General features: G+C 35.4%; 2 long non-coding RNA genes, 1 other non-coding gene and 1 pseudogene across 8 annotated transcripts; 1 reads left to right on the top strand and 3 right to left on the bottom strand.

Annotated features, from left to right (window-relative positions):
* The first annotated feature begins 41,448 nt into the window (after positions 1-41,448).
* LOC110909851 lies at positions 41,449-47,202 on the top strand. 5 transcript variants are annotated; one of them, XR_002575685.2, is made up of 15 exons: positions 41,449-41,606; positions 41,803-41,870; positions 41,986-42,116; positions 42,193-42,276; positions 42,361-42,462; positions 42,536-42,590; positions 42,671-42,758; positions 42,980-43,094; positions 43,173-43,572; positions 43,958-44,079; positions 44,397-44,534; positions 44,617-44,659; positions 44,730-44,776; positions 46,354-46,467; positions 46,560-46,798. It is a non-coding gene; the product is annotated as an uncharacterized LOC110909851 (long non-coding RNA). The 5 variants fall into 5 exon arrangements; XR_004872175.1 differs by lacking the exon at positions 46,560-46,798 and adding an exon at positions 47,049-47,202 and having other exon boundaries at positions 44,617-44,776; XR_004872177.1 differs by having other exon boundaries at positions 42,361-42,458; positions 44,617-44,776.
* Positions 47,203-48,808: 1,606 nt separating this feature from the next.
* On the bottom strand, positions 48,809-54,014 carry LOC110902373. Of its 2 annotated transcripts, XR_004872173.1 has the most exons (15): positions 53,899-54,014; positions 53,635-53,702; positions 53,388-53,518; positions 53,228-53,311; positions 53,042-53,143; positions 52,914-52,968; positions 52,744-52,831; positions 52,408-52,522; positions 51,934-52,329; positions 51,431-51,552; positions 50,977-51,113; positions 50,852-50,894; positions 50,735-50,781; positions 49,043-49,156; positions 48,809-48,962 (listed from the first exon to the last, which is right to left on the bottom strand). It is a non-coding gene; the product is annotated as an uncharacterized LOC110902373 (long non-coding RNA). The 2 variants fall into 2 exon arrangements; XR_004872172.1 differs by having other exon boundaries at positions 50,735-50,894.
* Positions 54,015-61,265: 7,251 nt separating this feature from the next.
* On the bottom strand, positions 61,266-66,239 carry LOC110887239 (annotated as a pseudogene).
* Positions 66,240-70,518: 4,279 nt separating this feature from the next.
* Positions 70,519-70,590, bottom strand: TRNAD-GUC. Its single transcript has one exon. It is a non-coding gene; the product is annotated as a tRNA-Asp (tRNA).
* Positions 70,591-72,089: the final 1,499 nt, after the last annotated feature.

Raw genomic sequence — 72,089 nt, 5'->3', positions numbered from 1 at the left:
GTAGGTCCCCTAACCCGTGCGGATCGTAAAAGAATCGTCGATCCAACCTAGAGTGCGGAATCCCCTAGATCAGATTTCACAGAAAACGAGTAGAAACAGAATCAAGAACACGATACACTTTCAATCCGGTCTTCTATTGATATCCAACATGAAGTTTACAATCAATTTAAGACCCACCCAAAATCTCTCAGCCACTTTCTGTAGATTTCTCTAACTCTCTCTCTATTCCTCTCAATGTCCAACCTTAACCCTAATGCCAATCCTTGTTTATATAGGACAAGGTTTACACATGGGCTTTGGTCTGGGCTAGGACATTCTCCAAGCCCATTACTCAGAAATAACTCCCTAACCAATATGCTAAGCCCAATACAAAATATCCAAAGACTAAATAAACAAACTATTAAGCTGTTGTCACAAAACATGCACCAACACATACACTTCGGTGAAATCTATACCCTCCTGTTGACTGAAACCCTGGACTACGAGTCGAGCTTTGTTTCGAATAATAATCCCTCGATCGTCCCTTTTGCACTTAAACACCCACTTGGTGTTGATCTTCCTGTGACCATCAGGCAAGTCTACTAACTTCCACACTCCCAACTTCTCAAATTGACTTAACTCTTCTTGCATAGCATTGACCTAAGAATCTTTAGTTAGCGCCTCTTTGTATGTTCGGGGTTCGATCTGCGAAATAAAACAACTTAGTGAAAACTCAGTTTGTAAAGGTGCTACTGTAGAATAAAAACAAGTAAGGCCTTGGTCAATTTGTCGTCTTGTGCGGACACCTGATTGTAATTCTCCAATAATCAACTCCTCTGGATGGTATCAAAGAGTTCTTGGCATCACCTCACCTAGAACGTCTACCTCGCCTTCCAGATTAGTAACATTCTGATTTGCACCTTGTTCACTGACTAGGTTTGTTTGACTTGAAATCTGAATTTGCTCCCCCTCAGAATCTGAATCACCATGATCAAATACTGGCATGCTATTATATTCTTGATTATCATTGACTGCCGTCTGATTATCAGAAGCATGTTCTTGTTCTAAAGATTGTTGAACATCATCATGTTCTCCAGCATTGCTTGGACCAGCTTCATAATCATTTGAAGTTTGTTGTGGTCTCCTAGAATACTCAGCTGGAAATCTTTCTCCTGATGACTCATACTCTCTCAGAATATCCAACTCATCAAAGAACTCCGTTTCTTCTTCTTCTTCCATCATGTCAAACAAATCCCACAAAGTGTCGTAATTAAAAGGCCATGAATCTCTAGGATTCTGTGGTGGCATTGTATGACTTTGACATTCAACATTGTGAGCTTCAATAATCCGCTTCAGACTTGGAACGAAGACTCGTCGTAATGGACTTGAATACCCAACGAATATTCCCTCAATACGCTTCGGACCAAACTTTCCAAAAGGCTCTAGAACAGTACAGGGTGACCCAAACGGTTCAAGATACTTCAGATTTGGTTTGCGGTTATTGATCAACTCAAAGCACGTTTTGTTGAATTTCTTGATAGTGAGAACTCTGTTGAGCGTATAGCAAGCGGCTGCAACTGCTTCTGCCCAAAAATTTATCGGTAGCTTTGAATCAGCAAGCATTTTTCTAGCCGTTTCGATTAGTGTCATGTTTTTACGTTTAGCTACTCCATTCTGTTGTGGAGTATACGGAGCACTAAACTCTTGCAATATACCTCTTTCTTCACAAAATTCTTCCATCTTGTTGTTCTTGAACTCAGTACCATTATCACTCCTGATTCTTCTGGTACGCCTTTGGTACAGATTTTCAATCTTCTTGAACAACGCCATCAAACTATTAAACGTTTCATCTTTCGACTTCAAAAATGATACCCATGAAAATCTTGAGTAGTCATCAGTAACCACAAGACAATAGAGATCTCCGGTAATACTTTTGACATTCACAGGACCAAAAAGATCCATGTGAAGTCTCTTTAGAGGTCTTGAGACTGAATTGACTTTCTTATTAGGGTGTGACTTCTTCTTCTTCTTGCCTTTGACGCAGCTAATACACTCCCCCTCAAGATGAAAACCTTTCACATGAACACCAGTAACTAAGTCGTTATGCACCAGGTGATTCATTTTTCGTAGGTGAATGTGGCCCATCTTTCGATGCCACAATTTTGATTCTTTCTCAGTTGCTCTTGACATAAAATAGTGAGCCTGACCCGTGGTTGTAGTAGCTACGCTCATGTCCAACACGTACAGATCATTGACTCTTGGTGCTCTCATGATAATCCATTCTTCAGGGATAACAAATCCTAGTTTCAAGATCAAACATTCTTTATCAATGAAATGAGTTGTATACATTCTATCACAAGCCTGAGAGATACCCAGAAGATTGTTCTCAAGCTCGGCGATGTAATTCACTCTTTCAAACGTAACAATCCCATTGGATAACGTTCCTTCACCAACTATTCTACCACCTTGATTTCCTGCGAAACCTACATAACCTCCATTAAAATTTCTAACATCGTACAGCAAGGCTGTCTTCCCAGTCATGTGCCGAGAAGCTCCACTATCCATAATCCAATGCAAAACGGATCTTTGAAGCTCTTGCACAATTCACAAACACTTAGTTAGATTTTGATGCCACCCAAGCCTCTTTTGACTCAGGTAGCGGGAAATCAGTGATAGTTCTTTTGGTGATCAACGGTGGAAAATTCTTATCATTGACCTTCAATTTTTCTTCAGACCCAACCTCAACCTCTTTGTATAAGAAAAACTCATCTTTGTGAGGTTGACCAGATGGTTGGTCTTTCTTTTGAACATTTTTCTTTTCAGAAACCATGGATTTTTCAAGTTTTTCATAATGATCCAAAGGAACATTCATGTTTACCGGTGTGGTAGAAGATGATTGTTTTTCAATCTCAGAAACCTTTTGTTTTGAAGAAATTGTCTTCTTTTCAGCAACCTTTGGCTTCCATGTTTGTTGAGACGATGCAACCCGTTTGTAAAACTTGTCATTTTTAGTTACCACATTCTTCATAGGTTCAGTTTTGATTTTTGTGTTATCATTTTTCAAAACCTTTTTCTCAACAATCAACGGAGCTTTTCCCTTCACATCATCTTTCTTTCTTGGATTCATCACAACTTCAGTCTTAGGCTTCATGTTGGTACAATTTCGTGCAATATGTCCAACTTGATTGCATTTAAAGCAAGTTCGGGTATCAACTACTCGACTTGTACCTTCAGACTGAGGCTGTGAGTCCTTCTTCTCAAAGAACTCTTTGTTTGATTTCGAAAAAAATTTAGATTCCTCATCAGAAAGTGAACTTCAACTTGTCACAAACACCTTTTTCTCAGCAAACCTTCTGTTTTGAACATTCCTTCTTTGATAATTCTTACCACCCTGATAACCACCCAACCATCTGTTTTGATTGTTGTTATAAAAACGCGGTGGAACAACAGGTTTCTTGTAGTAAGCCTTATCTTTTTCAAAATTCATTTGCCTCTTGGAATGTTTCAGACTTTCAATTTCTGTTGGTGCATTTCATCTGTTGACTTCGTCTTGGATCGAGTCATAGTATTAGAATGTTAGATCAGGGCACGTTGTACGAGAAAATAGGAGATTGTATAGGTTTTTAGTGAGAGGTTCGCTTATAGGGCATGTTTAGGTCCGCTTATCTGTCAAATATGTGGTCCGCTCATCTGTCAATGGATGGTCCGCTCATGCGGACATGGTCCGTTGGGGCGGACCTGGAACTCTATAAATAGCACTAAAAGCGGATCATTTGTAACGTTTTGTCGGAACTCGTACCTAGGTGCTGCGGATCGAGATTGTACCAGAATCTGTTATATATCAATAGAAAAGGTGTTTAAAGTGATATTCAAGCTGTTCCTGAATCAAATACTTGTTTTCCGCACCTGTATTTGATAGAATTACCTCTGAACGACTCGTTCGGGTCGCAGAACGATCCTACAATTGGAATCAGAGCTTCAGGAGGAGGAGTTCTACTGAGAATAGCTGAGATTTTTCAAAATTTCTGTCTTCTACACCTTCTTTTTCTGTTACAGACACTTCCAACGGTCAGAATTAGCTCAAAATCTCAGGGATTGTGCGCAACAGTACATAGACAAACCCTTGAAAGTTTGGTGTTAAAATTTGAAAGAAAAATGGGTCAAATTGATGTCCGAATGTGGTTCGCTTTTCTGAACAGATCTTAGGTCCGCTCCTGTGAACATCACTGGTCCGCTCGAAGTTACATTTTCATATAGATTCGCTCCAAGTTTACACGTCTGGTTCGCTCATAGGAACCAGTTGTGGTTCGCTTATTCGTACAGAACAGATCCGCTCAAAGGGTTAAGTTGATCCGCTCTTGTGTCCATTTGGCAGTCTGGTTCGCTCATTCAGTCTTGTCTGGTCCGCTCCAGTGAACTTGTTCGATTCGCTTTTCTGTCAAGCAAAGGTTTCGCTTTTGTGTACTGTTCAAAATACTCGGTTCGCTTTTACAACTGTTAGTGAAAATTTTCAAAAGTTTGAAAATGGACAAGGAATTCTTTAACGCATTTGCTACCCCGGTAACCCCGATTACTTTGGCACAAAATACGATGCTCGAGAACGAAACGGGCACAATGCAAAAACCACCGAGACTCATGAACATCGAAGAATATAAGGGTTGGGAAGGTCGGTTTGAGAATTGGGTTCAAGCGAATTATCTTGACGCTTGGGAATGCGTAGAAACAAAGTATGTTCGACCACTAAATGATGATGAAGAACCCGTTCCGATCAAAGATCTATCTGCTGATGCTAGGAAGAAGTACAAAGATGAAAAATGATGCTTAGTCTTCTTCAACAAGCAGTGAAAGAGGATATCATGTTTCTTCTACAGCACAATGGAACTTCGTATTCAATCTGGAAAGCGTTGCGATCGAAGTTTAGGGGAAGTGAGAAGATGGTAAAGAGCAAGAAATCACTTTTGAAGAAAGAATTCGATTTGTTCCGAGGGCTAAAGAATGAGAGTACGAGAGAGATTATTGAACGTTATTGTAATCTGCTTGCAAATATGAAAAGATTAAGTATTGAGAAGAGTACTGATGAGCTGATTGAGAAGCTTGCTGATGCATTGCCTTATGAGACGTGGGGCACATATTTGATGATGCTCAGAAACAAGAAAGGTTTCAGTAATCTGACGCTTAGTAAGTTCATTGAGAAAATAGAGGCTCAGGAAATGGAACAGAGAAAAGTGATCAGAATGAAAGATTTCGATGGTGAACAGGACATCAGGCTGTATTATAAGGCAGGGGTGAATGAGAAGAAGTCTTCAAATCTATCTCCTAAGGTTGAAACTGCCTACAGTGCCAAGAATTCGTCTGGGAGTCAATCATCTGGGTCCAACAGCAAAACCAGCTTTATGTCATTTTCATTATATGATCCAAACATTTCTGCAACTAAAAACGGGAGAAAATTACAGTGCAACATTGTATTAAATCTTGAAAATGATCAAGATTATTCTGAGGAAGTTGCCAAAAACCAAATGTCTTTATTAGGAATGGTTTTGGAATCTTACACTTGTTTTGTTGCAGGTCGTATCGGCAATCCAATGCTAACTAAAGAAGATTACGACCAGATAGATGCAGAAGAAATGGAGCTGATGGACATAAAGTGGTGTCTGGCTAGTGTTTTACGGAGAGCTGAGAAATTCAAACAAATCACGGGGAGAGATGATCTTCGTGATGCGAATGTCTCTACTTTAGGTTTCGATAAATCTACAGTCACTTGTTTTTGGTGCAGGGAAAAAGGACACTTCAAGAGAGAGTGCACAAACCGAGAAGCAAGTAGAGCTCAAAATCCGTTCAACAACAACAATGATTATTATCGAAAATCCATCTATCACCAAGTAGGTCAATCATCTCAACAACAAAAACATCAAGCTCAAACTGCACATGGAAGGGATGTGATTGAAGATTCAGGAAAGAGAGCATGTGTGGTAAATCAAGACGGAAAGCAGTCGTTTAACTGGGATAAATATATTCCAGATAATGGAAAAGCATGTTTGATTGATCAAGAAGATGAAAAGCTACCAGAGGGTTTTAGCTGGGCAAATTTCACTTGGGATGATTACATTCCTGATCAAACTACAGCTTACACTGCTTTTACAGCAAAGATTATAGATGATAGTGATGATGATACAGAGTATTGGGCTAGAAAATATAGAGAATATATGAAGTTGGTTGCTGAGAGTGATAGTGAAGATGAAAAAGTTAAGAAGAAGAAAAAGAAGATCAAAACGCCGGTGAGTAGTGATGATGAAGAGGTGCCGGTGGTGAGAAGGCAAAAGGTGACAGAAGTGCCTAAGTTTAAGGTTGAAGAAAAAGTTGATGCAAAAGAAGTTCCTGTCAAGTGTGAAAATTGTGAAGCTGTGAAGAAGCAAAATAGTACTTTGATTTACAACTTGAACAGTCTGAAGGAATCGTATGATGTGCTGAACAAGACAATGAATCAGTACAATCAAACTAGTGAAGAGCAAGCTGTTGCTATGAAGACACTTCAGGGAGCGTTTATGACAAAACAAAAAGTTGTAAACAATTACATTGAAAAGTGTGCTGCTTTAGAACAGAAGCTTGAGCTGCAACGAATTGAAACGGAAAGAGTTAATCGTTTATTAAAAAGTTACTCATGTACTTCCTACGTGATTGACAGGATTTATCCTACGGTTGAGAGCATGAAGGTATGGGAAGAAGATGAGATAACTGAAGAAAAAGCAGCTGGAGTTGATGCTGGTGAAAAGATTGCTAACAAGAAGAAGGGTGATCAGAAAAAGGACACTGAAAAGGCTTCATCTGGTAAGAAGAAAGGTGTCAGTTACAATAAGTGCCCACCCCCGCTGGAAAATGGATATTTGCCCAGATATCCAAACGATGAAAGAGTCAAAAAGGCCACAAATTTACAGTGGGAGTCAGAGTCGTTGGTCAATCTTCCAGAAAGTATTGATATTGTGTTTACATCATCTGACACTGATCAACAGTCTCAATTAATGAAGAAAATCGTGGATCATGTGTTAGAGAGTGATGATGTGGAAGAGTCAAAGTCTGGGTCATGCACACAGAGTCAAACAGAAAAACAGGGCAAATTGGTTTATGATAGAAAGTTTTTATTGTCAAAATCTAATTTGGATGATGGATTGTTTAAAGTGGCGTACACTTTGAATGATTCTGACAAATTATATTCAGATGAAGAGTTTCCAATAAGAGGTGTTAAAACTGAACCGATTAAAAAGGTTTTCATACTCACAGAAATCAATATTTCTGAAATAAAAGGCTTATGTCTTATTGATAAACCTAAACCTTACACTTCAAGAGTTCAACAAAGATTAAACAAGAAAAAGGATTACGGTTTTGGTTCTGGTTTCCAAAAGAAATCAAACCATAACGGTAATTTCAAAAAGAAAGGTCTTGGTTTTACTCCTACAGAAAAACAGAAAAATGAAAAATATGTTCGTGATTTTAAATCAAAAATGTCATTTGTTTCAGGTACGTCATCTAAGGAAGAAGAAAAGACAAATTTCTGGAGGGAATCAAATAGTGAGTTCCTTGCGAAGAAGCAAGACGAACAGAAGAGAGATACGAGAACCTGTTTCCGATGCAACACTATGGGACATATTGCAAAAGATTGTTCGAATGCGATACAATCAAAACAGGGAGTATTTCCTAAAATCAAAGATAAAGTGTTTGCGTTCGAATCACCACTTGATAGAACAAAACTGTTTAAAGATTCTATTTTTGAAATTGGTGAGAGTTCGAACAAGTTTTACAAGAAGAAAGCCAAATCTGACAACCAGAAATGGGTTGTTAAGAAGGATGGTGAAAGCTCTAGTAATGATTCTGATGGATCAAAATCAGAGGAGCTATCTTCGGGCGATGACACTGATTCCACAAAGTCAGTTGAGCCACAAGTTGTTTCAAAATGTGAAGCTGATGTAAAAGTTGAAAAATCAGTTCCGATTGTTAATGATGAGGAGTTTCCATTATTTTGGGCTGAGAATTATAAAAAGAAAATTGGTAAAGTTGAAGTTTCTAACCAATTTTATCATGATGAACAGGAATTTGATGCTGAGAAGGTCTTTAACCCCAAGGTAAAACACATCTTTGGCAAGATGATTGATCGAAAAGTCAAAGGGGTTAAGGAGTTTTATGAGAAGAAAACAAAGAAAGAAAAGGTTGAACCATCCCTGGTTTGTGACTGGGATGGTACATATTATGAACAGTAAGTCTCAGGACTTGCCGAAGCTCCCAGGTTGGTAAGCGTGGAGCATGAATCGGCATCTTTCTTGAAATTTATTCGGTAACGTCAATCATACAATCGGTAAAGAGGTTTGTTTATGTTTGTTGGTTATAATTACAAGTGGTTAGATGTTTTGATTGCATATGGTAAATCAAGGACATTAAGTTGTACTTGTATTTTCCTACATCTGGTTGGAAGACAAGATGATGAACCATAACCTCGAACATTTGTTTGATAAATCTACAAGTGGTAAAATCAATCAAACTTATTTTCCAGAAAAACCATTTTGATTAAAACAAACTTAAGTGTTTTGAAATCTAAATGGGAAAATAGTTTGTTGATAGGGGGAGTTCTGATTGTTTATGCCTAGTGAATGGCGATTTGAGGTGATTTGATATCGGTTGTCATGTTTCTGTACAGTTTGTTTTCATATTTTCGTTAATGTGTTTGCATTTTAGGGGGAGTAAGAAAATTTCAGAAAATCCAAAAACATTAGAAAATTTGAAAAAGCCAAAAACTTGATAAAATCAAAAATGAGTTTTGTTGCGAAAAAGAGGAAATGATAGTACATCAGTGGATTATCACAACATGCTAAAGAATTGGAAAGTTTAAAAGTGATAAACAATCTTACTGCGGATGTGTCAGTAGATTTTCGCACATTTAGTAAATTGAAACGAGATATAAACCTAAATCAAACTTGCTTGATTCGTGGGTAACTATTCTTGGATATATGGGTAACCCCCGAAATCTTGTTTGAAAGGTCCCGTATTCTGAGATACTAGGTCTTTATACTCAGTGATATCTGGGGTATTATCCCGGGACTTCTGCTGTATGGAAGTACTGACCTAGTCCCCGGATAATACTTTTCGCAAAATGCTTGAAATATAGCATCGCCCTCAGCAAGCTGATGAAACAATAAATTGATAGTCGCTGTTGTTGTAATAAAAAGATCCTCTAAAAGGGACCCACCGAAAAGTCGAAGCCGTCATCTCTCTGCGTATACGGAAGTATCGACCTGAGCTCTCACGGCCCTCGCACATAACCCCTTTACAGATATCATCTGTGGTATACTCACCTGTAAGACTGAATATTTGGGATCTGGATACAGGAGTATATTCAAGTGGAGTGATACACAATTAAGTTTAAGTCTCTAAATCATTAATATCGTATCTCGAATCAATTGAAGTCTGTGTGAAAATTTAAGTGGACAAACATACTGACAATCTAGGTAAATTGTTTAGAACTGAGAATGTTTAAAGCTTAACGGTGTTAGTGATATGTCTCATATACTGATATGATCCTCTTGCACGAATTCACAAAAAGATTGTCTGTAAATAGTTTATTTCTGCATTTTATTTTTTCTTTCAGAAAAATCTAAAAAGATTTTTGGTGTGTTTTAGCATAAATTTTGAAAAATTCAAAAAGATTTTCGACAACTGGTATTGAAAAGCTGACTTTCAAAATTCAAAGTGCTAAACATGATGAACGTTTGGTTTGGGTGATTGTGTTTGAAACGAAATATGTCACAATTTCAAGTTGGTTCATCATAAAGTGAATTGAGAGGGAGTCTGAGTTGGTGCATGTTTATATGCTTAAATGTTGTCATAAATCTTATGTTTGTGGTAGAGTTTATGCAGAAAATGTCAACATCTGAGGGAGAATATGTAACACTTGAAGAAGAGTATAAGTTGGACTTGATAAGCTCAAAAGTTGTCAATCTCATTGTGAGGGGGAGTCTGTTGTTAATAGAAGAGAAAGAGATGAAGATGGAGAAAAGCCTAGTGGCTGATCAAGACAGAAGATTGAAGACAGTGTGGTGACTCGATGGCACTCCGTCAACATCTGAGGGGGAGTCTGTTGGTGCATTTCATCTGTTGACTTCGTCTTGGATCGAGTCATAGTATTAGAATGTTAGATCAGGGCACGTTGTACGAGAAAATAGGAGATTGTATAGGTTTTTAGTGAGTGGTTCGCTTATAGGGCATGTTTAGGTCCGCTTATCTGTCAAATATGTGGTCCGCTCATCTGTCAATGGATGGTCCGCTCATGCGGACATGGTCCCTTGGGGCGGACCTGGAACTCTATAAATAGCACTAAAAGCGGATCATTTGTAACGTTTTGTCGGAACTCGTACCGAGGTGCTGCCGGATCGAGATTGTACCAGAATCTGTTATATATCAATAGAAAAGGTGTTTAAAGTGATATTCAAGCTGTTCCTGAATCAAATACTTTTTTTCCACACCTGTATTTGATAGAATTACCTCTGAACGACTCGTTCGGGTCACAGAACGATCCTACAATTTCAGACATATCAATCTCGACCAACTTGAAAACATTTTTCAATTTGTCCACATTAACATTCTCCAAAGGAAACTCAGAATCCGAATACAACTTATCCGATCCCGACATCTTGTATATGACAAGAGTAAGTTCTTCATTTAAGTTGTTTTTGGATTGTGGTTTCGGAATGTAATTGTTCAGAAAACACTCTTCATCCTCAACTGAATCACTATCAGACTTCAAAACTTTTTCAGCCATGTTTGTAACAATCTCAGTCTGAACACTATCATCAAATGAAGAAAATGTAACATCAATTGACTCTGGAAGTTTTATTTCATTTGTTTCATCTTCATCATTAACCAACCTGGACCTTTTCTTTGAGAAATTGTTTAATACTGCCGGTGGAACCTGATGATACCTAACCCAATTCCATCCGAGTAAACATCTTCGCCTGCTTTGTTTTTCCCGATGCGTTTAGGAACAATGTGTTGCAAAACAAAGCTTGCGGAGTTGTAGCTGGTCAATTTCAGATTGATGCGCTCATTCTCAATCTTAGCTTCTTCAAACTGAAGTTTCAACTTAGCAATCTCATCCAATTGTTGGTTGATTTGCTCTTCTTTGTATCTAAGAACTACAGTTAAATGCTCATTTTCTTTATTGGTTTTACCGTTTCTTTCATCAGAATCTTTTACCACTCGTTTTTGTTTGTCAAAATTTTCTGAGAGTTGACGATTTTAGTGAATTAGCTTTTCATTCTCTTTCCTAATTCTTTCTACTTCAATTTTATCATTTTCAATTTTCTCAGTTAAATTTTTAGCTCGATCATTTGAAGCTTTTAACATTTTATCACGGTCTAGAATCTGATCTTCAACCTTTCTGACTCTTGTTGTCAGTTCTTCAACCTTTGTATCACTAAGGTAAGTGAGTGTACTACAAACCTTGCAGTTTTTCATGCAATTTTTGCAGTCACTGTCACCTTTGACTTTCTTACCTGACTCACTTGTTGACGCATTTGAACTGACCGTATTGTTTGACTCAGTTTCAGACTTAGAGTCTACCTCAAGTTCTTTAGTAGCAAACAGTTTGTCAGCCATCTTCCTCAAGTTTTCAGCGGTGAATTCTTGTGAAGTATCAATAATCACATCATCAATCTTCTTAGACTGCGACTCTTTCTCTTTCTCTTTTTCTTTCTCTTCTCCACCTCCCCGCCATTTTCTCTGTAAGGCTTCTTCTTCTTCTTCAGCAAATTGCTCAATGAAAGCTTCTAGACTAAGAGTTTTCGTATCAATAGCAATGTTTCCTTGAGGATCAAGGTAACATTCTCTATCAGCATCCCATCTATTTGCTCTCTTGGCTTCACTGAATACCTTAGATAATCTGATCATCTTGTATTCTGCTCTAGCCTTTCTGCTGAGGTATTTTTCTTCTTCATTTCTGGTGTCCTTGAAAGGAATAATCTTTTCTGCTACAAAAGCATATCCTACTGCATCTTCCTCTGGTAGCAGTTCACTCCAATCAAAACCTTCGTCATCATGAATAACAGCAAGAGCTCTTGATTTTTCTTTGGGGGCATCCTCAAGCTTCTTCATTCTGGGCGGTTCTGATTTATTCTGATGATAGATCGCTCTTTTGTAGTAATCCTCATGGAAAGGATTTGCAGTATCATCAGCAGGAGCATTACGACACTCACGTTTGAAATTTCCTTTTTGTTTACATCTGAAACACGTGACTTTTGATTTGTCAAAGCCAAGTTTTGTAGACGGCCCTCCGATAGAGTGTCTGCCAGTAATCTCCATGAACCGTTGTGCTCTCCGGACTGCACTGGCCATACACCACCTGATATCGATCAGCTCCATCTCTTCAGGATCTATTTGATCATAATCTTCCTTGGTCAGGTTAGTGTTTCCAATCTTGCCCGCCACGAGGCTCTCGTACGATTCTAGCACTGAGGCTAAGAACACCATTTGCTGTTTCGCAGATTCTTCACTGAAATTTTGAGCGTTCTTCAGATCCACAGCAATGTTGCATTGAGACAGATTCTTTGATGCAGATTGATTTGAAGTACTTGACGATGAACCACCATGATAGCCACTGCTAGGAGTTTCATGATTCATAGTGTTTGAATTTTCTGCAGAAAATGCTCTCTTTGGTGATGCAGATTTCGGAATCATGCTTCCTCTGTAATACAAATCCACATTCTGCTGATAAGATGAGTTGTTGACTTTGCTGGATTTCTTGATCTCTAACTCATGACTCTCTAGTCTTTCGATAAGCAGATCCACTGTCAAAACTTCTGGCGGCTTGATAGTGTTCTTCAACATCAAGGCAAAGTATTGTCAGTCTTGCTCATTTGGTAGCGAGTCAAACAATTTGTCAACCAACTCGTGTTGAGTATAAGTGATTCCATGTCTTGCCAGCTCCAATTTCAGATGCCCGAATCTCTCAATCATCTTGGAAACAGACTCTTTCTTTAAACAACCAAATAAATCAAACTCTTTTCTTAACGGTTTCTTTTTCTTTTTGACTATCTCATCACTACCTACACATTTTACCCTCAGTTTCTCCCAAAGATCTTTTGAATTTTCATATTCAATCAACGAAATTATGTTATCTCTAACAGACTGATGAATCAACGCGATGCACTTTTGTTCAGCAACATATCTTTCAATCTCATCATTATCTGTCAAACTTTCACCAAATCGTGCTCCTCTAACGTAACCATTCTTTAAACTCTTCCAGCTTGGATATGCAAAAGCTTGAAGCCACTCGTCAAATCTTGTTGCCCACCTATTGTAATCTTCAATCACCATCAACTTTGGAGGTTTGTTGTATGTTCCATAGGCACTCTCTACACTCAAAGCATCAGTCAGACTTTTCTTTGCATTCGGTGTTGGTGTAGTTTCATTCGTGTTATTTGATGTAGCATCTCCAGAACCACCAGTAAAAGCAAACATATCACTGAAAGGATTCATGAAATCATCCATCTTTCAAGTACCAGAAACAGTCAACAAACACTTAGAAAAATTTTTGAAATTCTGAAAAATGATTTTCAAATGAAATTAGTTTGAGCGGAATTATGAACTCAAACGGAATTATCCTTCACACGGAATTACTTTCAAACGAAATCACCAAATGATATCTAATTCCGTGCGGAATTAGATCACCTTCAAACGAAATTAGCACCTTGGAGCGGAATTAGTAATTTCGTTTGAACGTTTCAAACGAAATTAAGTTTCTAACGAAATTAACAGCATTTTTCAAGCGAAATTAGATCCAAAGTGTAATCCCGTGCGGAATTACAGGGATACTTTCGAACGAAATTACTATGACGTCAGCATTTTCGATCAGTTTTCAAGCGGAATTAGCAGGTTTTATCAGATTTTGTTCGAATTAAGGTCCAAATCTTTCAAGGATTATTTAAAACTCTGTTTTACATGATATATGTGAGTTTTAAGCCATTTCAACCGTTAAATCTAGTTCAAATCAGAAAAGAATGAGTAGAAGAGAAAGAATCCGGTGAAATCAAGCTGAATTGGTATGAATTCCTCGTCCTGAGCTCTGATACCACTTGTTGGATCGTCGTGTGACCCTAACGAGTCAATATGAAGAGTTCAACATCAAAAACAAAGGCGGAATTAATGTAATTGACGTAACACAGCTTGTTTTCCTCTAATTATCTTCTTTTACTGATTTCCTAAGCTTTTACTATTCAGATAATAATCCGGCAGCACCTCGGCTCTCAAACACACACTTGTAATTCCGTAAGAAATGAATAGGGGTAACAGATATATATAGGCGGTTAATTCCGCATGAAACTGCTCCAAGCCGAATTACATGTTCATGCGAAATCATTAATTCCGTGCGGAATTAAGTAATTCCGTATGAAACATCTAATTTCGCTTGAAATGACATTAAGATCATTTCATGCGAAATTATCCTACAACACTGTTTCTCGATTTCCGTACCCTGATCTAATTGATACAATACAAGACTCAATAAAGACGAAGTTAACAGATATCAGTGCACCAACAGATATGTTAGAGTATGTTGATGATATAATTTTGACATGCAATAATTCTCAGGCCATTGAGCATGTGGTCACCAACCTTAGCTCATCTTTTGTCGTTCAGGATATGGGAACACTTGCCTATTTTCTCGATATTGAATTTATTCTAAAGGGATAGACTTAATACTCTCTCAAAGGAAGTATATGTGGGAGCTTCTTGAACGGGATGGCCTCTTTCATGCTAAACCAGTTCCCTCGCCCATGTGTACCACCACTCACTTAACTAATGGGGATATCCCTCTCTTTGACAAATCCAGTCAGGTACCATCAAATTGTGGGTGCTCTCTAATATGTTACCTTGTCACGACCAGATATTACCTTTGCCTTCAACAAAGTGTGTCAATTCATGCAATCTTCGACTAAAAACTACTGGTTCATTGTTAAGAGAATACTCTGGTCTCTTCAGGGAACTTGAGGCCATGGTCTTCTACTGAGCCGCAAGTGTGGATCTCACTTACATGCTTACACAGATGCAACATGTTCTTCCTTACGTGCGTATTCCGATGCTGACTTGGCTGGTTTCCTGGATGACCATCGATCCACCGGGGGATTTGCAATATGTCTTGTTCCAATCTTGTTTCCTGGTCTGCTCGTAAACAAAAGACTGTCTCTCGATCATCTACAGAATCAGAATACAAGGCCTTGGCCGACACAGTTGCTGAACTCACTTGGCTTGAGACACTTTTGCACGAACTTAAGATTCCTATGTCTACGGTTCCCACATTATGGTGCGATAATCTTGGCGCTACATACCTTTTAGCTAATCCTGTGTTTCACTCCCGTATAAAGCATGTAGAGGTTGACTTTCACTTTGTTAGAGAAAAGGTTGCCCAAAAGAAGTTATATGTTCAGTTTATCTCTACAAATGATCAAATTACCGATGTGTTCACCAAGCCACTACCCTCACAACGGTTTCTCACTTTACGGTCCAAGCTTCAGGTCGCTCCTTGGCCTTTGCTTGAGGGGGGATATTAGACAAATTTATATTAGTTGTAGTTGAAGGTGTTATGTGTAAGTTTGTTCTCTATATAATCTCTTGTAATTCTCCTTAATCAATACAACAAATTAATACCAAGGCAAAGTGTTCTAATTTTTCGTTTATAGTTTGTTTTTGGCATATTTTTTTTTCAAATTTTGAAATTTTAGACGTGTTTTAAAATTTTTTATTTTGTCATATTTCCTAATTTCGTGTTCCTTTCTTTAGATATTTTGACTTTTATTTAAATTTTGAAATTTAAATTCTTTGCCATAATAAATCATTTACAAATTTCCATAATTAACAAATAGGTTGTAGTTTTGATTTCCTAATTTCATGTAACTTTCCCAAATTCGAATTTAATTTTCTAAATTTCGTTACATACATTACTTGCAAATAAAAAACTTTTTCAAATGTTAACAATAGATGGAACGGAAGCCAAAATCCGAGAATTTCTTATGGGGAGAAAGTAAATTGTTTATATGCTCCTTTAAACGCCTTTAGTTTGTCTACCACCTTCACAATATTAAATATAATACTGCATCCATCCTATTGGAAGAAAAAAAATGAGTGGAATTTGTTGGTTTGTTTGTAGAATGAGGATTGGTGTTTGATCAACTTTTTCACCCGGGTGGGAGAATGGATTTGTTAACGTGTTTGGATATGATCCAATTGGTGGTTACATTGATTGACTTTCCATATGAGTCCCACGGTTTTTGGGAAGCTGATTGCTTAAAATCATAATTCAAATTTTGAATTTGATGTGATTGGGGAAGCTGATTTTATTAACCATATGTTGCTGCCAATAATGAGGTAACTTATTAAACTCATAATTTATGTGGTTTGAAAATTGTGAGAAGCTTAGGTAACTAATTTGACTGCATATATTTTTTTTGTGAATAGGGGAGCCCTAAACAATGCAAAAATTCATCTTATTTCCCGTTAGACGCTTCTTTGACAATGAACCACCAAGACACTTTTTATGATAATCAAATTATCCATAGAGATCTAAAACCATAGGTTGGTATTAATTTTTTTTCTCAAAAGTAGCTTTAAATAAGTTTTAAAGCTAAACACCAAATAGGATATCCATATTCCATTATATTCTTGTATGACGGTAATACATTAGGCTATCTGATACATCGAATGATTTAGATTAGTTTTGTGTTCATCGCCAATTATTCTTCATCATTTTCACAGATAAAAAACATAATCCATTAGAAGCAAACGGGTGTTGGCATTCTTGGAATATTAGAATTTGTTCAAAGATATCCGTTATGTTATGTGCTGCCATTTTAAATTCAATATGCTTAGTTCTTTTAAATTTTTTTCTTAATTTTGACTCTAGGAGTAATACTTTTGACTTAATGCATGTGCAATATATATTGCAGAAATGGAGCACATGTTGGATGCAAACTCTGCTATTCACACATTTATATGGAGTTAGGGTACACATTCTAAAGTTGGTTCTGCATCTTTTGTCTTAATTTCACCCACTTCTATTCTTGAGTTGTTTCAGTAAGCAACTCTTTATCTCTAGCCCTTCATTTACCAACCATCTTTTTCTCAGTTAAGATATTCATTGAACCTTAGGTTTTTCTTTTTAATTATACTACAAAATGTGCAACAGTCATTGAAAACATATATGTTTATCTAGAGAGTTGATTAATATGATTTTGTTTCAGATGTGGTCTATTGCTCTACAAAACAGGGATATAGTCGCAATTGCAAAGAAAGGTTCTGGTAAAACATTAGGCCATCTGATTCCTGTTTTCATGCTACTTAGACATTGTAATAGCAATCCCTAAAATGGGCCCACGGTTGTTGTTCTCACTTACACAAGAAAATTTGCTACTCAAATAGAAGATGAGACCATCAAGTTTGGTCAGTTTATCAGAATTCTTGCACAGTAGGTCTTTAGCTACCATTTTATCGTCTTATGTTTGTGTATAGATTTGCTAATGGGTGACTGGGTGTGGATGTGGTTCGATGTTTGTATGGTGGGGCTCATAAGGGCCTACAACTTTGCTTATTTTGGTTGCAAATAAATTTTATCGTCTTATGTTTGCGTATAGATTTGGTGAACAATATGCCATCCAGAACCATTGCAAGATTAGCGCTACGGAAGAGTGTATGGAGTCAAGGGTTGCTAGTGCTGAAGTTAGGTGTTGGTTCAACTTTGCTTATTTTGGTTACTAAGAAAGGACCTCCTGCCTTTTCAATGGTATGTATTAATTTTGATTATATGATTGATACGGATTACTTGTTTGTGTTCAGTAAGGTTCGTACAAAGATTATAAAGATTATGGGTATAATCGACATGGTTTTTTTAATTTGTATGAGTAAAGGTGTACTTTAGGCTTGTTATTTAATTGAGTAGTTTAACTTGGTCGATTATGACCAAAACCCGCTTGTGCTATTTATTAATCTTTTATATTATATGGTGGCATGGTTCCAGATTACCCAGAAAGAAGGCCATTCTTGAATGAGAATTAATGCTGGTTGTTCATTCACATATACATACACCTTATTTTTATTTTTTTATCCCTTCTAATATTTGGCGATAATTATGTGTTAGGATCTGAGTTTGGATTGATTGTGTTTTATGTTTGATTTAAGATGAAAGATGAACAAGAAATGCAGCGGAATATAAATAGAAATAAACTTTACACAATCAAACAGGAGAATTGCTTTTAACACACATTTTCACATAGAATCGAACGATTGAATTTATTTCAACTACGATTACAATGCATGCACGTAACAAACTCCCCCTCAGCCTGAGCTCACAGTGATTGTTCGTACAGGAAGAAAAGTGGTGAAGAGCTAATAGAACATTACAGGGTACTGTTCTATTTATAGGCACGCCCAAACCACTGTGGCATCTTTGCTGACGTCACCATGAAAGTGACATCTAACCTCCTAACAAATTCTAACAACTGATCTAATACAAACACTGCTATGCTATCTACTATTTACAATACATTACATATGAAAAGCTAAACTACTGCTTTATCCTTCCACTGTTGTGACTCTAGCAGTACCTGATAACTTCAGCAACTCTTGACCCATAGCAGTAGATTGATCAACAGGATTTTAGTCTTTATTACCCTTTAACTTGGTCAACAGTTGTAATCAGCAGATGTTGTAATGGATCACTGGATGGAGGTCATTAGATGTTGAAACCACTTTCAAAGAGAGAGAATGTAAACATAACTTCTGCTTATTTTGGATCCACTGCTCGGATCCAGTTTTGGCTTTAATAATCTGTTCCTCTGATAGGGTTCAATCCCAACAATCTCCCCCTGGAACAGATAATGCCAAAACCCTTCATTATTGTGGAACTTTGTTGCCTCATCAACAGTTCCCTTATTTGCCCTTTGAGTGTAATTCAAAGTCTAAGGCATCTGTATCATCTTCATCCCTGCAAAGTGGAAGATCAAGGAGTTCCTGCAGATCTTCAACACTCAGGCCAAGTGCTTGTTCCCTTGATATTTTCTTCACTTCTCCACTAGACTTGATCACAATCAGTACATGGGTCTGTTTGTCAGTTTTCCACTTTAGTACTTTTGAGTCTAGTGGGTTTCTTGGGAGATTTCTATTAGACGAGGAGTTTGGAGATGCTGGCCTGGGGATAACTGACTGAGCAGTGCTTTGAGCTAGAGCAAGTTTAGGAATATCAGTCATCATCTGTTTGTAAACCATTTTTATAACTTCATTACCAGCAGCTATTTCCTCTGTTGTTTCTACATCCATCTATTTTTGCCTTCTTCTTTGATAAAGAAAGGCACCAGGTGGTTACATTAATAAGACTTCCTTGGAGGCAATTTCTTCTCTGGGAACGCTGGTGTATCCAGTTTTCACTGGTTCACTAAAAAGTGTTTCTCAATTTGAAGGAAGAAGTCCCCAGTTCCAAGACAAAGGGGCATCAGTGGATGATTTATGGGATACACTTCCATAATCAACCACTGTTACAACCACTGTTAGTGGGAAATCAAATGATCCCATTAAGTTGGGTGATGGTTTAATGTACCAAGAATTGACGGCTAGAGTTGATAAACTGGACGCTTCCGTTACAGAAATCAAAGACATGCTGCAACAGTTGTTGAAAGTTCAAAAGGTACCCACTGCTGCACCAACTCCAACAGCTGCTCCATCATCTGCTCCTTCAATAGATGAGCTGTGGAGTTTATTTCAACCACTGCTCAAACATCAAAGAGAATTAGCTGATCAGGAGCATGAGATTCAAGTCCAAAAGATTTGAAATCTCATGGAGTTAAGGTTTAAAGATACCCAAGCTGATATCAAGGCTATAAAGGCCTACTACTAAACACCACTGGCACTGCTCCTCTTACTATTATCTTTGTGGATAATCCACCACCAGATAATGCCAAAAAGGGGGAGAAGTTGAAGCAGATGAAAAAGAGGGGATATGAAGATGGTCTGTATATTGAACCACAAAAAGATAGCATGCTTAAAGACATTCCCTTTCCAGATGGAACCAAGAAGATTGATGTAACCACAAATGCACTTGCTGAAGCCAATCACTGACATTACTCCTGCAGGTGTCCAATATCTTCTAGAGCTTATAGATGTCAAAGAAGAGATCAAATCCTTCTACTTTGAGGATGATCCTGCTAAAAGGAGTTTACCATCTGTTGAAGGATATCCCAGGCCTAACAACATTGAAGAATACTTGAAAGTTAAGGCTCAACAAGCAGAGGATATCTCCAAAAGAAATTCACAAGGAAAATCTGACAAAGAAATTCAAAGGCATTATCAATTTCTGCTCACACAAGTCAGATCTTTGGAGTAGTTTGCAAAGAATGTATGTCAGCAAATATCAGAAAGAGCAGATGAATCCCTGAGAAAAGACTACATTGAAAACATCATGACTTACAAGAAATATAAGGGAGAAAAATACATGTACAAAGAATGGACCATTCCTGAGCTTGAAAGTGAAGCAGCCAGGATTCAAGAAATGATCAAGAAAAAGGTAAAACATATTCCACCTGATTGGGCAAAATACAAGAAGAATGTACCTGATAAGGTACTGGAGCTGAAGAGAATGAAAGAGGAATTAGTCACTGTTGATTTTGGGTCTAAAAATCAAGTGTCAAGGTGGAAAGAAGACAAAGTCAGGGCCACTTATAAAAAGTTGGAGGAACTAAGAAAGAAAGATCCAAAGGTTCCACAAAAACCTGACTATACTGAAGCAGAGGTTTCAACAAGACCACCAAAGCTGCAAGTCAGGAGAACCACTGCTCCACTTGGTGCCTTTATTTATCAAAGAAGAAGGCAAAAACAGATGGATGCAGAAACAGCAGAGGAAATAGCTGCTGGTAATGAAGTTATAAAAATGGTTTACAAACAGATGATGACTGATATTCCTGAACTTGCTCTAGCTCAAAGCACTGCTCAGTCAGTTATCCCCAGGCCAGCATCTCCAAACTCCTCATCTAATAAAAATCTCCCAAGAAACACACTAGATTCAAAAGTACTAAAGTGGAAAACTGACAAACAGACCCATGTACTGACTGTGATCAAGTCTAGTGGAGAAGTGAAGAAAATATCAAGGGAACAAGCACTTGGCCTGAGTGTTGAAGATCTGCAGGATCTCCTTGATCTTCCACTTTGCAGGCATGAAGATGATACAGATGCCTTAGACTTTGAATTACAACTCAAAGGGCAAATAAGGGAACTGTTGATGAGGCAATAAAGTTCCACAATAATGAAGGGTTTTGGCATTATCTGTTCCAGAGGGAGATTGTTGGGAATGAACCCTATCAGAGGAACAGATAATTAAAGCCAAAACTGGATCAGAGCAGCGGATCCAAAATAAGCAGAAGTTATGTTTACATTCTCTCTCCTTGAAAGTGGTTTCAACATCTGATGACCTCCATCCACTGATCCTGTACAACATCTGTTGATTACAACTGCTAACCAAGTTAAAGGCTAATAAAGACTAAAATCCTGTTGATCAATCTACTGCTATGGGTTAAGCACTGCTGAAGTTATCAAGTACTGCTGGAGTCACAACAGTGGAAGGATAAAGCAGTAGTTTAGCTTTTGTTATGTAATGTATTGTAAACAGTAGATAGCATAGCAGTGTTTGTATTAGATCAGTTGTTAGAGTTTGTTAGGAGGTTAGATGTCACTTTCATGGTGACGTCAGCAAAGATGCCACAGTGGTTTGGGCGTGTCTATAAATAGAACAGTACCCTGTACTATTCTATTAGCTCTTCACCACTTTTCTTCCTATACGAACAATCACTGTGAGCTCAGGCTGAGGGGGAGTTTGTTACATGCATGCATTATTATCGTAGTTGAAATAAATTCAATCATTCGGTTCTATGTGAAAATGTGTGTTAAAAGCAATTCTCCTGTTTGATTGTGTGCAAAGTTTATTTCCATTTATATTCCGCTGCATTTCTTGTTCATCTTTCATCTTAAATCAAACATAAAACACAATCAATCCAAACTCAGATCCTAACATTAAGTATGTTGTGGTTGCAGGTTCCTTAATGGGTTATCCCTTAAACATAATGAAGATATCTATCTTGATCTATTTCATGCTAATATACGAACGGATTCAACATTTTGTAAGAACGTTTTTTTCTTTCTAATAGACTTAATGCTTCAAGTGGTGATAACAATTCCTTTCAGGTTGAACATAGTTCTTTACTTAGTTGTCCCACTTACCCAACAGAAGTACCGAGCAGATCTAAAAAGAAAAGAATGATTTAACATCATGTATGTTGTGACAAACGACACGAAAACAATAACTTTCGTACTATTTTATTAATTATTTGTTGTCTGCAATTATGTGTTTTCACGTTAACATTATATGCTTGCATGTCATACATTTAAATCATGCATGTTAAACATTTCATTTAACGCATTATGAAACAATTTAAGCGTAGCGTCGAAACAATTAGTAAACTCACCGGTTAGACAAGCTATGTCAGCACGACCACAGTACTAAACTAGACGATAGATTTAGGACATAGATGTAGGTCCGACATAAAAAATATATTAAATCCTAAGTGGGAAAATAAGGGTTTACATTAACACTTTCCGGAAGCTTAAACAAGCACTAAAAACTATCCGAAACACACTATAAACAACAAATTCAACATTTTTCAGCAAAATTCAGCAATTATATGACAAAATACCATTCAGAAATTGTGATTAAACGACCAAAAATATTTGTAAAGTGTCGGGAATGAAACAATGGCACAAAAGGTACATCATACCTTGTAAATTACATAATTTAACACTTTAACGAACCGATAACCGAACAATTAACCGGACACTACCAAAAACACCAAACATGAACTAGAAGCATAGTTTTAGTGATATTAAACTACTATTGGTCATATAACACTTCAAAACACTTAAAAACACATAAACACATATAACCTTACATTAAACACCAAACATACACATTAAACCCTCAACTTCCAACTTTTGACATCTTACCCCCCCCCTTGAAATTGACGGTCAACATGAGGGCCCCACTAGCCCTCATGTTGTCTAACAATGTTGGATGATAAGTCGTTGGTCAATAGTGTTATTTAGTGGAAGATGTTAGTGCATGATATTATAAGAGAACCTTATCTCCAACATAAACCTTCACTAACATCAAAATTCAAACCACTTTCTTCCTTTCTCCTTCCCATGCTCATTGCTCAAACACCCCTCTTTCATCTCCCATTTTTCAATCATCATTCATGCATTCCAAGTCCATTCAAAGGTGTCTCAAGCATATCTAAGGAAGCTACAAGTCTTAGAAGTTAAAGGACCTTCTTGTGGAGCTTTTAACCACCTCATTCATCGTCATCTTCATCATTATCTTTGTTTCTTTGCCACTTCCCTAGCCACTAGAGCTAGAAGTATGCCTTCTAATCTCCATTTTACTTCTTGTTAGTGTTATGTTACTTATGTACAAGTTACACCATCAAGAAAGTTTAACTTTAAAAGATGAACACATGAAGAACCAAAATAATCTAAAGAAAATCAAGTGTTTCTAGTTTTGTTTGATGTATGTGATGAAGTTGTTGTTGTTGATCTTGTGTTTTTGTTTAGATCCATCATATGTAAGCTTGTTAGAAGCTTAGATCTAACAAGTTTAAGCATGGATCTTGAAAGATCCATGAAGTAACATGTTGTTGAACTTGAAGATCTTAAAAGTAAACTTGAAAGTTGTTTTAAAATGGATTTCTCATGTTCTTGAACCTACTAATCTTATGGATGATCATGTTTATAAAATAAAGTTTCGGCAAAGTTTATAAAAGTTAACAAATAAGCTTTGATTTAAGTAGATCTATATGTTTAGTGTGTAGATCTAAATTACTACACATTTTTATGAAACTTCAAGTTCACTACATGAAAAAGTATGATGATTTTAGTGATGATTACTTACAAAAATGTTTGATTCTTGAGTTTTGATGATTAAAAGAAAATAAAAAAACATGTTTTAAAACATGGGAAAACCTCCATTTTTAGGGGAAACCATGTCAAGTTTTTATAAAATTGTGACACTTAGAAAAATATAAAGTTTTGTGAAACCTTTTCTACAAAGATGTTCAAGAATGTTTACTAAAGATTTTCCCTAATTTTTATAAAAAATACAATCTAAGAAAATAGAGTTTTCTTCAAGAATTAAAAACAAGTATAAATATGTATATTTTTTAGAGAAAATATATATTTAGTGGTTACCAATTTTGTGCTATGTGTATTTATGTGTAAATATATATATTAGTGTACATGTAGGAACTTAAAAATACACTAAATACTCCCAACGAGTATAAACACCAAATACACATAAAAATACATAAGGGAATATTTATAAATAATATCCACAAAAATCATCCATAAATAGGTGTATGGGCAAAATACCAAAATATATATTTATATATATATATATATATATATATATATATATATTCCTTATCAAAATCTATGGACTTTGGACACTTGGACAAATATATGGACAAATATATATATTTATAGAGAAACATGTATAATTACTACAATTAATGGGAATTATACAAGAATCGGACAAGTGACAAAATCTATATATATTTGATAAGCATGACTAATATATATATATATATATATATATAACAAACGAGCTTTAAAATATATTATTTTAAGAAATATAATTTCGGAAAGTATTAAAAATCACAAGAAATTATTTCTGACAATTAATACAAAATACATAAGTACTTATATTAAAATACATGTATACTTGCCTAATTATACTTATACTATGAATAATATTGAAAACATTATTTAACAATTTACTTATATTTATTTTGGAGAATAATATAAGTATTCATATAGACAAGTTGAAAATAAATTATTTTTAACACTTAACGTTTAAATTCTACATATATATTTTGAGAATAAATAAGTAAATATATATATATATATATATATATATATATAATTACAAATAGAAAATACAAGTTAAACTAACAATAACGCGACGAACGGGTGAAACCCAATTATCATGGATACGACTCACAAGATTACGAAACTAAATATATATTTGTAATATATAGATTAACAATTCATGAACATATACATTTAAAACGAAACAAATCTAAAAGACAAGATGGTAACTTGTACGTAACGAATTACAAGTTTAGGTGATTAACATACATATAACATTTATAGGTTACATCGCGAACCCAGGAGATACCAGTGAAGTTTAAGACGCTTGAAGACCCAAAACAGTGAGTTCATGTCCTCACTTTTAAACATTTTCTTGTTTTCAAAACTTTGGTTAACATACATGTACAATGGCATGTAGAAAACTAAGGAATGATACAATAGATCATGTGCGAATTGGGTGAAACTTAAGCACCATTAATCACATATATAACTAGACCGAGGAGCGAAAGGTTAGATCTAGCGAGTATTGACAGCCTCACTCTTGGTCCTCGTTGCCCATGCGGAAGAGTGCTTTTGAGTCCCAATCGTGAATCGATGGGAAAATCTCCTAGGTTTGGATGTTTCCTATGTCGTCACACATGTTAATGTCCTAGCTAAACATTAGCGATGTCGATTTCCTTACATTTGCAACTCAAAACTTACATTTTTCAACTTACGATCACACCTCGCGCTTCCGCCTCCGAGCGGGTGTGACATATGTATCTATTTGGTTTAACTTTAAAATAATCATTTGGTTTCAATTATTTATGTTTAGATTATAATTTTATTTGCTGGTACAGGGATCTATGTTCGATCATTGTTGGCAGGTTGATTCGGACCAGGTGATGTTTTATTAGTCTAACAAATTTAGTGTTTTTAATTCTTTAGTAATTGACATCCATTCATGTTTACCGGAATACATAAGGATCACATGAAGAGAAGGCTGATACTCACCACTTGAGTCCTTAGACTGCGGGGTATGGGGCGGGAGTTTGGGCGTGGGTAGGGGAAAACGTCCAAGCCACCACCCCGGGTGGGCATGGGTTTCGGCGTGGCCCTTGGGGCATGGGTTTCAAGCCGGGCGTGGGGCGGTCTGGCCAAGCTGACATGGCGGGTTGTGAATGGCCAAACCAGGCTAGCCGTTGGTCTATTTTAAAAAAAAAAATTCTTCCTTTATAAATACTTTACAATATTTATCATTTTTCTCACACAAAATCAAACACATAAAACACAATCTCGCCATGAGTTCTTCAAGTTATACTGAATCGTCATCATCATCTGACGATGGGGCGGAAATATTTCTACAAACGATCGCGACGGTGGTGAAAGTTATCGTTGAAAACGAAGAGGAGGAGGAAGAGAGTCAACACCTAAACGCAGAAGAAGGTACATCGCTCGTGAACGGGTTACCGCTAACGATTTGTTGGTAAGCGATTACTTCTCAGCTGAACCTAAGTATGATGAAAAAATGTTTAGGCGTCGTTTTCGTATGAGTAGAAACTTATTTTTAAGGATATCTAGAGATCTTGAGGAGAAGTATGTTTATTTTCAACAAAAACCCGATGTAACCGGGCAATTAGGATTTACTACGTGGCAAAAGGTCACGGCCGCACTTAGGCAGTTAGCGTACGGCAATAGTTCGGACATTATGGATGACTATTTAAAATGTCTGCACGTGTAGCTAGAGAAAGTCTTCACAACTTTTGTTCGTGTATTCTAGAACTCTATAGGAAAAGATATTTGAGAAAGCCCTCGTTCAGTGACATGCAACAATTATTGGAACATCACGCAGATTATCATGGGCTACCCGGGATGCTAGGTAGTTTAGATTGTATGAAATGGGCTTGGGAACTTTGTCCTACCCAATGGCAAGGCGCTCACACGAGTGGATTTCACGGGAGTCCCACCATCATGCTTGAAGCGGTTGCGTCCCAAGATCTTTGGTTATGGCATGCGTTCTTCGGTATGCCAGGTTCACATAATGATATTACCATCATAAACCACTCGCCCTTTTCAATGATCGAATAAATGGTATAGGACCCAAAGGAACTTTCTTTGTAAACGGGGTTGAGTACGTGTATGGGTACTACCTAGTTGATGGGATTTACCCAGAGTGGGGGGTTTTTGTAAAATCATTCACAAAACACGGTACGACAGATCCAAAGAGATTAAAGTTTAACAGGGTACAGATGGCTGCACGTAAAGACGTCGAGCGAGCATTCGGTGTTTTCAAGAAAAGGTGGCGAATATTACAAATGCCTTGTCGACTATTGGACAAGGATCAGATTGGAAACGTGATGTACACATGTATCATTCTTCACAACTTGATTTTGGAGGACGAAGGTAGAGCGGTCGTTACCCACTATGATGACGATGATTCCCAACCAGGTAACGTAACAGACCAAGATAAAGTGGTTAATGAATTTTGGATCAAGTCAAGGGATATACATCACAACCTTCGATCTGATTTGATGGAACATGTTTCAACGATTCCTGGGTTCGAAACCGACGAAGACGACGAAGAATGATTGTTTTTTATTTTAATAATTATTATGTTTGTTTATGTATTTAAAAAAAATATGTTTTTTTATGTTTTTAATTAATTTAAATATATATTAAAAAAATGGTGATGTGGCTAGGCCACGCCGGCCCAACCCACGCCCAACCCAAGCCCAACCCAAGCCCAACCCAAGCCCCACCATACCCCATTAAAACTTGGGTTTGGGTTAACATCCACGTGTCAGCAATTGCCCCAACCCACGTCCAACCCAAGCCCCACCATACCCCGCAGTCTTAATGGGTTGTCCCTAACATAAGTGAAGGTATATCTCAGCTTCAGTTTCTTTTTAAACAAGAAATAGCAACAGTTAGTCTGTTTTATATACTAGCAACTAATCCTAACCTGCATGTTATTAGTTTTTGGCTATTGATCAGGCTTAATTTGGATGTAATCTTGTGGATCTAGGTGTGTTTTGGATGGATAACCACTTAGGTTGATATGAAAATTGGTTTTTTATCAGCTATTTTAAGTTTTTATATTATTTTTTTGAATCTAGTGATAAGTCATGTGACTCATGGATATTCAAAATACTGTAATCTTTTTTAAGAAAACAACAACAATATATATTGCTCGAATTAAAGAGAATGAAATGCTCGTTAATACAATGTATTTTTTTTTTTTGTTAAATATTAACGTATGAAAAGTTATTGTTGTCTGAAAATCAAGTGGGAAATTAGTTAACCGAGAAAAGGCCAACTTTACCATTCTTTATATGTTATTTCAATTGTTTGAAAACGAAATTCACATAATTCTCACGCGTTTATCTTGGACGTTGATCTTCAAATCCAACGGCTGCTTATGTCGAAATTCATGTAATTCTCACGCGGTTATCTTGGACGTTGATCTTCAAATCCGACGACTGATGTATTCTTCATACGTCTTTTTTGTCATACAATCCTTCCTCTTTGATTACAATTTAATTTTTATTTTTCAGAATTCATTGTTATTTATCAAAGTTACGAATTTATATTGTCATTAAATTAACATTTATTATCTTTAACCAAAGTTACGACTTTATTGTCATTAAATTCAAATTTACATTTATTATCTTTCAATTATCAACTATTTTTTTGTCTCCGTACTTGTGGCCTAGTGGTAACTAGCTTAGGTTTTCTAATGTAGACTCAAGTTCAATTTCCATTTTTTTATATCGGGATGGATATAGGTAGTGAAGGATTTGAACTAGACCTTGTGTAAGGTTGACAGTTCGATTTTCGAGCCCAACCGGGTTTTCGTCCCACCGTGTGTTACGCTAGAGAGTTCTGCTCTTGTGGTGCCACAACGACTGTCAAGTGACAGCCGGTTAAGACAACATAGCCTGGCCGGAGTGGGGGCAATACAGGCTCTCCGATTTGGAGAGTGTGGTAACCATATACATGAAATTCGCCGTTCGTTAAAAAATATGATTAACAACTGAAATAAAATAGAAACAAGAACAAAAATCTCAAACACACTAGAGTTCTTGGCTGAGGATCGTGTTAGACATGTGTCTCTTAAAACAAATTTCGAGTCTCCCAATAGAACTTGTTTTTTTACAGGATACAACAGCCTAAGAAGTCGCACTGCCGGAGATGACGAAACCAGAAGGTATACCTTGAAACAAAAAGAAACAGGAAGATAATTCTGTAGAGAAAATATTGCATGTGTTGGTGAATTTTCGGTGTGTCTTCTGCAGCAGGTCTCCCTCCTATTTATACTGCAGGTTTGAGTAAAATAGAAAAAGTGAATTAAATGGGAGAATTAATATGCATTAAACGTCTTGAATGCATTTTAATTCATCATTTAATTCTCAATCAAAACCAATGACTCGTCTGTTTTAAATGCTAATGTGAAACTGCTCTGTCATTTAAGTCTAGGAAACTTTCGTCATGCGTGCACGCACAAGACAAACACTCAGATGTGCGTGCGCCGTTTTGGCTCACTTTCATGCATGATCCTACAGATCTGCGCCACCCATGTGCGCAAATGCCACGTCACCGGTGAGCCTATACGATCACACCACACAGTCGTGTCGTATTGGCTCAATTTGATACGCCACGCGCGCGCAACCACGGCACCCACTCAGGAGTCCGCGCCCGCTGACCAGGACCTGTGCACTACCCGCCACTGTCATGTACTTGTGTGCTACGTCATCCACCACCTGGTCCTTGCATCCTCTATGCTGACCCACGCACGGGCAGTCAAAAATAAAAAAAGGCGGCTCTCAAGCAGGCGAAGTGCAAAGTACGCCGTCAAAGCACTACATTGCGTCCATCGCCCACGCCACGCGCAGGCCTGTGCGGGCTCAGGTGCTCTACACCCTTCGCGAGTACACTAGTGTGTGCTTTCACGAAACAATAAGTAAGAAGTGTTCCCACTTAAATACCACTTTAAGTTTCATCTCTCTTGCTATGTGGAACAAGGTGTCACTTTCCCATTGTTTAAGTATTCAATGTTTCATACACCGAACTTTGAGTATCGATATCTCATTCATCTTAACTCCGTTTTGGACATGGTTTGGTTCGTGATGAAGCTCTTCCAACATAGAACACAAACCCAAAAAAAATATATATATGATCCTTAGTTTCTAATATATATTTGTAGTCCAAAATTAGCATATATGCGTTTCCTATATTTATAAAAAATGTTATTTTCATAAAATTTACAAGAATGTTTTGATAGGCCTAGCATATTTTTGTAATTTTCTCTAGAGTTTTCATTTATGATTTGAAATTTCAGTATATCCCACAATCACATATGTAGAATTATTAACTAAGCAATAAACTATACTTCACATTTTTTTAACATGGAACTTGAAAAGTTTTGTAAAATACACGTTGATGGCCTGAAAGTAATAATCATGAAGTAAACGTTATTCTTCCAACAGGATGGTTAAGATAGAAAACATTCTAACTGGGGTTAAAGTTTTGGGTTTTCTTTGGTTTTTCAATAGATCGAAATACAAAGTGATATACTAGGGGGAGTGGTGTTCTTTTATAAATATGTAATTGTGTTGTTTTTGTCAGGCCCGGCTTGGGTCGGTTTGTTTGTTTAATGAAAGTTACTTTTAAAAAAAAAAATACGTTATTCTTCATAACGTGTATATTACCGCTAATGAATAATTAATCATAATAGAGTTAGGGGTGGTTACGTGTTGTAATAGAGTTTGGACACTAAGGTAACACAAATCTTCCAATTAATAGTAAAAAACAATATGTTATGATATTATTATTATTTATTTATTAGTGCCATGATTTCAAAGAAGTAAACGTAGAAAATGACATAATCTTGTTTTCAACAATCTATCCTAATTCTACACGTATCATTTATCACACCTCAACTGATGACGAAAATATCGAAACGAGACGAAACGAGACTTGAAACTTCGGCCTTTAGCGTACCATCATCAGGTTAATTTTTCACTTTTCCTTTTCTTAATTTTATACAAGATCTTCTAACTTTATTGTTTCTAAGGTCAATATCTTTCTCTCTTTTCTTGGTTACACTTAATTTACATTAATTTGGTTGATTTTCAGTTTATAAAACAAGTCTTTTCTTGGTTACACTTAATTTACATTAATTTGGTTGATTTTCAGTATAAAACAAGGAAAAGCAAACACGTTTTTAAGATTCTTGGTGGGGAATCTTTATCCAACCCGGTATCTTTTCTTTATTTAATTTATAAAGTTCTTGATTGTGACCATCAAAAAATTGCACATGGTTGCAGTTTAACATCATTTTGATATGTTTGGTTGAATGTTTCAATAATTCATTGAATCGTAATTTTGGTTTTACATGCCCTACATACAACGGTATATTGATTTTTTATTGACTGTATGCTATTTCAAGTACCATCCTTTTATAATTTTAAGATTGTTTAATTGCATATTTATTTTTTATATTTTATTTTAGCCAGCTCTAGGCTTATGTTTCTTATGTTGATATTGTAGCCAAGGTGCAAGAAAGGAGGAAAAGGCTAGTCTTTTTAATGATTTTTTGTTTGCTACAATGGTAGATGATCTAGATGTCGTGGCCTAATCAAAAGTAAGTTAATTTGTTCACTTTACAACCTATAGGTTCCAAATACCATTGGTTTCCAAACTGCTTACAATGCAAGAAAACCAAACGCGAATAGTAAAAGTGATGTGGGCCCAAGTGTGGAGGAACGGGCTATTTTGTACTTGGAGGCCCAAGACCGCGTAACAAAAGGGCCTTCACTAAAATGGCTCTAACTTGGGCTACGAGGGTCATCGTCCGGGCCAAAAAACGTTTATTTCCATTACTTATTTGCATTTTATGTTTTTTGGACTATTTTGGGCATTTTGTTTTAGGCCGTGTGTTTGGCCCGTTATCTTTTTTAGGTCCATTTCGAATTTCTGTCCTTATTTATATGTCTCATTAGTTATTGGAAGAATCAGAATTGAATTTTGAGAAAACAGTTATTTTCACTTCAAATTCCGTGGCCTTTGGGGTTACAATTTGGGGGTTGGGGAAGAACTACACGGGTATTCGTAGAATCAACGTGTAATCTTCATTTTTTCCGTTTCACGCGCTACATCAAAAAGACATATAATTGAAACATAGATAATTCGTTTTAATCAACCAGAAACAAGTTGTTCCACAATATTTAATAGAGAACAATCAAACACATAAATCAAACAAAGTAATGATTTTTATTATATAGAACCATTCACCCGAAGGAAGCTACAATGAGATTAACCGCTTATCGACATTTTTCAGATATTCAGTGGTTGTTGGGAATCTTGATTTTATCACATGTAGGACCATCGGAACCTTAAAAATCACCTTTGGGGAGCTAAAAAATGTCTGGAAAAGGCTAAAATTCATAACCCTAGAGGCTATATTTAAATAAGGAACAAATCCCTAAAAAATCTTCGGACATAGGGCGCAAATTTTCCTTAGGGGCAAAGTTTACTCCCTCATAGCGTAATTTACTCCCTGGTCCCCTGATTCACTGTTCAGGGCGTAAATTACTTCATAGGGAGCGTGATTTACGCCCCTATCCAATTTGTCCTCATTTCTTCATGTACTCAATTCTCGTGCTTCCCACTTGTTTCAAACTCTCAACTAGCTCCCGAAAAGCGTCATATAGGCTTCGGTTACCAGCAAATCGAACCATTCTCTAAGCAAACTAGACGATTAAACATTTAAAATCACATAATTACATACATTAGAACCAAGTTCAATAACCTCATATCAATAGGTTCAATAACACTTGTTATATGATCTTTTTGAGTGTTTTTCGACGCTATTTAAGATGTCAATGGATTAAGCTTTCCATGAGTTATTGTGTTCGTTGAAGGTTGGGTTTTGATGCTTAAATAGAGGGAATTATGGACGAATTTTAATAGGCAAATTGGATTTAAATAATCCCAACTCACTGTTATTGGCCAATAATAATCCCAACTCATTTAATCACCAATAATAATCCGAACTATTCCCTTTTGTTTGTAAAATACTCCCAGTTAAAAAAACACTAACTAGGTTAAAAAAATTGCTGACGTGGCAAGTGACGTGGCATGCCACATCAGCAAATTTGCTGACGTGGCAGTTGATGTGACATTTTTGATGACGTGGCAGCTGACGTGGCTGTCTACGTGGCATTTTTGATGACGTGGCAACTGATGTGGCAGGTGATGTGGCATGCCACATCAGCAATTTTTTAACCTAGTTAGTGTTTTTTTAACTGGGAGTATTTTACAAACAAAAGTGAATAGTTAGGATTATTATTGGTGATTAAATTAGTTGGAATTATTATTTGCCAATAACAGTGAGTTGGGATTATTTAAATCCAATTTACCATTTTAATATTATCCTAAGTTTATGATAAAGTTGAAGAACTAGGGAAAGAAGTGTTCTTAATAATACATTCTACACATATTGAAAGTTGCTTACATTTGAATTATATGAGTTTAAGATTTTGGAAAAAGAATTAATAAGTTCTAAGAGATATAGTTCAATAGTTGGACTTGGATTTAAGTTCAAGGGAATTCAGGACTTATGTATTTTTGGGATTCTGAATCTAATTTGGGAATTGTACCTAAAGAACCAAACATTTGTACCTAACGAGCTCGGACGGATGGATGGAATGGCCGTAGGTAGACTTTCCAGCAAGATATAGGAGTTTGTAGAGATCCAGACTAATACAATTGATAGTGTATTTGAGTTGGGATGTTGTATGGGGTCAGGGATTAAGTATTCATAGTTGGAATTCATAGATTAACAGATATGTCTGGGAGTTTTCGTATATCAATATCAATATTAATAGAATAAAACGTAAAAATGGTGGGCTCCTCCATTCAAATGTTACCGTTACATTAAAAAATATTAAATTAAAAAAAAAAAAAGACCTGCCATTGTTGAGGAGATTGGAGCTGTCATTATTGAGGAGATTGCCGGAATCTCGCCTGATTCGTCGGAGAAGACAACCACCAAAGCGGCCTGTGGTTTAATGTTATTATAAAAGAATGGTGGGTCCAGGCTTTGATTATTTACAACAATGGTCCCTGTGGTTTCATGTTATTATAAAAACAACTTGAACTTAAAAAAATTCCTTTTATTTACATATCTGGTTTCATGCTTAAACCGAGATAAAAATAATAATAATTTATTATAAAATAATGTTTTTTTAAGTTTATTTTTTTAAGTTTATGTAATGTTTTTTAATATTAATGAAAACATTTTGTTAGTTTATTTGTTAAATGTTAAAAAAAAGTAGAAGATTAAAAAAAAACATAAAAGTGGTGGGGAGGACTATGACTAGGACCATCCTCCATACCCTCTAGTTTTGGGGGATGAACCATCATTGGGAGGACTATGATGTGGCGCCTACATGGCGGATCATCCTCCCTTGGAGGACCATCACCATACCCTCTAGCCTAAGTTTATCCAGTTTCGAAACGAGCTAAGATCGAAGGGTTTGGAAGTTCGGATTTAAATGATTCTTACACAAACACACACACTCTCTCTCTCTATGTGTGTGTGTGTGTGTATATATATATATATATAGTGTGAGGTTTATTGTGGAACACTGAAAAAGTGAGCAACCTGGGAACACTCTTAAAAATTTAACTTAACATGTTAAAAATTATTTTTTTCTAAAAATCTTTTTCTACGTTTCTCCTTATATATACTTGTAGAAGCATTTTTAATAAAAAATTAAAAACTAAAAATATAAAAAAAACAATTCAAAAAAGGCGAAATTTTTTTTTTAGAAAAATTATTTTTTATTCGACTAGTTTCTCCTCCTTTTCATAAAGAAAAGCGTTGAAACTTAAAAAAAAAACTGATTTTTAACATGTTCAGTTAATTCTATAAGATATAACTATTTTTTAAATATTTTTTTTATATTTTTAGTTTTTGATTTTTTATTAAAAATGTTTCTACTTGTATTTATAAGAAAAAGCGCCGAAAAAATTTAGAAAAAAATAATTTTAACATGTTAAGTATAATTTTTAAGAGTGTTCCCCTATTCCCCACTTTTTTAGTGTTCCCCAATGAACCCTCCCATATATATATATATATATATATATATATATATATATATATATACACACACACACACACACACACATAGGGAGCCGCTAAAATAGGAACCACCCCCAGTTGTAAGAACCGCGAGAACCAATATCAACCAATTAGATTCTGCCATTCAAAAGGGTAGTTTAGTCATTTACCATTAAATGTCATTTCCATCTCTCTCTCCTCATTTAATATATTGAGACCTGTCTCTCTCACCTTTTCAATCCCATTGCCATTTTTGTATTTGTAATCCAACAATTACAATTGTTCTAATCTATCTTTCCGAAACCCATCTCTCCAAACAACACACCCCGGCGAACCCAAACCCCCACCGCCACACCCCCCACTCCGGCGGCTTACAGTTGATGTTGAAGCCCCTCATCCGCCGCCACACCCCCACTACGAATCTCTCTTTCTCTCTTATGCGACACTCTCTCTCATTTTTCTCCATTTTTTTGTGTTTGTGGGTTTTTCTAAGATAGAATGAAGAAGAGAGAGCAGGGGGAAATCAGTTGGGGCGTGTTTTGGTATCTGTGTTATGATGTTATGGTGGTGGTGACGGTTCGACGGGGTGGTGGTTGGTCGGGGTGGTGGTTGGTCGGCGGTGGTTGGACGGCGGCGATGGTTTTTAACAGTGGGTTAGGGTTTTTACACACCGTAGCAATACCTCAAGATCTGCTCAATCCTTTCCCCCAATTTGGATCCTAGGGTTTCGGCCCATCCCGATCTGGTTCGTTTATTGCTGCCGTTTCTTTGTCTCTCCGGTTCTGTTTGGTTCAAACCGTTTATGGTTCAGGTTTGAGTTTTGGGTTTGGTGTTGATGGTGCTAGTGGTGTTTGGGTGTGTCGGCAGTAATGGCGGTGGTGGTCATTCACGGTCATTGGTGGGTTCTAATTTGGTGGAAAAAGTAAGTTTTTTGGTTCAAAATTTTGGTTGAATTGGACAAGTTTTCCATCGAGTACATGTTGATGGCTGCCGCCGATTTGTGTCTCTGTCTCTTCGATAAATAGTGGGTGTTGATCCACCTCAGCCACCGATTTTGTGCCATTTGATGGCTGCCAGAGTGCGGCAAACACCCAGGTGGTTTGGGGGTTTTTGCCGGAACAACCACCGCCGGCATCGGCGCTGGTGAGTCTTTGGTTTTGTTAGCTTGATTACCTGTCTTCGGTAGTCGGTGCTGGTGCAGGTGGCTGGTGGGGGTCCAAAGGTTCGATTTTGTTTCTGTTGGATTTATTACCTGTACAGCTTGTTTGTTTTGCTTATGTTTGTTGGATTTGTTCTTTTGATTTGTGTACGGCGGTGCCCGGTGGTGCCAGTTGTGCCAACTGAAACTTTTTTTGCCGACAATTGATATTGACGATCGTTCTTGGCAGTGATGATGCAAAAAAAAATGCATATTTTGATGACGATGGCGAGGCAAGGATGGTGGAGGGTAGGTTTTTGAACGTGCAACCCCACTTTGCAGCCTCTGATTATCGGACAATCTGAGCCAAACCGTGTTTTTTTTTCCGAGATACACATTGTTTTGATGTTGTTGGTTTTTTAATTTTTTCCATCCAGTCGATATGATGATAATAATCTATCTGAGACACCTATCGAGTGCGATTTATGGGTGCGTTCGTTTTAACGTAAATCGTAAAAAGTTTTACGTAAAACGTAAAAAGTTTTGCGTAAAACGTAAAAACATAAACTTTTTTAACGTAAAAACGTAAACTTTCTTAACGTAAAAAATGTAAACTTTCTTAACGTAAAAATTTTTACATAAAACGTATAAACTTAAAAACGTAAACTTTCTTAACGTAAAAAAGTTTTACGCAAAAACGTAAACTTTCTTAACGTAAAAAAATGTTAAACCGTAAACTTGTTAACTTAGAACGTAAACTTATTAACGTAAAACATAAAAAGTTTAACGTAAAACGTAAAAACGTAAACTTTTTTAACGTAAAAGCGTAAAACGTAAAACCAAAAAACGTAAAATGTAAAAACTTTTACGTAATACGTAAAAAGTTTAACGTAAATCGTAAAATGTAAAAAGTTTAACGTAAAACGTAAAAAGTTTTAGGTAAAACGTAAATCGTAATTTTTTTTAGTAAAACGTAAAAAACCGGCGCGTAAAACGTAAAAAACGTTAATGTAAAAAACCGGCGTTAAAATATGGCGTTAATAAACGGCGCGTAAAAAAAGGCGTTAAAAAATTGGCGCGTAAAAATCGGAGTTAAAAACGGCGTTAAAAAATTGGTGCGTAAAGAACGGCGTTAAAAAATTGGCTCGTAAAAACGGTGCGTAGAAAAAACGGCGTTAAAAACGGCGCGTAAAAAAACGGCGTTAAAAAATTGGCGCGTAAAAAACGGCGCGTTAAAAAAACGGCGTTAAAAACGGCGCGTAAAAAACGGTGCGTTAAATAAACGGCGTTAAAAAAACGGCGCGTTAAAAAAACGGCGCGTTAAAAAAACGGCGCGTAAAAAACGACGCGTTGAAAAAACGGCGTTAAAATATGGCGTTAATAAACGGCGCGTAAAAAACGGCGTTAAAAAATTGGCGCGTAAAAATCGGAGTTAAAAAACGGCGTTAAAAAATTGGTGCGTAAAAAACGGCGTTAAAAAATTGGCTCGTAAAAACGGCGCGTAGAAAAAACGGCGTTAAAAAACGGCGCGTAAAAAACGACGCGTTAAAAAAACGGCGTTAAAAACGGCGCGTTAAAAAAACGGCGCGTAGAAAACGGTGCGTTAAAAAAACGGCGCGTAAAAAATGGCGTTAAAAACGGCGCGTCAAAAAAACGACGCGTAAAAAAGCCGGATGTAAAAACGTCGTGTAAAAAACCGGTGCGCAAAATTAATTGTTTTTGTCACAAAATCTGAATTTAAAATTGTTTTTAATAAAAAATCTTTTAAAAAAATAAAAAGTAATATAATAAAACTAAAAAGTAATATAATAAAACAAAAAAGTAATTAAAAAATTATAAAGAGAAAAAGACAAAAAAGTGTTATTTTACTAAACTACCCTTTTGAATTAAAAAATTAAAGACATAATAAGACAAATTGTATTTAATATTAATTTTTCTTACTTTTAATCTCATCCATTAATCTTGTTGATCTAAAGGCTAGAAAGTGGTTCCTATGGTTCTTACAACTAGAGGTGGTTTTCATTTTAGCGATCCCCTATATGCATATATACATATATATACATATATGTATATATGTATATATATGTATATATATAGGATAATGCTAGGTAGAAAACCCTCCATTTTGAGAAAACTCTAGAAAACACAACCTTCCGACTTTGAAAAAAATAACACATGTAATATATATGTTTTTAAGAGTTTTGAGCCAAAAAAATCAAAAAAGCGCATAGTGGTTTTTTTAAAAAAAATAAACAATTTTCAGCAACTTTTTCACTAACATGTGTTAGACAAAAAGTTGCTGAAACTTGTTTATTTTAAAAAAAAAAAAAAAAACACTCGGCGCTTTTTTGATTTTTTTGGCTCAAAACTCTTAAAAACATGTATGTTACATGTGTTATTTTAAAAAAAAAAAAAGTCGGGATGTTAGGTTTTCTAGGGTTTTCTCAAATTTTTAGGGTTTTCTATCTAACCTTACCCTATATATATATATATATATATATATATATATATATATATATATATATATATATATATATATATATATATATATATATATATATATATATAGGAACAGGATCAGGAGAGAACGCCTCAAAGTGTGAGAACGGTGAGAATTATTCTCAGCCACAAGATCATAGTGGTTTGTGGCTGAGATTGATGCGGTGACATTTTTGTAAATAATAGGGGTCTTAGACTACCAGGAGGGGTAAAATAGAAAGATCTAAACAAAGATGCACATGCTAATCACATGCCATTTTCCCCCATCATATTTAAACGACAATAACTTTTTTATACGTGATTATTTTTCGAAAAAAATTACACCATAAAACTCAGCGTTTTTTTTATCTTTCAATGAGTATACTATTGATATACTTTTCGAAAAAAAAATTAACTGGGTTTTATAGCGTTTTTCTGAACTGAGTGTTTTATGGCGTTTTAGACTAGGTATTTTCATGGCGTTTTTCTGAACTAGGTGTTTTATGGCGTTTTAACTAGGTATTTTCATGGCGTTTTTCTGAACTGAGTGTTTTATGGCGTTTTCAACTGAGTTTTTTATGGCGTTTTTCTGAACTGCGTGTTTTACGGTGTTTTTACAGTACAAATTATGATTTTTCTGAGCTCAAAAAATATTAATTTTGGCGGATGGCTCAAAAAATGGGTTTTTTGAGCTGTTGTAATTATTGCTCAAAAAAATAGCTTTTTTTGTTATGGCGTTTTAACTGGGAGCTCAGTGTCTTCATTGGAGTATGAATTTATTTTATTTCCAATCACATTCCCCCAAAGCTGCGTGTATGATGATAACTAATTTAATACTTGTGTTCACACTTGTTTACACTTGTTCACACTATAAGTTACACTTTGGACACTGAAAATATAGTTTTTTTTTGTTATGGCGTTTTAACTAGGAGCTGGCTCAAAAAAAAGCTGCGTGTATGAAACTAATTAAATACTTGTGTTCACACTTGTTTACACTTGTTCACACTATAAGTTACACTTTGGACCCTGAAAATATAGCATTTTTTTATGGCGTTTTAACTAGGAGCTGGCTCAAAAAAATGGCTTAAAAATAGCTTTTGAGTGTTTGGCGTTTTTCTTAATTGGTTGTTTTTATGGCATTTTATTTGAACACCCAGTTTATGTGAGTGGGTTTTTTTTTTGACAGTATTACCCCTTAGTGTAATTTAACATCAATGCCACATGTCACCACCAAAATCGTTCTCACCGTTCTCACAGTTTTCACCGTTCTCTCTAAATCCTGACTTTATATATATATATATATATATATATATATATATATATATATATATATATATATATATATATATATATATATATATATATATATATATATATATATATATATATATATATATATATATATATATATATATATATATATATATATATATATATATATATAAATAGTGGAGGGTTTTCGTGAGAACGCTAAATATTGTGAGAACTGTGAGAACGAATAAAAAACGAATCAAAACCAATTTTTTTAATACAAACCTCATTGTAATTAAGATACAACATTAAAACAAGAATTTGTAACATCAAATAATTCATTTCTCCTTTCAAAATCCCTCTTTTTAGATTTTTTACACATGTGTAAATATAAAAGATTTACACATATGTAAATGGCAAACTTACACATGTGTAAATTTTCTTTATTTACGAATTCACATAAATTTAAATGCGTTAAATTTCTAACATTGTATTCGAATAATAATGATAAGTGTAGAAAAAAAAAATGAATTTGAATTGTTTTTAACCAAGTTCTCATGGTTTTTTCATTTGTTCTCACGGTTCTCACAATATTTAGCGTTCGAATTTAAAACTCCCATATATATATATATATATATATATATATCTATACTATCTATAATATACATATCCAAAGGACTTCTTAGGTAGCGTTTGGTATGAAGGAATGGAAGGTGGAATGGAATGGATCATTCTGATGGAATGAAAAGAAACATGTTTGGTTATAACGTAGTAATGAAATGGAGCATTCCAAAGGAATGTAACTCCTTCCAAATATAATAATTTTCATTCCTTGGTATGTAGGTGTTTTTTTTTTCCATTCCTTGAAGGAATGGAAAGAAATATGTTATTATTATTATTATTATTATTATTATTATTATTATTATTATTATTATTATTATTATTATTATTATTATTATTATTATTATTATATTTATACTTATACTTTTATTTGTATTTATATTTATTAATATTTATACTAATATTAATATATATGAAAAATCGTTTATTAAATTTTTATTATTAATATATTATTATTATTATTATTATTATTATTATTATTATTATTATTATTATTATTATTATTATTATTATTATTATTATTATTATTATTATTATTATTATTAGTGAGGCAACTATATTTTTGTCGTTTTTAATACAGTTGTGTTTCGTTACTTCGTCTTTTTTTGTTTATCAAATTGTACAAAGTAATGATTCATTCTATTCACATATGAGTAACCAAACATCACAATGGAATGGAATGATCCATTTCATTCCGTTGTCCATTCCATTACCTCGTCCATTCCATTCTCTCATCTATTCCATTACCTCATACCAAAGAGACCCTTAACGTCATTGAAATTTCTTTAAAACACTCCTAAAACATAATGTACAAGTCTTTTAAGCACCAGAAAACTTCATTTTCCACTTATACCTTTCCCCTAAACTAAACATGCGGACACACAAAAAACTAGGGTTTCTCTCATCTCATTTGGTCCGCCGCTCATCCTCTCATCCTCTGCCCTCTTTCTCTCTCTATGGCGATTCCTGGCGACTTCATCAGGCCTTTCTCTCGGATCTCGCCAGATCTCTCACCAGATCTGTGAGGATTTCACCAGATCGATGAAGGTAACCTCCTGTTCTCTCTCTCTCTTTCTCAAATTCATCAACAACGCTGAACCGAGCTTTATATCAACCAGACTTTATCTTTTTGTTAATGTTACATATCGTAAGAGCTTATGAAGGTGTTGACTGAATTATGGATTGTTTTAGCCCTAAGTTTTCAAAGTTACGTTTCTGACACTATTTTTTGCGTTGTTTGAAGTTTTTCAGGTTTGAATAGATAGGGTTTTTATCGATTGGTAGATCCTTTGTGATAATCTATTTAACAAGGTTAGATTTCTAGCATTTTTTTTTTCTATTACGGTTGGTTTATTTTTAGTTTCAGTGTTATTTTTTGTGATTAGGTTATATTCATCTTTGGTTTTATATGTTTGGCTTTATGCAGCCCAATATTGGTCCGCAAATTAATGCATCAACAGTTGGGAAAGCTCTGGTTGTGGATATCTGTTGGAGCACTCCTTGGGTTTTTGATTATCTTCAACATATTCTTTATCGTAGCACTAACTTCCCTGAATCGTACGTATACGTTTGCATCACATTTTCTTCCTCAGTCTCTTGCTTTAGATTTGACTCTATGAATCTTTTCTTTCAGCCCCGGTGTGATGCTAAACCTGTGATCAGAGAGGAAAATGATATAAAGAATTCAAAAAATAACAGCTTACAGTAGGCTCAGCTGGTAATGGGTTGGGTCAGATTGTTTTTTGTAAGAAATTAGTAGTTTTATATATGAGTTACTCATTCAGTAACAATATACTTTAAGGGATGGCCAATCACATGAGCTTTGGTGGACCTCCCGTGAAAACTGAGACAGCTGAAGAAGCTGATGAACTTATGAGAGTAGATGAAAAGGCATCTGAAGTTGGTAATTTAACTGATACACTTCACATTACCTGTTTTTTATTACTTCGATGACAAGTTTGATTTTGTTATTTCAGAGGTAGAAGTTCTTTTAGCCCCTCCAAAGTTAGTTTACAGTAAATTAATCTTGCGGTGAGGAGTTTGATTCTAGCTCTAAAAGTTCGCTGACCTAATAGTAATGATTTTGTTTTTTTTTGTTTATCTAAATGCAGCTTCACTACAAAGCTATTGGTGGCTGTAGCAGACAAGTGGGATAGTCATGTTCTGGTCATGGACAAAGTTGCCCCACAAAACTGGAAGGTTTAAACAACATGTTTGGTTATTATGTTATCTTTATAGCAAACTCGGTTTTTAGCAAAATCAGCTGATCTGTGGTAAAGTGGTTTAGTCAAATAGAAGAAACAAGTGACATAGTCGGTTTTGAGCAAGACCAGTTAATCTGTCTTTTAACTATGATATTTATCAGTTTTTTATGTGGGTTTTTGTTATTTCAATCTAATTTAGAAGTTATTGATATACAGAATGGAGTCAGCTTACAGGACATGGGTCAGACAGAAGAAAGAAGGGGTTAAATCTGTTGATTTGGATGAACTTTGTAGGGAGCTTCAAACTGCTTTAGGCACAGCAAAGTGGCAGGTTGGTTTATCTTAAAGATCAGCTAATCCGAATTAATTTGTGATTAATATATGTTTAAACCATAATTGTTGAATTCAGTTGGATGAGTTTCAAAGTGCCGTTAGACTGAGCTACAAAAACAGCGTCAACGACGTTAGAACAACCCGACACAACAATTCGTTTCCGCAATATCATCCCAGATTTCCGCAGTCGAATTGACGTTAAAGGAATATTTTAGTGGGGTTTTGCAACTGAGTATACGCAGAGAATATCTCTCAAGCTGTTGGGCATTGAGAACAGACGTGCAAATCCTATGCCCAATTCTCTACAGTCCAATTCGTAGTCCCCGCTCATCCCCACTTCCCCATACATCCTTTCTGGTCATCTGGCCCCCAGAACGATCAATAAAGAAGGCAGCAGCATCTTTTCTTCCCTTACTTCTGCTGCCGATTCCGTCTTCTCCAACATCGTTCGTGCTCCAGAAGATCCGATACTCGGGGTAACTATTATTATATTTTCTACTTGATTTTTCATTGTTATGTTGTTTGTTCAGTTAGATATAGCTTTTGCGTTTTGGTTAAACAAACTCGTATGATATGATTCACATGTATGTTTTTATTTTTAATTCTTAAACAAAATGTGAAGATGTGTTCATGATCTGTTAAAGGTTTTGCCTGATTGATTTCTTTGCTTGATTTGCACATTTTATTATAACTATTTCAAGATTCATATTCATTTTAAGTTGCTGAGATACTAGGTTTGACTTACAAATAGTCAACAATTTTCCTCTTAGTTTTTTGTATGTAAATTGTGCAGATGTGTTTTGATGTAAATTGCTCTTAGTTTTTTGCTCTAGATTTAATTAATTTTTTAATGGAGTGCAGGGTGTTGCGACTGGTGGACTAAAAGATCGAAGCGCGTTCGCACATTAGAGTTGGACCGGATTCGTAAGTCCAAGAGTGTTATTGTATGTGAGCCAGACGGGCATAACCGATTGCTTGTCAAGGTAAAATGGGTAGGACAAAGGTCATAATGGCATGTTTGGAACGGGTTGTGTTGAGTTGACCCGTTCATATAGTAATTTTTTTTGACATCTTCAAGAATTAACATATGTTAGTTGAATCAGATCATAGATCTGCTGGCATTTATTAGACTGTAGTTCGTATTGACATGTAGGAAAATGTATGTTAAAAATTCCCAATTCATATGGATATTTATGCTTTATTAACATCAGAATCTTTTATCTGTAGTATTTCTCATATAATTATACAAAGAACCTAATTATCAAAGTTTTCTTGATTATTAATCTGTTTTTACATCCAGATCTACCACCTGATAAACAACAACTTGATTGGAACACAAGAATGAAAATTGCTGCCGGTGCGGCAGAAGGCTTGGAATATTTGCACAATAAAGCAAGAGGGTTAACTGAACTGGAGAGTATCTTGATCCTCTTTTCAGGTAACTCACACACCTTTTACCTACTTTGTCTCTTCCATATGAAAATGAATGGTTTAACTTAAGTGGATATGTTTTACGGCAGTACACCAGCAATTGAACGGTTGTTAAGTGGTCTATTTCAAGAGGTAATTATCACGAATACCATTCCGGTGTCTGAAAAGAACTATTTACCACAACTGACTGTCTTATTGGTAGCAAACTTACTTGGCGAGAGCATCTGGCGTGTGCATGATGATTACCCTGTAAGTAATGTTTTACATTTATATGCTTTTTCTAGAGCTGTAAAGATGGGCACTTGATTTGAGTAGTTGATTTCTTTCTTCATTTAGGATATGGGTTTTGTAAACTTTATGTTTTATGTCTGTTCAAGATTCGGTTTTTTGGGTTTTAATTTATGATATTATTCAAAATCGTTGATTTCTTGATTTCGGTATTTCTTGTTATTGTTTGATTTGATATGAAAATGTGAAGATGTGTTAATGATCTGTTAAAAGTTTTGCCTGATTGATTTCTTTGCTTGATTCGCACATTTTATAATAACTATTTCAAGATTCATGTTCATGTTAAATTTTGCTGAGATACTAGGTTTGACTTACAAATAGTCAACATTTTTGCTCTTAGTTTTTTGTATGTAAATTGTGCAGATGTGTTTTGTGTGGTCACTGCTTTAATTTTTCAATTCGATTAAGAGAATGTGTGGTCATTGCTTTTATTTGTCAACACTGAAACTTGTTCCTGTGTTGACTGTTGTCACTTGGTTGCTAAAATAAAAGAAACATTTTTAGTGAAGCATCTGGAGGTTATGCGTGTCTGGGACCTGCACAATATGCAGTAGATTGAGTCTACCAAAAATCTCACTGGTTTAAATGTTTCGTAACCAAGTGCTTGGTTGCTGTGTAGTCTGTGTGTCCTCTGGTTCCGTTACTATCTGGTTTTCTGGTCTCCGAGGTTACTTGCTGGATCTGTGGGCTTTGGGTTTGTTATACGCTCTCTGGTCTCTGGGTTTGCCACTCTGTATTTAACTTCCAATTGAGAAGATTATTCTCAGGCCCAATCCACGGGAATTGTTATGGTGACTGGGGCTGCTTAAAGCGTCTGGGCTCAGGTTGGTTTGGGCTATCGAAAGTCTACTGCGTGGGTGGGATTGGTTATTGGATCATGTTGCTGAGGGTCCAGTTATGGGTTCTCTTTGGGCTTGGTAACGAATCTGATGTTAGGCAGCTGAACACACTTTGTATGTTAAATTTGGCTGCCTTAGTGAACTTAATAGTTGGGTTTTGTATTTGCTATCCTGGCTGAGTCCTATGGGGGTGTCAAAGGCTCAGTCTGGGTTAAAAGTTTTGATATTGGCTGAGTTTTGGGCTAACGTGGCGGCCCAGGTTCTCATTTAGCTGATACTTTCTTTTAATCATGAATCTATCTAATTACTCTTTTAAAACTACGTCTACAGTCGTCAATCCTTCTTCTAAGCCCCACCTTCATATCCATATGTTTATTTTCGTGCATCATACTAACATCATATACATAAGATTATTACATGCACCATATATACTATCATTGAAATTAAACAACACACATTGATTAGATCCATCACACACATATAGAAGGATTAGTGCTTATTGTTTCAAACATTAGAACTGTGTATATGATAGGCAATAGCTTTCAGCAGTGAAATCTGGCTGCTGAGTGCTAGATATAGGCTTGTAGTTCAATGATCTTCAAGAAAGGCTAGGTATATGGATACCAGATGTTTTTGTATAAAGAATTGTTGACTGATTATGAATAGGATTTTAAAATTCATTACATGTTGACTTTGCAGGTTGAAGCTCCAAAGAAGAATGTCTATTTTTCAAAACAAACCGTTATGACTTGAACCCATCTTGACCCGGACCCATTCTAACAAGTTACCTGACCGACCTGCTTGTTTTTCCAGGTATAGTTAGGTATAGTTATGACTTTCACATTTATATCGTTACTTGAACATATCTTATGGTTAAAACAACTTTTTTTTTTTGTATTTGCAAGATGTAAACGGGTCAAACTTAGATCCATTTACCTTTGGCTTTACGTTTCTTGGGGAATTCGGATGTAGTGGAGTCTTGCATTAGATGTACACACACATCAGCAGTGCCTGTCTCTCAATATCATGGAAGTAAAATGATTTTTTTTTTGTTTTTTAAGGTTATGTAAAATTTGAGGCTTGTAAGCTGATTTTTTTTTCTGCAAATAAGTGGTAGAATGTTGTGCTTGGAATCCTATCTTTAGATTAAAAAGAAAAAAAGAAAAAAAAAGTCTCTAATTGCTAGCAACAGACTCACAAACACAACAAATATAATTTGCTTAAATGAAATGATTTTCACAAACACAAAACAAATATAATTTACTTAAATGAAATGATTTTCGTTATTTATTTATTTATTTATTTTTTCTTATTAATTTATTTAAGGTTATATAAAAAGATTTTAGATTTTTTGTTTCCTCACTTTTTAATTTATTTGTTTATCCCTTACGCAGGTTCATGGTGTTGGCTTTAAGATATTCATAACGTGATGTTCCTTAACACTTATTTTTTACAACGTAATATTTTCTTACATTTAGAATATATCGTTGTGACGCGTATTTTTATCTACTTTTCCATATTCAAAACCAGCTTTTATTGAAATGTACTTGTACGATATCCCCGCCGCAGAAGTACTATACCATATATATCATACGAGGTTTGATAAATTAACATAAAATGAGTTTGGCGTTGTAAATTGTCGCATTGAGCGGGGATGGTAACCAACTACATAGGTTTGGGTTGAGACACGTAGGGTTAAGCCCAACCTATTAACACCGTTTTGTCTTTTTTTATTATGAAGATAGTTATTATATTATGGTTGAAACACGAGTGTCAACATATGACGAATAAGAAAACTAACTTAAGTACTATACAATATATCACGACACGACTGATAAACGAGTATCCTATTGTAAATCGTCACTCCCGCCGCATCGCGCGGGTAAATTGCTAGTATATATATATATAGGGGGCTGCTAGAATGAAACCACCACGAGTTGTAAGAACCGCGAGAACTACACCCCACGGAGCGCCGTTCGCCATGATTTTTTTTTTACAAGTAGATGTGTGTATTATAAATACAGCCGTTAAAAATCATGGCGAACGGCGCTCCGTGGGGTGTAGTTTTTTTACACCACAAGTTTGGTGTTTTTAATTTTTTTTCTTTTTTCTTTTTTTTTTCACCAAACTTGTGGTGTAAAAAACTACACCACACGGAGCGCCGTTCGCCATGATTTTTTACGGCTGTGTTTATAATATACACATCTACTTGTAAAAAAAAATCATGGCGAACGGCGCTCCGTGGGGTGTAGTTCTCGCGGTTCTTACAACTCGAGGTGGTTTTCATTCTAGCGGCTCATATATATATATATATATATACTAGCCATTTACCCGCGCGATGCGGCGGGAGTGACGATTTACAATAGGATACTCGTTTATCAATCGTGTCGTGATATATTGTATAGTACTTAAGTTAGTTTTCTTATTCGTCATATGTTGACACTCGTGTTTCAACCATAATATAATAACTATCTTCATAATAAAAAAAGACAAAACGGTGTTAATAGGTTGGGCTTAACCCTACGTGTCTCAACCCAAACCCATGTAGCTGGTTACCATCCCCGCTCAATGCGACAATTTACAACGCCAAACTCATTTTATGTTAATTTATCAAACCTCGTATGATATATATGGTATAGTACTTCTGCGGCGGGGATATCGTACAAGTACATTTCAATAAAAGCTGGTTTTGAATATGGAAAAGTAGATAAAAATACGCGTCACAACGATATATTCTAAATGTAAGAAAATATTACGTTGTAAAAAATAAGTGTTAAGGAACATCACGTTATGAATATCTTAAAGCCAACACCATGAACCTGCGTAAGGGATAAACAAATAAATTAAAAAGTGAGGAAACAAAAAATCTAAAATCTTTTTATATAACCTTAAATAAATTAATAAGAAAAAATAAATAAATAAATAAATAACGAAAATCATTTCATTTAAGTAAATTATATTTGTTTTGTGTTTGTGAAAATCATTTCATTTAAGCAAATTATATTTGTTGTGTTTGTGAGTCTGTTGCTAGCAATTAGAGACTTTTTTTTTCTTTTTTTCTTTTTTAATCTAAAGATAGGATTCCAAGCACAACATTCTACCACTTATTTGCAGAAAAAAAAATCAGCTTACAAGCCTCAAATTTTACATAACCTTAAAAAACAAAAAAAAATCATTTTACTTCCATGATATTGAGAGACAGGCACTGCTGATGTGTGTGTACATCTAATGCAAGACTCCACTACATCCGAATTCCCCAAGAAACGTAAAGCCAAAGGTAAATGGATCTAAGTTTGACCCGTTTACATCTTGCAAATACAAAAAAAAAGTTGTTTTAACCATAAGATATGTTCAAGTAACGATATAAATGTGAAAGTCATAACTATACCTGGAAAAACAAGCAGGTCGGTCAGGTAACTTGTTAGAATGGGTCCGGGTCAAGATGGGTTCAAGTCATAACGGTTTGTTTTGAAAAATAGACATTCTTCTTTGGAGCTTCAACCTGCAAAGTCAACATGTAATGAATTTTAAAATCCTATTCATAATCAGTCAACAATTCTTTATACAAAAACATCTGGTATCCATATACCTAGCCTTTCTTGAAGATCATTGAACTACAAGCCTATATCTAGCACTCAACAGCCAGATTTCACTGCTGAAAGCTATTGCCTATCATATACACAGTTCTAATGTTTGAAACAATAAGCACTAATCCTTCTATATGTGTGTGATGGATCTAATCAATGTGTGTTGTTTAATTTCAATGATAGTATATATGGTGCATGTAATAATCTTATGTATATGATGTTAGTATGATGCACGAAAATAAACATATGGATATGAAGGTGGGGCTTAGAAGAAGGATTGACGACTGTAGACGAAGTTTTAAAAGAGTAATTAGATAGATTCATGATTAAAAGAAAGTATCAGCTAAATGAGAACCTGGGCCGCCACGTTAGCCCAAAACTCAGCCAATATCAAAACTTTTAACCCAGACTGAGCCTTTGACACCCCCATAGGACCCAGCCAGGATAGCAAATACAAAACCCAACTATTAAGTTCACTAAGGCAGCCCAATTTAACATACAAAGTGTGTTCAGCTGCCTAACATCAGATTCGTTACCAAGCCCAGAGAGAACCCATAACTGGACCCTCAGCAACATGATCCAATAACCAATCCCACCCACGCAGTAGACTTTCGATAGCCCAAACCAACCTGAGCCCAGACGCTTTAAAGGAGCCCCAGTCACCATAACAATTCCCGTGGATTGGGCCTGAGACTAATCTTCTCAATTGGAAGTTAAATACAGAGTGGCAAACCCAGAGACCAGAGAGCGTATACCAAACCCAAAGCCCACAGATCCAGCAAGTAACCTCGGAGACCAGAAAACCAGATAGTAATGGAACCAGAGGTCACACAGACTACACAGCAACCAAGCACTTGGTTACGAAACATTTAAACCAGTGAGATTTTTGGTAGACTCAATCCACTGCATATTGTGCAGGTCCCAGACACGCATAACCTCCAGATGCTTCACTAAAAATGTTTCTTTTATTTTAGCAACCAAGTGACAACAGTCAACACAGGAACAAGTTTCAGTGTTGACAAATAAAAGCAATGACCACACATTCTCTTAATCGAATTGAAAAATTAAAGCAGTGACCACACAAAACACATCTGCACAATTTACATACAAAAAACTAAGAGCAAAAATGTTGACTATTTGTAAGTCAAACCTAGTATCTCAGCAAAATTTAACATGAACATGAATCTTGAAATAGTTATTATAAAATGTGCGAATCAAGCAAAGAAATCAATCAGGCAAAACTTTTAACAGATCATGAACACATCTTCACATTTTCATATCAAATCAAACAATAACAAGAAATACCGAAATCAAGAAATCAACGATTTTGAATAATATCATAAATTAAAACCCAAAAAACCGAATCTTGAACAGACATAAAACATAAAGTTTACAAAACCCATATCCTAAATGAAGAAAGAAATCAACTACTCAAATCAAGTGCCCATCTTTACAGCTCTAGAAAAAGCATATAAATGTAAAACATTACTTACAGGGTAATCATCATGCACACGCCAGATGCTCTCGCCAAGTAAGTTTGCTACCAATAAGACAGTCAGTTGTGGTAAATAGTTCTTTTCAGACACCGGAATGGTATTCGTGATAATTACCTCTTGAAATAGACCACTTGACAACCGTTCAATTGCTGGTGTACTGCCGTAAAACATATCCACTTAACTTAAACCATTCATTTTCATATGGAAGAGACAAAGTAGGTAAAAGGTGTGTGAGTTACCTGAAAAGAGGATCAAGATACTCTCCAGTTCATTAACCCTCTTGCTTTATTGTGCAAATATTCCAAGCCTTCTGCCGCACCGGCATCAATTTTCATTCTTGTGTTCCAATCAAGTTGTTGTTTATCAGGTGGTAGATCTGGATGTAAAAACAGATTAATAATCAAGAAAACTTTGATAATTAGGTTCTTTGTATAATTATATGAGAAATACTACAGATAAAAGATTCTGATGTTAATAAAGCATAAATATCCATATGAATTGGGAATTTTTAACAGACATTTTCCTACATGTCAATACGAACTACAGTCTAATAAATGCCAGCAGATCTATGATCTGATTCAACTAACATATGTTAATTCTTGAAGATGTCAAAAAAAATTACTATATGAACGGGTCAACTCAACACAACCCGTTCCAAACATGCCATTATGACCTTTGTCCTACCCATTTTACCTTGACAAGCAATCGGTTATGCCCATCTGGCTCACGGACAATAACACTCTTGGACTTACGAATCCGGTCCAACTCTAATGTGCGAACGCGCTTCGATCTTTTAGTCCACCAGTCGCAACACCCTGCACTCCATTAAAAAATTAATTAAACCTAGAACAAAAAACTAAGAGCAATTTACATCAAAACACATCTGCACAATTTACATACAAAAAACTAAGAGCAAAATTGTTGACTATTTGTAAGTCAAACCTAGTATCTCAGCAATTTAAAATGAATATGAATCTTGAAATAGTTATAATAAAATGTGCAAATCAAGCAAAGAAATCAATCAGGCAAAACCTTTAACAGAGAACACATCTTCACATTTTGTTTAAGAATTAAAAATAAAAACATACATGTGAATCATATCATACGAGTTTGTTTAACCAAAACGCAAAAGCTATATCTAACTGAACAAACAACATAACAATGAAAAATCAAGTAGAAAATATAATAATAGTTACCCCGAGTATCGGATCTTCTGGAGCACGAACGATGTTGGAGAAGACGGAATCGACAGCAGAAGGGAAGAAAAGATGCTGCTGCCTTCTTTATTGATCGTTCTGGGGGCCAGATGACCAGAAAGGATGTATGGGGAAGTGGGGATGAGCGGGGACTGCGAATTGGACTGTAGAGAATTGGGCATAGGATTTGCACGTCTGTTCTCAATGCCTAACAGCTTGAGAGATATTCTCTGCGTATAATCAGTTGCAAAACCCCACTAAAATATTCCTTTAACGTCGATTCGACTGCGGAAATCTGGGATGATATTGCGGAAACGAATTGTTGTGTCGGGTTGTCCTAACGTCGTTGACGCTGATTTTGTAGCTCAGTCTTACGGCACTTTGAAACTCATCCAACTGAATTCAACAATTATGGTTTAAACATATATTAATCACAAATTAATTCGGATTAGCTGATCTTTAAGATAAACCAACCTGCCACTTTGCTGTGCCTAAAGCAGTTTGAAGCTCCCTACAAAGTTCATCCAAATCAACAGATTTAACCCCTTCTTTCTTCTGTCTGACCCATGTCCTGTAAGCTGACTCCATTCTGTATATCAATAACTTCTAAATTAGATTGAAATAACAAAAACCCACATAAAAAACTGATAAATATCATAGTTAAAAGACAGATTAACTGGTCTTGCTCAAAACCGACTATGTCACTTGTTTCTTCTATTTGACTAAACCACTTTACCACAGATCACCTGATTTTGCTAAAAACCGAGTTTGCTATAAAGATAACATAATAACCAAACATGTTGTTTAAACCTTCCAGTTTTGTGGGGCAACTTTGTCCATGACCAGAACATGACTATCCCACTTGTCTGCTACAGCCACCAATAGCTTTGTAGTGAAGCTGCATTTAGATAAACAAAAAAAAAAACAAAATCATTACTATTAGGTCAGCGAACTTTTAGAGCTAGAATCAAACTCCTCACCGCAAGATTAATTTACTGTAAACTAACTTTGGAGGGGCTAAAAGAACTTCTACCTCTGAAATAACAAAATCAAACTTGTCATCGAAGTAATAAAAAACAGGTAATGTGAAGTGTATCAGTTAAATTACCAACTTCAGATGCCTTTTCATCTACTCTCATAAGTTCATCAGCTTCTTCAGCTGTCTCAGTTTTCACGGGAGGTCCACCAAAGCTCATGTGATTGGCCATCCCTTAAAGTATATTGTTACTGAATGAGTAACTCATATATAAAACTGCTAATTTCTTACAAAAAACAATCTGACCCAACCCATTACCAGCTGAGCCTACTGTAAGCTGTTATTTTTTGAATTCTTTATATCATTTTCCTCTCTGATCACAGGTTTAGCATCACACCGGGGCTGAAACAAAAGATTCATAGAGTCAAATCTAAAGCAAGAGACTGAGGAAGAAAATGTGATGCAAACGTATACGTACGATTCAGGGAAGTTAGTGCTACGATAAAGAATATGTTGAAGATAATCAAAAACCCAAGGAGTGCTCCAACAGATATCCACAACCAGAGCTTTCCCAACTGTTGATGCATTAATTTGCGGACCAATATTGGGCTGCATAAAGCCAAACATATAAAACCAAAGATGAATATAACCTAATCACAAAAAATAACACTGAAACTAAAAATAAACCAACCGTAACAGAAAAAAAAAAATGCTAGAAATCTAACCTTGTTAAATAGATTATCACAAAGGATCTACCAATCGATCAAAACCCTATCTATTCAAACCTGAAAAACTTCAAACAACGCAAAAAATAGTGTCAGAAACGTAACTTTGAAAACTTAGGGCTAAAACAATCCATAATTCAGTCAACACCTTCATAAGCTCTTACAATATGTAACATTAACAAAAAGATAAAGTCTGGTTGATATAAAGCCCGGTTCAGCGTTGTTGATGAATTTGAGAAAGAGAGAGAGAGAACAAGAGGTTACCTTCATCGATCTGGTGAAATCCTCACAGATCTGGTGAGAGATCTGGCGAGATCCGAGAGAGAGGCCTGATGAAGTCGCCAGGAATCGCCATAGAGAGAGAGAGAGAGGGCAGAGGATGAGAGGATGAGCGGCGGACCAAATGAGATGAGAGAAACCATAGTTTTTTGTGTGTCCGCATGTTTAGTTTAGGGGAAAGGGTATAAGTGGAAAGTGAAGTTTTCTGGTGCTTAAAAGACTTGTACATCATGTTTTAGGAGTGTTTTAAAGAAATTTCAATGACGTTAAGAAGTCCTTTGTATATGTATATTATAGATAGTATATATATATATATATATATATATATATATATATATATATATATATATATATATATATATATATATATATATATATATATATAGGCTAATTATAAGGAGAAAACCCACTCCAGTTGACTAAACCCAAGAAACCCAATTGTGTGGACTAGAAATATCCACGCCATTTATGTCAAATATGAGATAAAAGGCAATTTTGGAATTTTACACTAGACAAGGAGAAGCTTTTTTTGCTGACATCCCTTCATCACCATCACACATCTCTACCTCATCCCACACACTTCTCTCTCTCTTTCTCTCTCTCTTTGAATATCTTTCTTCTTCAATACACCATTCTTTCTTTCTCTATTAACCAGATCTATCTTCTTCAACACACCTTCCACATTTGTTTTGAAAAACAATTTCTGCAACAAAGAATCAGAGTTGAAGATCCAGATCCACGATGTCTCTCTCTCTCTCTCTCTCTCTTCACAAGATCCAGATTCAGCAGCTTGAAGAAAATCGCACATGAATATGAATATGAATATGAAGATGATGATGATGATGATGAATAAGATACGAAGATGACGATGAATCAGATATGAATCTTGTTACTTTTTTTAAATTCTCTTTATATTTTTTTTATCTAAAATTACACATTTTTTGTAAGTGTTTTTAGTTGAATCAGGCATTTTAAGGTATGAAATGTGTAAAAATGTGTTATTTATGACTTCTCTCTCTCTCTCTTTATATCTTTATCTTCTATTTCATTTCCAGTTCTTAAAGATCTTCATCCAGATCTAAAAGTGATCTGAATCCAAAAGATGATCCGGTTCAAAAGATCATCATCCAGATGCTCCAACTTTTTTCTGGATATGTTTTTTTTTTTGTTCAAGAAGATGAATGTTTTTAATTTCTTGATTTATCAATTTTTTGTGTAAATTTTGTTCAAGAAAAAATGCATGTTATATTTTTCCGTGTCACACAAATAATGTACGTTTACATAAAATAGAGTGAATTGTTACACTTTTTCAGATTATTGTAAAAATAAAGTGTGTTGTTACATGCAAATTTTTTCTGGATATTTTTTTTGTTCAAGAAGACGAATGTTTTTAATTTCTTGATTGATCAATTTTTTGTGTTAAATTTGTTCAAGAAAAAATGCATGTTACATTTTTCCGTGTAGCATAAATAATGTACGTTTACATAAAATAAAGTGCATTGTTACACTTTTTTAGATTATTGTAAAAATAAGTGTGTTGTTACATTTTTTTATGTTACAAAATGATAATCAGTTTCAGAGTTAACTAGGATCATACCAGAACTTTTGAGGAACATCAACAACCTGCAAGTTGAACTGTTTACCTGTGAGCAAGAAATTTGGAAGAAGAAGAGGGTTATATGGTTACTGATATTAGCGTTAGTGATTGGCAGCTTACTTGTTTGCATTGTTTGTTGTGATTAAGAAATAGGTGGTACTTAGTTGGATTATCCTTGTTAATATGTTAATGACATTTTCGGTAGTATGTACTTGTTGATGTTTGGTTGAATATGAGAATTTACTATGTTATGGATTTTTTGGTTTTGTTTTTAACATGTTATATTTTTTTCCCTGAGATTTATGTAGACTTTTGCTGTGTTGAATCTGAGAATTTTATATGTTATGGATTTTTTGGTTTTGTTTTTACCATGTTACATTTTATTTTTGCCTCAGATTTTTGTACATGTTTGCTGTATCCGTGTTACATTTTTTTTTCACTGAGATTTTTGTACATTTTTGCTCTATGTGTGTTTGATCATGTGCTTTTGTTGATGGTTGCTTGAATATTTTTTTTTATGACAACGTTGTATATTAATTAAGAAAATTAGTATATAGAAAAATAATTCACCATTTTGACGAGCATTTTCGGAAATTTTCTTTATACCAACAAATTAATAACAATAAATGACTGTTATTAATGACAATAAATGTGGTGATTGTAGTTAGCAAGATTGAGTTAATAAAAAATAATCACAACATAAAAAGAGGAATCGAACCCAACCCTCATGCACAATAAACAAGCGCAATAACCAGTAAGCCAAACAAAATGGGAATAAAGGAAATATGAATTTGTACTTTTTACCTTTTTTATATTATCTTACATTGGGAAATGACATCTTGAGAGAAATAATGTTGGTGTAGTGATGTAAGTGATTATGAAGATATGGATCAAGATTCTTGCAAACATTGGATAAAAATGACTTTATTGTTTGTAATTATTTGCATATATTTGTTCAAGTTTTTATTATGTATGTAATAAAAATAATAGATTGAATAAACGACTTTTGGGTTTCAACAATATTAAATTTGTGATAATGACCCAATTGACCAAAAATCTGCTGCTTTATTTTTCTATAAAAATTTTTTTAAAGAATTTTAAGAGATGAAGGATGATGGGATGAAGAGAGAGAGAGAGAGAGAGAGAGAGAGAGAGAGAGAGAGAGAGAGAGAGAGAGAGAAAGATTGTTAAAAAAATGGATGTAATAATGATAATGTAGACAACTGACAAAAGTTTCATTCTTCCAAAAAGAAAATTGTCACACATTATTCCCATTTTACCCCTTATGTGTACTATTACTGATTAGAATTTTAAAAAATAATATATATTACACTAAAAGACATCACAACCATCCATCTTTTTTAATCAATGGTAGATCTTGGGTTTTCAGGGTTTAGTCAACTGGAGTGGGTTTTCGATTTATCCTTGCCCTATATATATGTGTGTGTATATATATATATAGGGGAAAGATAAATCGAAAACCCATGTGAGTTCAGAAAACCCAAATAAACCCTATGTAACATTTTTGTTTTTCTCTAAAAAAAATAAGGAATGTAATATAGATGTACACGAACCTATTTATGAAAAAAAATGAAAAAAATGCTTACTAGTTTTTTTTTTAATGTTGAAAATTTGTATGTTACATTTTTTTGGACATATATATTATGTAACCTGAAATTTGTAACATTTTTTTTTAAAAAAACTACTCGGTGTTTTTTTGTGTTTCTTTTTTTAAAAATGTTCAAATATATGTATATTACATTTCCTATTTTTTTTAGAAATGTTTCTTGAGTTTACATGGGTTTTTTACAAAGGTTTTCAGGGTTTATTCAACTCAAGTGGGTTTTCAATTTATCCTTGCCATATATATATATATATATATATATATATATATATATATATATATATATATATATATATATATATATATCAATTTAGGGGAATGTTCAAATGAAAACCACTAGTGAACGCGAAAACTCGAAAATTAACTAAAAAAGCCTAAAAAATATACCAACTTTTTTTTACCAATTTTCGCTATTTTATGTATATATAAAAAAACTTTTTTTCAAAAAAAAAAAAAAATTTGTAGTGCACATGTGTAATAGTACACATGTGTATTATTACAGATATGCACTACAATTTTTTTTTTTTTTTTTGAAAAAAAGTTTTTTTATATACAAAAACTAGCGATTTATAAATAAAAAATTGTAAAAAAAATTGGGGGGTTGTTTTTTAGGTTTTTTTAGTTAGTTTTCAAGTTTTCGAGTTAAAAGTGGTTTTCATTTAAAACATCCCCTATATAATTTAAGTATCAGTAATAATATACAATAGTAATTTAAGTATCCACAATAATTCAGTATGTTTATCCATATCAGAATACCTTTAAAAAGTGAGCAAAATATTTACTAAAGAAATTCTAAACAGCCTTTCCGTAACATCTGTCACTTTTAATCTAAAAGCCAAATCTAACACACATGTGTATGCATGGAGACAGATATAGAAAAAGATCTACAGGGAGGGTGAGAAGGAAGGTCAAACCGAAAAAGATTAGAACTGAGTATGTGTTATTTACCTATTGGTGTATGCATTGAAGCACCCAGTTGAAGCATGATCAATTAAAACATAGAAAAATTGAACAGTAGATTAATGAGGGAAACCAAAATTTTTTAAATTATATAGGGGTATCATATATACACACACCTTTGAATATAGTTTTTAGGTCTGTCGTTGGACGCAAATGCCCAACTTCGTAGAAGTCATCAAGCAAGTTGAGAACTAGAATACTAGTATATTAAGAGGACTGAAACAATTGATCTTCAATCCGAAGCATGAAGAACACAATGGTGGTTGTGTGAGTTAGCAAACTGCTAGAAACGTGGTTAGTTTGCTACGCAGTTTTCCGACAGAAAAAGATATATCTTTTTTTATTTATTTATTTATTTATTTATTTATTTTCAAATGTGTAGCAACTTATAACTTATTTTTCTCAAAAAAACGTGTCAAAAATTAAATAAATATATATTTAAGAAATGTGGTAGAAAATACTTCGCAAATTTCCGACACCATATTTGTGACGGAAAAGCGAGTTAGAAATAACCAAATTTCTTTTTTTTTTTTTAACAGCAGCTTCACATTTCATTAAATTAACTAATGGATGCTTAGCGAGGAGCTAGCCACCATCCCCGGTATTCCAGCATGATCAGAAAAAATGCAACGTACACCAACAATACAAAACTTCAAATTTCATTAAGGACTTAATTAAGCAACGAATGTATTGTGCCACTAAATGTGCATATTTTTAAAGACATAAAAACTTGAGACCCAAAATTGTCACTATCTCTCTCAGCAAATTTAAATCGGGCGACACGGTTGTCCAAATCGCTCGAATTTCGCTCGACGCTCGCTCGGAATTTTTATTGCTCGAAAAATGCTCGATTGATTTGAGGCTCGGTTTTAAATGAGCCGCTCCGCTCGGTTCGGTTTGTAAACGAGCCAAGCATGAGCAAAGGTCCGCTCGGTTCGGTTCGGCTCGGCTCGTGAACACCCCTACGTGTATGGCATATCATAAAATAAACTGGCCGGTATGATTTGATGATTTTATAAAAGCTAATCGACCGAAAAGTTTTAAGAAAATGACCACAAAACAAAAACGACGACAAATTTAGATGCTTTCCCAGTTTAAACCTAACCATGAACAACTTTCCAGTAGTAATATTTGTATAACCATGATAACGTATTCACTATCTCTACACACAATCAGAATTACCATATACAATACCATGTTGTTATAGATTTATAGTTACTATATATAGTATTCAATAATATATGAAGTTATATTGGAGGTTGATAACTCATATCCTATTTTTCAAATGGTCACAGCTGGATCAATTAATAAATTTACTACGCCACATAAATATTATCACATGTTTTCAGACGCAACCGAGTTAAAATGAGACTATATACAAAGCCATTTCAGCAGATGTTAATTGCTTAATAAATCATCATTTTTACAAGCATGTTTCTCTCATTTTATCTCAAACTAGTAGGGAACCCGCGCGTTGCGGCGGAGCCTACAAATTACAATGCGATACTCGTTTCTGTTAATTTATCAATCCTTTCGTGATATATTGTATAGTTTTACGTATGTCATGTCTTGCGTAAGAGTTTTTAAAGAAGGCACTAATGAATACAAACGGAACCCTCTTGGAACATGACTTGTAAATCAAATATTTTTAGTGTGTTTAGTGATTACAATCTTGAAATAACTCCAAAACAAGATGTAGTTTTCATGTTTAGGCCATTCTATGGAATCACAACTCTCAATTTGGAAACGATTTAGTACGAACTTATTCTCCATCAGATTCATGTTTTTGTAGAATTGCATTAAAGGCTCTTCGACGAAAGCGGCTACTATGTGTCTTAAGAAACAAAAATAAATCTAGTGATATAAAAATACCAAATAGAATTTTTAAAGATAAAAAAGATCTTCTGTCTTGGTCGAAAAAAATAACAATTAATTCTTTCTCATGGATGATAGACAAAGCGAACCGGGACCCAGACGAAAGACAAGACACAGTATAAGAACTTCGTACTGCGAATGATAAACAAAGTCAACAATAGAATACACGTCCATGATCTATTATACCTTTCGTCATAAGACAAACCAAAAGTTTGATACTTTGAATAATGAAAAAGTATAACGGTTAATTTGTTTTCAGCGAAGACAAAACAAAATGGAACTCTATAGAAGACTAAGCATCATTAGATGAAAAAACATGACATAATAAAATAGATCACTCTTAGTCACTAAATCTAAAATTTCATAATGCCCACCTAACTGAGCATGCTATAGAATTAATATGTTAAGCAACCTAAGAATTCATGATGCTGATACATACTTGTATGTATATTGAAAAAAAAAAACTATCTGAAGATGGTTAACAAAACTCCATCATAACTAAATTCATTGGGACACAATGAATCAACCCTTTTTAATGTATTTGATATAAATATACTGGAAAGTATACACACCATAACACCATTTCAATTTTTAGTTTATCTCCTAAGTCACTAATAAATGTAAAATCTAAGCTCCATGTTTCAAGTCTGTTCTTTAATCTATCACTTAAAAAAAGAACAAGGATTCCTACACCATTTAAAAAGGCCCTAACTATCTGCACACCCAGTTTGCCTATCTGCACACTTAGGGTTTTCCTACGCTGCGTATTGACCTATACGCAGCGTATAGGGTTACCTCTATACGCTGCGTATAGAGCTATACTCAGCGTATATAAACCATGGATTTCAGAGCCTTATCAGCATTGCCAACTTTCTTGTAAAGAGCAAAATATATGAATCCCTTAATGAATCTGCATATGTATTACATGGTAAGAACTAAAGCATTCTTTCTTGACATGATACAACGCCAAATACTTTAAAACAGCCCTAGACTAAAAACACGACCTGAACATTAACCAATAAAGCAGGGTTGATTTTTCGTCTCTTAAAACTTCAGTTAGCGGTCCGACCCATATGTTTTTATCAAAACGGGGCGAAGTAGACCGTGGACATAAGTAAGCTATAAAAGTATAAGGCGGGAACCCGCGCGTTGCGGCGAGATCATGATACACATCAGACAATCAGGTGGGCAGTGAAGTGACATAAAACATTTGGATCGATAACGTAAACCAGGCTGGGATCATGTTGGTCATGGCGGAGCTGCTCTCAACATCTCCAAGCGACCCGTTACCGCATACTACTCGGTCCAACACTCTATGGTTGGTGGCCACTTGGTGGAAAGATTGTTCATGGACCGAAATATTCGCCTTCCCATTGCAATCGCCACCGTTTTTGGCTGCTTGTCCAAGAGGCTAACAAGTGACATAAAAATTTCCATTCTCGTAACATCCCTGTTTGCCTGTTTACACAATATAATGTCACATATTTATCAAAGTAAACCGTTTTAACATAAGTTAATGATTGATTAGTGTTACCTCTACAGTAAAGTGGGCCCATATCTTGTCGTTACGAGACTCCATCACCCCCTTCAAGATAGTTAATCCTAATCCTTTAATACCATCGGCTATCTCCAGGAACGAACCTCTTTCTTCACATAACATCTGCAACCCAACTACCAGACACAAGCAATATACAAGGTGAATTGAGATCCTCGACTATTATAGGACAGACCATCGACTGTGAACCAACTTCGTATGCCCATGTTAATCCTTCAAAGTTGTCTTTTAACAATACACCACCATCCTTGCTCACAATCAGCCATTAAATCAAACAGACCCCTGTTACCTCTACAGAGCGTACCCACCTTCCAAAATACGAGCTATAGTTTGACGTAACGACATACCTTGGATTCACTCGTTTGTTTTAGCTTGTCTGCATGCTTTGTAACACTTTGCAAGAAAAGCATGTGCTTAATCGTGCGTTCTAGCAAAGCATCGATGTTGCACTGTTCATATCGGGAAAAATATAAGAAAAGCTTACTTTTTACACGGTACCTCAAGAGTTGAATAAAACAATATAAGAAGCTATCCAAATGTATTTTACCTTGGCACTGTTCGGAACGATTTCTCTTAATTCTTTTACACGATCTTGAATCAGCTGGCGATCTTTTGGTCTAGGTCTAGGGTTTTCTCCCGGTTTAAGTCTCTTATGATTAGATTTGCTGATTTCATCAGTCTTTTTAGCATACCCGGATGCAAAACCGTAATCTTTTTTCACTTCATGTCTTTGGTCAGCCCATAGGTAATAATCCTATAGAAGCAACGTCCCCAAGCGTTTGGCCAAAACTATCGTCGTCATCTTCAATAAATTTGTATCCTTGTCATCACCGTAAATCATTTGATGATGACTCCACTCAGCTAAATCGTTCTCTCCCACCAATACGTCATCAGGCTGCAGCTTCTCAGAGAGCAACCCTTCTAAATTTGACTTGTATGCCCCAACGCTTCTAACCTTATTCAGTAGATCGAACAATTCCCGAGACACTGAACCGAGTAACTCAGGTGGGATTTTTGTCAGTTTCCCTTCAAGCAGCCGAACTTCATTTTTCAACTCCTTAACTTGCTGCAAGACAGAACAACGTGTTAGAATATATAAACTATACTTTTATGTTATTATGTTATATTATAATCTTAGATATTAATTATATTAAATTAGGAGGAAAGTTGAACCGTTATTCCTTACGGTTACGTCAGTTCAGTTTTAGGGTTATATATACCCTTCTCATGTAAACATAATCGACACTTTTTGGTTGTATCTTATTACGGTAGTCAATAAAAACGGTTCCTTCCATCGATCTCTACATATCATATGATCCTAATGTTCTTCGAATTCTGTTCTTGATATCCTATATAGTGGTATCAGAGCATCAGGAAACGGATTTCGAAACGCTGCGCAAACCGTAATATCAAGAACAATCAAGGAAAGAAAGACGATTCAACACAAGATTGTTGAAGAGGAACGATTCCAAACACTAAATCAAATTTCGATCCAGGGAGGAATAGACACTAGTGAACGATAACGGAAGAACATCCAAGATACGGTTGTGGTTTGTCTGTTACATTGGACGAATCAGATTTAAAGAAGAGCGACATATGCAGGAAGTCGATTAACATAAAAGATCTCTTTCTTAAGAAGAAGAAGAAGAGAAGATACATGTTCAAGAAACAGGGGACGAATCAGATTCAAAGAGATCGAAGGAAGAGATAGGAAAACACGGTAACAAAATCAGTTTTTTTATTGATCACTCGTATGGTAAAGAAATCAGATATGTAGGGAATTTAGATCAAACGATCAACCAATAGTCAATCTATCAGAAAAGAATTAAGAATTTATGAAAACGACCCAGAATAAGTGTCGAAGAAACAAGAATGAAAATATGGCATCGCAGGGAAGAAGTAAAACTCAAATATGAGAAAGAAATTCATGCGACGGAAGCGATGCATATCGAAATAAAGGAACAAGAACTCGGAAAATCATATATATCAATATTCAGAGCGTGGTTACAGAGATGTATAGCATTAAGTAAAAGACGACTCCGCATGGTGTTGAGTAGAAGATGACTCCGCATGGCGTTGAGTAAAAGATGACTCCGCATGACGTTGAGTAGAAGAGAGACTCCACATAGCGTTGAGATTAAGAATGCTTTAATGTAACAGTAAGCAAAAGAATTGCTCCGACTATTCAAGAGATGAAACAATCGGCCGACTATGAGAAAAATGAAACAGAGGAAATCATCGCAGAAAAGGAATTAGGAAACGGGATTAATTTGATTCATATATGACACTGAGTTTATACTCACATATATGGAAAAAGGAATTAATCGGATTCATATATGACACTGAGTTCATACTCTCATATATGAATGGAAATAATACGAACGAAACAGAAACGAGACAGGAGCGATGATGAAGATAAATACAGAAGAACAAACAAGAGACGGTGATAGGCGGGGCCGAGATAGGGACAAATCTGTTGACAGCGGAACGGAACAGAAGTGATAATGAAGATGGTAACGATAGGAGAAGAAAAGACCAAGCAATAATAAGAACAAGATGAAGAGGAGTGAAAATCTGCATGGTATGAAGGGGCTTACGTTCAGAAGTCCAGTTGCAAATGACAATGTAATTTGCAACAAAACAATGTTATAGAGACCGGTTTCGGCACTAGTTTGCAACAATCTTCACCTGTTGCAATGCAAGAAGAGACCGGAGAGGATGGTTTCACTGATGGGATTATGCAGAAATCAAACATATTCATCACAACCTATGGTTCAGGAAGAAACAAAAGAATGAAGGCTTCAACTCAATCCTAAACTAGTTACATAAAATTGTTTAGTTTAAGGGAGGATGTTAGAATATATAAACTATACTTTTATGTTATTATGTTATATTATAATCTTAGATATTAATTATATTAAATTAGGAGGAAAGTTGAACCGTTATTCCTTACGGTTACGTCGGTTCAGTTTTAGGGTTATATATACCTTTCTCATGTAAACATAATCGACACTTTTTGGTTGTATATTATTACGGTAGTCAATAAAAACGGTTCCTTCCTTCGATCTCTGCATATCATATGATCCTAATGTTCTTCGAATTCTGTTCTTGATATCCTATACAACGCATATCTTCCTTCTCCATAAACGCAAAACACTCGTTCTCTGCTTCATCATTTACCCCTTAAACCATATCCTGTTCCATTAACAACCCTCCTTTATGCCCGAGAACTCTATACATTATCCTCGCGTTACCATCCAATGGCCCCGGTTGATGTCCCGTATGCACTGCGTACAGCTTAAACACAGCCATCCCCTCTTCTTGATAAACAGAAGTTTTATCCTTGGTTTGTTAGGGTCGTAGATGCGTATATTGGGAATCGCTTAACCTTGGTTTTGATTTAATAGTCCAAAACCACTAGCAGAGGCAAACCATGCCCATACCCTCACAGATGGAAAAAATATAATTTGTTAAAAAAAACTTCTGATATTTGTATTAGCTAACAACAATTAAAAAAACAATGAGTAATATTCTGAATCAAAGACAAATTACAATAAATCGATTTAGTAGAAATAGCTAGAATAGCAAAAATGAATTTTTACACAAATAGAACAATTATTTAGTTAAGGTAATAATTTACCTCGAATTAATTGCCATCACTGGTGATATCACTCGAAGACCAGTTATAGCGCAGAAGAGCTAAAAGAAGTGAAACAAAAATAAGTAAGGAAAAGCAAGTGATGTACCTCACTAAACTCCCTAGTTACCTGCAAATCCCATTGAAACAAATTTCCAACAAAAAGGATCACAACTGAATACAACTCTTAGAAACTGAAGTAAAAAATACAAGTTTAGGCCAAATGATGATAATACTACACATTTTAGAAGTTGACATTGTCTCTGAAAAAATGACAGTGATGAACATGGAATAAAATTACACATTTCACTAAAAATGACACACATCTTATTATGGGTGAAACATATAAATTGAAAGCACCTAAACACTAAATGATGTTCATTTCATATTAACTAAGCAGGTAATAGTACATATGAGTTAATATTTATGCATATTAGCCATAATCACAGGAATCGCTTACCCCCCCCCCTCGAATAGCGAACCAGATCGCCCGTACCGGACTCGGGTACAAAATCGAACCAAGCGCCACGGGTTCGTGAACCAAACCAGAAAATTAGGTCGTATACGATTTTCATTAAATTCGTTCATATCATATAAAATCACGTTTTGGGAACGATCCAACTGATTTAACGTTTGGGAACGCTCCTATTCGCGTAAAATGCTAATTCAGACCTTAAATATACATTGTGCTTATGCAACTTCAAATTTTAAAATACCCTGTGAAACAATAGTTTGATCCCCAGAAATACCTATCAAGATCACATCTTTTAGAGGTTAACCACCCTCTTTAGAAAACCTTACTGGCCGGTGGCATGTTATCTTCCTCATCTGAAAATTGTTAAAGTAACAAAAATAGCAAAACAACTTATGTTTATTCTGTAAACAAACAATAAATCTAAATAAAAAAACAATAATAATAAGAATAATAAACCACTGAATGATACTGAGTAGGAACAAAAGGTGTTACCAAATCCAAAAACTTCGGATTACACACAGGCGACGTCACCGGCGGTTCCAACGAAATGGGTTTCAATGGCTTCACAACTCGGTTCTCAGCCTCCACAGGACCAGACGACATCGTTATAATTTGGCCGCAGCTATCTCAACACATAATTACATTTGTTAATTTCCAATGAAACAATTAGAATGCATCTTCACCGCTATTATCAGAATTTCCATATGATCAAACAAGGCCCTAGCTATATACAGGTTAAACTTTATAAGCACTACTTTGAAACTTAATTTAGGGTTAGAAACTGTTATGCTACCTGAAAGTTAACAATAACACCTCATATTGACAATCTTTAGACCAAAAGTGGAAATTTGGACATTTAAAATGGGACGGAGGGAGTATATAACACCAGGACATATGTAATTGAACTTCCGGATAACTTACCTGTGATATTAGGGGTATAACAACCCTAACGTAAACCGACACCCTCAAATAATTTCCGACACCCTAATATATTTTAAAATACCCCAATATGTCTTTAAATACACCCCGTATGTGAAAACCGAGCCCGAAATATAACATGGCATCAAAAATAAATAAAAAAACAAAGAAAATAGGGTTCAGGCGGGTCGCGTAAGGTCTCACTTAACCTTTACGCGGGCCGCGACAACTTAAAAACCTGGCGCAGCCCGGTGCGGCCACGTGTCCGACGCGTGTTGACCTTACCTGATGACCCGGATCACCTACGCTTTGACCTAGGGTTGACGCAGGCCGCGTAAGCCTAGGCTTACCTTTACGCGGGCCGCGAGAAAGGCAGATTACAACCCTATAAATTGTGAGCATCGGCCTTAAGTTCCGATCGTTCAAACTTTCTTTTCTTTCTCTCAAAATTAAATAGCGGGCATTATACCCGAGTCTAATACCCCCCCCTAAATAGCGAGGTTCTGCTACGATGTAAGTATCATAACCCCTGGAGACATATTAGATACTCTGCTCGATTGATCTAGGGTTCCGTAACGGCTGTCGTGGTTCTGCCCGACGTAGTCGTTGGAATGCCGTCTCGGGGAGGGTATTACTAATGTTAAAATAGGTTATTATACTAACACACGTGCATTTGTGTAATTTGTAGATTATTCCCAGAAAATCCTTACTGAAAACCCTAAAACAACAATGTGAGTAATCCTCTTTTTGTAAACCTATTTTGTGAAATGTTTTTACAAAACCTTAAATATCTTTCCATGCGAATAGCAGTTATTGAGTATTGGTAAGAATACAATTGCAGTCGGTAAATTTGGGGTTTTGTATACAAAATTTGTTACCACTTGGTAAAGGAGTAACATGACCATAAGTCGGAACGACATTACCGTGTGGTGGTAATTGATATAACTTGGAAACAAATGTAATTGCGGATGCACCCTCAATACTGTTCGATGCAACTTTTATTTAAACTTGATTAAACTGGGATTCACTCACTAGTATTTCCCACTGACAAAATGTTTTTAAAATGCGTTTCAAGTAACAAAATGTGAAAGCCAATTAGAAGCCAGCTGGACAGCACTGAAGGCTTGGAAAAGTGGCAATAAAGTTACCTAAAAGAAATAGATGTTTTTCTGAAATAAAAATAGGATTTATTCCTATAAAAATGTGTGTACTGAAAACTTGGGTTTTACCCATGTGTTTAATATTATGGAAATGTGGTATTTTACTATGATTAAATATTTCCTAACTACGGTCCTGATGAAAATTTCCGTTGTCGAATTAGATAATAATGTGATACCACCGAAACTGGCTCGCGGCCGCCCGCTCCCGGGAATCAGGGATCGGGGGTTGTGATAGAAGGTGGTATCAGAGCTATGCCACTGATACAGCCACAGAAGTGTTCTGCTGACTTCAAAATTCAAAGTGTTAGGAAATAAATTACGAAAATACGTGCATAATTGTATTTTCTTGTTATGTGTTATCTGACTATCTGTTAGTTTACAGTATGAGCGACCAAGGACCATCTGACGCGTATCGTCAATTGTCTGGTTCGCCTAGAAGCGAAGGCACCTCCTCTTCTCAGCCTGCCCTCTCGGGGTACTCTGCTGATACGGAAGAAGGAATCTTTGTTTTAAGGCTCAATCTGAAGAGCCATTTCCTCAGAAAAAGAGGGGATGGTTCAGTAGGGGAGCACACGAGCTTAGGAAGCGTATGAAAAAAATTACAGGAACAGAGAGTATTAGCAGTAGTGAAAAGAGAAACCGATGCCTATGCCCAGGATATGCTCAATAGTGGTATAGCTAATATCCATATCTTAGCAACCACTGCAGCTGACCCAAACCTAGAGCAAATGCTAGCACCCCAACCCCAACCACCAATTCCTGATCAACCCATGGAAATAGAAAACCCTGAAAATCAAATAGAAATGCTTGATTTCAACCCGGAGGAAATACCTAGGGTACCTGCACCAAATCCCCTAGACCCAAATTACGACCCTTGGTGGGATGATGTTAGGGACTATGTGCAACGCTACCCGATACAGGAAAGTGTGCTAGTGCCCAACCTAGGAGCCTACCCAGGGTTAGATACTCTAGATCCCTATTTTAATAACGATGCATAAATTAGGGAGAGCGTCTCGTATGGAAATACGATGAACGCAATATGGATTTCTGGATGAATCCATGTCCATGAATATGATGGTGGAAACGGTAGTAATAATAATATAATATAATATAATAATAATATATGTGTGTATGTGTTAGAAAAAAAAACTACGGATGCCTATTACTAGTAGTGTAGTTTTAAATTTCAGTCGGTATTGTAATTTTAATTTCAGTACTAGTGTGTAATAGATGCATACTATAAGAAAGAGTAAAAGTGCAATGCTCGACGTTCTTGATCAACCTGTGTGTTGTGTGATTGGATGTATTAAATATTATTTGTGATATTAATATTTGATAAATGTTTAAAATTCAGATGGACAACGAAGTGAATCAGGAAAACCAGAATGATAATATTCAGAACGACAACTGATGTAAGATCAAAATATGTAGTGTTATATAATAAATTGTGTCGGGTTTTAGCGTATTAAATATATTAATTCATATGTTTTATATGTTTATTGTGTTGTAGTGTTTTTGTGATTAACAGGTATTAAAACAAGTAAACAAGAGAGAACGATATAAAAAGCGGGTTCGACAGATTAACCGTTTAATACGGAGAAGTTAAGAGGGGTGCGCATGTTTGGGTTGTTTGACGGTATTTATATGCATGGTTTCAAAACCATAAATTCCTTATAAATGATATATCACGTGACCAAACATTGACATCACATCATCATTATTTGGAGATATTATTAATTATGTTGCAAACTCTAAAGTAAAAGAAAAAGGAGGGAGGCACGTAAAGGATGGACAACAATGTTTGTAGCTTGGGTTTTCACAGAGAACAAAAGAATTATCATCAATCATCATCACGTGACCGAAAGGCTTTTGAGGGTTTTATAAAAAACATCACTTCTCATCATAGGTTTTTTTAGTCACGTGTTTGGGGGACATCATCAGCTGTCACATAATAGGAGACGCACAGGTGGGCTGGCTTGGCAGATATTGGGCAACACATTAAAAACCTTAGACGAAAATTTGGGCTTGGGCTTGATTCGACGGAATTTTTGGGGATCGACTAATATAGGCAGCCGTCATTATACGCTGAAAAAAGGAGGACGAAATTGTGGATCATCTTTTGAACTTTGAAGCTACTCTTAGAGGTCTGAACGATTCGGGATGACAACTGATGCGGTGAAGACCATCATGAGCGGCTAGACTCTCTCGTGGCTTCCTCCAGGCGGACGGTTCAGTTAGGTTTTTACGTTTCTCAGTTTATACTCTGGTTTTGATGTATTTTTGACCTTGACAAAGTTGTATGAATACATTGATGTGTTGGTTTATTTGAATTATTTGCATGTGTTTTGAGTTCTTGCTTTACAACTTGTTCAGTTGATGACAAAACTTAGTAACTTGTTGGGTGACATAGAGTAGATTGACTCACACTAGTAAATAGGGTTAATCAAATTATAAAAGATCTGATGACAAAGACCTATTTTTGATTACCACATTAAATTAACCAATTTTCCAGCATCATGTCTATATGATGACCAATTAACTGAGTAAACTGAGTTTTGTGAAACCTAGAACCTGAAGTTTGGAGGAAGTTACGTTTTATAAATATGATATCTTTTCTTGTAATTAGTTTTTTTTAAGTCTCTCTTCAAATTAATCAAAACCCCCAATTCTAGATTAGTTGTAGTTAATTAAATAATTTAGCTAAACACTAACCACATATTCCCCGTGGATACGATACCCTACTTACGCTATCTACGTAGTTTAATTAGGTTTTTGATTGACTCTGACGACAGTCATCAAAATGGTGCCGTTGCCGGGGATCGAACCCGGGTCACCCGCGTGACAGGCGGGAATACTTACCACTATACTACAACGACCCCACTATACTCGAATTATGATTCATGAAGAGTGTTTTTAACCATTTAAAAACTTATGTGTTTTTATTTATGTTTCTAGTGTGTAGATAGTTTCTCGCTCCATCGAGGACAATGAAGGAAATAAGTGTGGGGAGGGGAAACTAGTGTCGAGTTTAGTGTTTAGTTGTGTCTAGTATGTCTTAGTTGTGTCTTAGTTGTGTCAGTTGTGTCGTAAAAAATCTAAAATCCAAAAAAAAAATTGAAAAATTGAAAAAATAGAAAATGTTTCGGGAAAGTTTTTGCAATAAATGGAAGATGATAGGTATAATTGGATCATTGGCATTTAATTATTATATATAAGAGATAATGAACGGTCGATTACGCGTCTAACTTAGGATATGTGGGTAGGCCCAGCCAGTTGAAAGGTTTCTTAGAATCGATATAATATACCTTAAAATTAGGAATCTTGTGGGTTCTCACCTTAGAAGCTGTAATAAAACTGAAACTGTTGAAAGTATAAGAGGTACGTCATAAGTAAAAAACTTATAAGTTTTTCCGATTAAATTGGCACACCTGTTTCTTTTTGTGAAAACAAATCCGAAACAGTGTGGCGCCTGAAAATTTTTTTTTTCATCAATCCATTTGAGCTTATGTTGAAAAAAAAGGGAAAAACGAAGCCTATGGTCTTGCCGCGGGGATAGTGACTCATGCGGTGCATACCATCTAGGTGGAGTTAAAAAAAACGTGAAGTTTATGGCATTAACCATGGGGATGGTGACTCGTGTGGCGTATGTCCGCTGAACTGATCGTATATAAAAGCATGCAAAGCTTGTAACATCATCCATCTATCCATCAAAAGTTTAATCGGAATAGCATAAGGGTTTTTTATATAAGACGGTAGATTTAATATCTTTTAATCTTATAAGCTTGAAGTGGGATTAGGTGGCGTTATAGTCTTTTGAGTGTAAGATCCATAGATAACTATAAATTACTTGAACTTGAATGAATCGTGAATAAGGGCTTAGAAGCTGGCGGTTGGGTTTAAGTGGATCGTATACCTACAATCTTGGTTAACGTGTGGTTTGATTTGTTAATAAATAACTGAATATATTAGATGCTAATGTTTTTGATTGTGATTCCATTGCTAATAATTTTTTCGGGACGAAAAAAGATAAGTGTGGGGATGTGATGTTAGATCAAAATATGTAGTGTTATATAATAAATTGTGTCGGGTTTTAGCGTATTAAATATATTAATTCATATGTTTTGTATGTTTATTGTGTTGTAGTGTTTTTGTGATTAACAGGTATTAAAACAAGTAAACAAGAGAGAACGATATAAAAAGCGGGTTCGACAGATTAACCGTTTAATACCGCAAAGTTAAGAGGGGTGCGCATGTTTGGGTTGTTTGACGGTATTTACATGCATGGTTTCAAAACCATAAATTCCTTATAAATGATATATCACGTGACCAAACATTGACATCACATCATCATTATTTGGAGATATTATTAATTATG

The sequence above is a fragment of the Helianthus annuus genome, chromosome 2 (assembly GCF_002127325.2).
Source record: "Helianthus annuus cultivar XRQ/B chromosome 2, HanXRQr2.0-SUNRISE, whole genome shotgun sequence".
In the NCBI taxonomy this organism is placed as follows: domain Eukaryota; kingdom Viridiplantae; phylum Streptophyta; class Magnoliopsida; order Asterales; family Asteraceae; genus Helianthus; species Helianthus annuus.
The sequence above is the reverse complement of the archived record's forward strand: the minus strand, read 5'-3'. Positions and strand labels throughout refer to the sequence as shown.